The 60,948-nt window shown below is 45.1% G+C and overlaps 1 protein-coding gene across 1 annotated transcript; it reads right to left on the reverse strand.

Moving 5' to 3' along the window:
- Nucleotides 1–45,252: 45,252 nt before the first annotated feature.
- Nucleotides 45,253–46,536, reverse strand: S1PR1 (sphingosine-1-phosphate receptor 1). The gene has a single exon (XM_056844113.1). The coding sequence runs from the start codon at nt 46,505–46,507 to the stop codon at nt 45,368–45,370; it is 1,140 nt and encodes a 379-aa protein (XP_056700091.1). The 5' UTR covers nt 46,508–46,536; the 3' UTR covers nt 45,253–45,367.
- Between the last annotated feature and the right edge of the window lie 14,412 nt (nt 46,537–60,948).

Genomic DNA, 60,948 nt, shown 5'->3' on the forward strand with positions numbered 1-60,948 from the left:
CTGAATACAGTTTCCCAGGAGCTGAGTTCCCAGGCCTAGGTATGCGACCTTGAGGGCCAGACAGTACAGCGCAGAGACAGAGGCAATAACGAAACCGAGATAGCAGCCTGACATTCTGCTCCCCTCAAGGCCCCCTCCCAGTTCGCAAGGGGGCTGGCTTATCCGGGTAAGCAATGTGAAAGGCGTTGACGAGGTCGGGGGCGGAGACATCCCGTGCGCGCACCCATTCGTCATAGGCAGGGGGGAAATGTTTCCAACGGACTAAATACTGCAGGTTGCCATGGTGAACACGGGAGTCAAGGATCTTGGAGACTTCGAAGTGTTCCTCCCCCCCCACCATGATGGGTTGTGCAGGAGGTGGATCCGGATGCCACTGTGGAGAAGCAACATGGGGTTTGAGGAGGCTAATGTGGAAAACAGGATGCACACGCCTCAAGGATTTGGGGAGAGCCAGTTCCACCGTGACAGGGTTTATGACCCGGGTGATGGGGAAAGGGCCAATGAATTTAGCACTGAGCTTATGGCACGGACGGGTGGAACGGAGATTTTTGGTGGAAAGGTAAACCAAAGCACCCACTTGCAGATCACCCCCGGGGGAGCGATGTTTGTCAGCTTGCGCTTTGTATTTACGCTTGGCCCGGTCGAGGTTGCTAACGAGCCAGGGCCAAGTGGTACGGAGGGCGTGTGCCCAGGAGGCAATGTCGGGGTTCCCCTCCCCCTCTACATCATCTGCAGGAGCAATAGGACTGAAATCTTGTCCATACACAGCAAAAAATGGGCTAAAACCTGTGGATTGATGCATGGCATTATTGTAGGCATATTCTGCTAAAGGTAACAGTTCCACCCAGTCATCCTGGTGGTAGTTAACATAACAGCGTAAATAACATTCAAGTACAGCATTGACACGTTCAGTTTGACCATCAGTTTGAGGATGGTATGCACTAGACAACCCTTGTTCCACTCCCACCAACTTGAGGAAAGCTTTCCAAAACTTAGAAACGAAACCACTTACGCGGTCACAAATTATCTTACGCGGAAACGAATGTAAACGAAAGATATGCGTCACGAAGAGGCGGGCCAGTTTCTGAGCAGAGGGGATCCCTGCGCATGGAATCAAATGTATTTGTTTAGAAAACAAATCAGTAACAACCCACAACACAGTTTTACCCCCACTGAGAGGGAGATCAGTCATAAAGTCCATAGCAATCACTTCCCAAGGTTTGCTGGGCGTTTCAAGAGGTTGTAGCAGTCCCGGGGGTTTGCCCTGCGATCGTTTCGCAGCGGCACAAACGGGACAGCTGCGGATGAAGGAGTCAATGTCGGAACGCATTCCCCCCCACCAGAACTGTCTGCGCAATAAGTGAAGGGTTTTCAGAAACCCAAAGTGCCCAGCTGTTTTGGCTCCATGAGCTAAATGTAAAACGTCCTTCCGGAGAGCTTTGGGTACATACAATTTCGAGTCCTTGTACCAGGACCCTCCCTGTTCCAAAACACCAGGAGGTAGGGTGTGAGCGGAGCGTTCTAAAAGGCACTGGTCCCGAAGGACATTTAAAAAGGACTCGGAGATGGGGATTTTGGAGGGGGCCCCCCCGTCGGCCATGGTGATCTTAGAAACAGTTATGGGGCTAGTGCTTACGTGCGGCGGCGCGCAGACTGCAGGCGGCTGGGCGGCCGGAGGGGTAGGAAGGGCGGGAACGCCGGTCTGTTGCGGTGGCGGCTGGGCAGCCGGTTGGGCTGGCGGAGCTTGTAAGTTGGGTAAGGCGTGCTGATGCTGGGATCGAGTTTGCACAGCCAGCACAGGTAGGGCCCCACGTTGCATAGGGGTGAACAGAGAGTTGGTGGGTCTCTCGAGTTTTACCGGATATTGTGGTAAACGGGAGAGGGCATCCGCGAGAACGTTCTGCTTCCCAGGGACGTGCTTCAGGGTGAAACGGAACTGAGCAAAGAACTCCGCCCACCGTTGTTGTTTCGCCGATAGCTTATGGGACCCCGTGAGGGCAGCTAGATTTTTGTGATCGGTCCAAACCTCAAAGGGGACTTTAGACCCTTCCAAGAATTGCCGCCATAGAGTCAGTGCATGATGAACTGCTGAGGCCTCTTTCTCCCAGATGGGCCAGTTTAATTGAGCGTGCGCAAATTTTTTTGAAAAGTAAGCGCAAGGGTGAAGAAGACCATCCGGTCCTTGCTGGAGGAGAGCCCCTCCCATGGCTACATCGGAAGCATCGACTTGCACAATGAACATTTGATTTGGGTCTGGGTGCCGTAGCACCGGCTCCGAAGTGAAGAGGCGTTTGAGGGCCAGAAAAGCGGCTTGGCATTGCTCAGTCCATAGGATTTTTGCGGAGGGCAAGGCAGCCGAGCTTACTTTTCCCTTAGTTTTCAGTAGGTCCGTAATGGGTAGAGCCACCTGGGCGAAGTTAGGGATGAATCCCCGATAGAAGTTTGCAAATCCCAGAAATTGTTGTACTTGCTTACGGTTGGTGGGGGGAGTCCAATCGAGGACGGCTTGGACTTTGGCGGGGTCCATGCGAAGACCTTGGTGGGAGATGATGTATCCCAAAAACGTGAATTTGCTTTGATGAAATTCGCACTTAGCTAGTTTTGCGAAAAGTTGATGGTCACGCAGGCGTTGCAGAACTTCCCGGACCAGAGCCACATGCTCGTTCATAGTTTTCGAATAAATGAGAATGTCATCTAAATAGACCACCACCCCACGATATAGAAGGTCATGTAGGATTTCATTGATGAGTTGCATGAAGACCCCCGGGGCCCCTTTTAATCCGAACGGCATCACAAGGAATTCATACATTCCGAAACAGCTAGAGAAGGCAGTGAGGTGCTCATCCCCTTCGCGGATACGGACTCGGTAGTAAGCTTCCACCAAGTCTAATTTAGAGAACACACGGCCTTCCTGTAATTGTCCCAAAATATCCGATATTAATGGGATAGGATAGGCGTTGGTCTGGGTAACCGCATTGAGCTTTCTGAAGTCAATGCACAGGCGAAGGTCGCCCTCTTTTTTCCGGACGAAAAACGCGGGGGCCGAGTTTGGGGCATTCGAAGGGCGAATGAACCCTCTGGCGAGGTTTTTGTCCAAAAAGTCCCGGAGGACAGTGCGCTCGGAAGCGCTCATAGGGTAAATCTTACTCTTGGTTAATGTGCAGTCCTTTACCACTTCAATCGCACAGTCTGAGGCCCGGTGGGGGGGTAAGGCATCACATTCCCTAAGGTCGAAGACATCTTCAAAGTCCCGGTATACAGCAGGTAGAACCGGTGGTGCTGGGGCAGTAGAGGTTAATGCTGGAACGGGCGGATATAGCAGAGCAAAGTTCTGCCGATGCTGGTCGCAGGTGGGACTAGCGAAGGAGATAGTGTTTGTTTCCCAATCAATACTGGGACTATGTCCTTTAATCCAGTTAATTCCCAAGACCACTTCAAATCGGATAGGGGCTATAGTGAAGTCTATTTGTTCCCAGTGGGAACCAATTCCCATTGCCACCCCTATGGTGCGGTGATCAACTGGACCCCCCTGGAAATGGCTTCCGTCCATTTGGGCAAATTGGACGGGGGCGGGTAAAGCCTCAGAGTCGGCTCTGAGTGCAGCAAAAGTGGCTTCGCTTATGAGAGTGCGACAGCAACCGGAGTCAATTAGTGCTTTGACGGGTAGTTGTGGGCCACCGTTAAGGTGTTGTAAAACTGCATCCACGTAGACGGTGGAGTCCACTTCTTTGATTTTGGTAGGAGCATTCGGTTTGATAGGAAGATCCTGAGAGGTCTGTGGAGACGCTCCATTCACCACAGACCGGAGCCGTTTTTTGACAAGTCGAGGGGAGATTCCAGGTTTAAGGCTGGAGAATTCCAAGGATTTTCCTCATCCGAAGAGGGAAAGTTGTCCCCCAATGGGGCACTTGTAATCCGAGACCCTGCGGGGTCGTTGGTAGTAGGCAGGGAGGCTGGGTCCCCGGCATGGAGTGCAGAGGGTGTGGGTCTTCCCGGAGCTGCGCTGCGGGTGGCCGCGGTGCCTCTGCATGGTGGACGACCTCGGGCGCGGGTTGTCGTGCTGGGACGAAATAATTCCTGGCGGCGCGGGCAAACGGCTGCAAAGTGGCCCATTTCTCCGCAAGTAAGACAGGCACCCCTCTGAAATCGGGCTTCACGTTCCTGGGGCGGACGTGGGGGATTTCGTGGGACGAGCAGTGGTGCCTTGGGTTGAGGCTTTTGGGTGCCTTTTTCCTTGTGCTTTTGACGGACGAGAGAAATAAAGCGTCGGCGGCTTTCCACTTCCTCGGCTAATAGGATCCAGTCTTCGAGGGTATCGGGATCGCCCCGCATGTAAGACCAGTTCAGAATGTCAGGATGCAAGGCTTCCCTGAAATGATGGATCAGGGTGGTCTCGGGCCAACCTACAATTTTACTTGCCAGTCGTTGAAATTCATCGGCAAATTCTCGAACTGTAGCAGAGCCTTGTTTTAATTGTAAGAGTTCCGTTTTGGCTCTTTCCCCCAGGAAGGGGTCCTCAAACCTCCTTCTCAGGGCAGTCATGAAGTTGTTGAGGGAACGAATAGCACGAGAGCGGGTGTCAAACTGGAGGACCATCCAGTCAGCCGCTTTACCTGTCAGAAGGGAAGCTACGTAACGCACCCGGCTATCTTCCGTGGGGAAAAGTTGTCCTTGTTCTCGCATATAACTGTCCACTTGATGCAAGAAACAAGGCAAAGTCTCGAGAGATCCGTCGTACGTAGTCCTCAATTTGAGTTGCTTCCAAGGGCCGGGCGCAGGTTGGCCCGGTTGCACGGGTGGTCCGGGCGGAGGAACAACAGGAGCTCCAGGAGGCAAGGGTGGAGCAGGCACATTAGCGGGTGGTTGGGGTGGCTGTACGGGTACCCCCTGACCCGGTATCGGAACGGGCTGTCTCTGAGCTATCAGGGTTTGTTGTAATTGCCTGTTTTCCTGAAGCATACGTTCCATTAGTTCCTGGAGTTGATCAACACGGTCGGAGAGCTCCCGATTCTGGGCTCGTAAGAGATGAACCTCCTCACTTGGGCCACCAGTAAGATGAGGTTTACTGGTCCGGAAGCTTGTGGCCCATTGAGAGCTATCCCCATATAGATCCTCGTCTTCAGACTCTCCTGAGTCTCGACGTCGGTCAGCCAAACGGCGTGCGCGTTGGGTCGCGCGCGATGGGACAAACGCCGGGGAAAAAGACAGACCTGATAGCCCTTGTACATTGTCCTTGGGGCGCGTGTCCACGTTCGCCCGATCCCTAATCCTTGCTGCAGCCGCCCTGGCTGCTTCCGCAGCTTCTCTCTCTCTTGCGACCTTAGCCGCTTCGGCGGCTTGCTGATCCGCAAGAACTTTGGCGTTCTCAAGTCTTAGGGCAGCCTCTGCCGTAATGCGCGGCAAAAGTTCTGTCTCCAGGAGTGAGAGTATGGGGTCGGGTTCCCCGCCCAGCAGAGGTTGTACTCGAACCGCCAGTGCGGGTGCCTCGGCTCCAAAAGTCGAGGTCAAAACTTGAGCCAAGGTGGCTACCGGGGTGTCCTTTGTACATTCCACAAGGAGAAGAGCGGTGCTAATAGCGACTCGCTTGGCCTCAGCCTGACAGCTGGCTGCATCCGGGATCAGGGAAAAACCCTCCGGCGGGGCTCCCGCCATGGTAGAAAGAGTTTCTCGAGAAATAAGATTATCCAAAAGTCCAGTTAATATTTGTAAATCCTCAGTTGCCAACCGGGCATCGTCCAGTAATTGATCCAAGTCTTGAAGATCTAAACGAGTATCAGTATCCTCCGACGTCAACATCCAGAGAGTTCCTTTAAGAGATTGCCACTGTTCCTGTACCAGTCCCCTCAAGCGGCAAACCTCTCGGGTAGTCCGGAAAAGTTCAGCGATTAAGTCTTGTAACAGAGTAGGATCCTCAGAGAAGGGCTCCAGGGTAGTAGATCACCTGGAGAGCTGCACAGCTCCCATCCAAGTGGCAGGCGAACCCTCCTGGGCTCCAGCCTGGCTAGTAGAATGGTGAAGAGATAGCTGTCATAATGTCAGCCCTTGGCCCACAGAACCAGAAATCACCACAAAGTCATATAGAGTCCAAGCAGATGGCTTTTACTGGTCAAATAGGCATACAGTGCAAACGAATAAAATGACAGCTATGAGAGACTCACTAGCTGGGAGATAATATAAAGCAGAAAAGGCGGGAGATTACAAGCATAGGCTGAATACAGTTTCCCAGGAGCTGAGTTCCCAGGCCTAGGTATGCGACCTTGAGGGCCAGACAGTACAGCGCAGAGACAGAGGCAATAACGAAACCGAGATAGCAGCCTGACAGGTGATGGCCAGACTGACCAGCTTGATGAAAGAGAAGACAACTGAAGAATCCCAAAAGAAATGGGAATGTTATTTTGATTATGTTAAATGGAAAGGATAGATTGTTAGATATAAGGATCAGCTTATAAAATTTACTGTATAGTATAGAAGGAATTTATTATCTAAAACGTAGAATATAAGAACAATGTATAAGATGTTTGAAATGTAAGATGAAATAGACTCCCTGAAGGAGTGCAAACTGTGTGAATGTATGTGTATATAATTTGTTTCTTTTTCTTGAAAATGTTAATAAAAGATCTTTAAAAAATAAATAAATAAATAGAGCTGAGGTACAGTGCATAGACAGACGCTGGATTTTAGGGCTTCATCCACACATACATTTTTAAAGAGCCATTAAGCCAAGACTATGTGTTCATAGCACCATTTCCAATTGAGAAATGCTAAACCAGAACTTCCTTGTCATGCTGGTACATCGTCTTTCTTTGAGAACCTGCACAGCAGTTGGCAAACTCCCACTTAAGACATTATCTGCTAGAAAAGACAGCTTCATTATTGGACCATAAGGATGGTTTTCGCTGCCGAGATCAGACATTAAGAGAATCGATGTGGGTTTGTTCTTCAGCTGGTATCCTGCAGGGAATGGAGGAAGGGCCAGGATTCCAAGCAGGAGTGAACAGAATAACTAAGAGAAAAGTTCTGAAGCAAATGTGAATGCCGAGAAGAGTATTCTTCCATGTCCCTGCTTATTTATTTTTCATCTTTTCTACTTTAGGGACCTCAAACTGGGAAATGGGCTATATTTTAATTCTTGCAGGGAATCCCTGAGGATTCTGGGTCCTTCCTTTTTGGCTGTTGTCCCTGTAGTCCATTCTATATCAAAAGACAGACAAAGGTCACCATGGGTCCCCAGAAGAATCTCTGGGCTCCCCTCAAACCACCCAGACCCACCCCTCACACCGCCCAGACCTCACACAAACATCACTTTAAAATAAATCACATGTTGCCCAGTTTCATAGGGTCTGCAGGCTCTTTCACAGATTAAATTCTTATCTGTACTTCTAGGATATTTTAAGCAGATGATGGAAAATATAAGGTGTAAATGTAGCAAACAAATATTTGCAATTAATGTGTGCATCACACAAGTATCAGGGAGCCAGGACTGGAAACAGCTCTTTCTATATTGCATAACAAACTTGTGTTAGTCACTTCATTTAAAGCCTTACATGGTCTGGGACCCTCGTATCTTCAGGACCGCCTCTTCTGGTACAGAAAGAACATTACACTCGCTGAATAACAACCATCTGGTGATCCCCGGCCCTAAGAGCGTGCGGCTGCCTTCTACAAGAGCCAGGGCCTTTTTGGCCTTTGCTAGGGTTGCCAACCTCCAGGTACTAGCTGAAGATCTCCTGCTATTACAACTGATCTCCTGCCAAGAGATCAGTTCACCTGCAGAAAATGGCTGCTTTGGCAATTGGACTCTATGGCATTGAAGTCCCTCCCCTCCCAAACCCTGCCCTCCTCAGGCTCTGCCCCAAAAACCTCCTGCCAGTGGCGAAGAGGGACCTGGCAACCCTAGCCCTATCTCCAGCCTGGTGGAACATCCTCCTAAGCAACATCAGAGCCCTGCAGGACCTCAAAGAGTTCCGCAGGGCTTGTAAAACGGAGCTGTTCCACCAGGCCTACAACTGACGACAGCCACGATATCATCTGTGCTGGCCTCCCTAACCTTTCCCCCCATGTTACTTAATTTGGTTCATGATATATGGGGGGGACTGCCTGGTTGCAATTAGTTTTAGTGGTAACCGTTGCTTAGCGTCATCTTCTGTTTTAAATCGATTATTTGTGAATGTTTTAATGATGGGTTTAGTGTTTTAATGGATCTTTATTGGGCCTGTTGGCTGGTTTTAATGTTGTTACCAGCCCCAAGCCTGACTTCAGCCGGGGAGGGCAGGATAGAAATTGAAAATAATAAATAAATAAATAAATAAATAAATAAAGTGCAAAATGGCCCTGAGATAAATAATAAATTGAATAACAGTCATATCTGCAAAGAACAAGTATGACATCTGTAGAATGATCTCTCTCTTTACTGATCATTTTCCTGAGGAAACTGTTAATACCCTGAGTAGTGTCTTGTGAAAGACTAGCATTTAGTACTTGCATAATAAAAGAGTTCAAAGGTACCCAGAGAACCATGTAAGCACGCTTGCAAGATCCTCCCAACAGGAACCATGATTAATTACATGGCCTCAGCAAAGGCAGACACTCTGTACATTATGTGGCTTTTAAAGGCTTACCATAAAAATTAATAATAACGATAAAAATGTTAACAGCTCATGTTAACAGTAATATTAAAATGGAAAAGTGGTCATAGATGGCCAAACTAAAAAAGGGAAGTTTTGCACTGAACATCACAGTAGCCTACAGGCTCACCAGCCATGTGGTCCCCCTCCGTTCGCTCCAGAAACTCAGGGGCTGTTTGACAGTCCAATTCCATATGGCTGCTGCAGAAGCTTCACTTCTCTTAGGGGCGTCTAGAAAACAATAATAGCAAAAATAACAAGAAGTGAAAAGCAAACTCTTCAACCCAAAGAAGCAGCAGACATTAGTACAAACCACAGCATAGGCTAAAGTCCAACAGGCTCAGCTAGAAAATGCTCACTGGAATAGAGCACCCTTAAAAAGCTTATCATAAGAACATAAGAAAAGTCATGCTGGATCAGACCAAGGCTCATCAAGTCCAGTAGTCTGTTCGTACAGTGGCCAACCAGGTGCCTCCAGGAAGCCCACAAACAAGACAACCGCAGCAGCATCCTGCCTATGTTCCACAGCACCTAATATAATAGTCATGCTTCTCTGATACTAGAGAGAATAAGTATGCATCATGACTCGTACTCATTTTGACCAGTAGCCATGGATAGCCCTATCCTCCATTAACATGTCCACTCCTCTCTTAAAGCCTCCCAAGTTGGCAGCCATCACCACATCTTGGGGCAGGGAGGGGATCACTTTGTCATCATGGCTGGTAGCCATTAATGGACCCATCCTCAATTAATCTGTCCAGTTCCCTTTTAAAATAATCTATGCTAGTGACCATCACTACATCAGCTAGCACTGAATCCCATAATTTAATTACCTGCCAAGTAGAGAAAAAACTTCCCTTTTTTCCATCACGAATCCATTGCCCTTCGATCTCATTGGATACCTCAGCATTCTAGTATTACAGGAGATGGAGAAAAAGTTCTCTCCCCCACTTTGCCGCCTTATGCATAATTTTATAAACCTCTATCACGTCTCCACTTAGTCCTCTTTTGTCTAAACTGAACAGTCCCAGACTGTTGAAGCCTTTCTTCACAGAAAAGCAGAGGCAGCAGACAGAGACCGCTGTGCATTGCCTGAAGCACTTTGAAGAAGCGATCTCTCTCTCTGCGGATCTGATGTAGGGCTGCAGTTATGTCTCTCTAGGGTCTAACCTTTTTTCTTTGGGGCAGGTCAGCAGATGTCTTCTGGGAATCTATGCCTCCCAGACACGTGCAGACCCCAATTCGGATGGGGACTACATCACATGGGGAGAGGGTCTTAAAACTCCCCCCATGGCATTGCCCCAGTGGAACCAGAGGTTGTAATTTGCCTCACTGGCAAACTCTACCGATACACCATCAGTCCACTTAGAGGTCACAACAGAGGTAGTCTAACCAACTTTCTCTTTTACCTGCTTTCTGCTCTGTGGTGTTCGCTCCACTGCCTGCAGACAGTGCTCGGGGTCACTTTCCCCACACAACCAACCTGTGTGGTCAAGGAGCTAAACTCTGACCTCCCCCCATGTCTCACATCACTGCCTGAAGCATTTCTCCAGCCTTATCTGATACCAGAAGTCAGCTGGGCTGAAAGAAAAGTTGCTAAAAATCAGCAAGAGGTAAAGGCATGGGGTGGGCCAGGCTTTATCTCCCCTTGCCCGTGTGCTCTGGTTTTACTGAAAAATAAACCTCACCCCCTGCTTGAGGATCCAGGGAAAGAAGGGAAACTTGTTCACTCCTGCCATTATTTGTCCCTGTGCCTGCTCTGCAACTCAGAAATGTAATTGCCTCTGAAATGCAGATGTTTTCTCATATCTGTCTGAGAGAGACAATCGCTCGGGTCACGGTGTAATTCTGAAAACATTTATCCAAATCAAACAGAAAACATAGCTAGAAATGTGTTACCTGTTGAACTAAAGGAAAAGAAAACCAAATGCTTTGACTCCTAATAATGAGGAATCAATATCAAGGTTTGTTTTTTTTACTAAAAAGAGCACAAAATGGGGGGGGGGGCATGATGAGCATGAGGCCCTCTTCTGTATATTAATTAATGATGTTATACTTTAGACATTCCAAGTTCTCTTATTCTTAAAATAATCCAGGATCTACAGTCTATGCTTTTAGGTGACTTTAAAATGGGGTTCAGATTCAGATTCATGGAGGAGATGTCCATCAATGGCTACTAGTCTTGGTGAAGAAGGTAACTTCCACATCCAGAGGCAGCAAACATCTAAATACCAGTGCTAGGAGGCAGCATCAGGGCAAAGCCTTAGCCTATGCCTTCTTTATTTGGCCCTCCAGGACAATTGGTTGGCTACTGTGTGAAACAGGATGCTGGACTAAATAGACCCCACTGGTCTGAGGATAACACACTATCATTTAGCGCCAGCTGAATATCTGTCTGTTATAGAGCTAAATAAGCAAAGGAGAGCCCTAACCCTGGCAAGAGGGTCGGCCTTGCCTTCAGCAATCCTGGATGGAAAGTATAGGAAGTTATCAAGATCTGAGTAGGCATGCCCTTGCAGGTCAGGTGAAATGGGAAGTACAAGTCATGTTCTATTTAGGTGTATCTATTATGAGGGAATCTGTCAGAAGCTAATTCTTCCTCTCATTAACACAATGGAATCCAGTCCAGAGGAAGAGAAAATGAAATTCCTCTTATGGGAGGGAGATCTGAGTGTTATTTGCCGGTAGCCAAGTATTGCTCTGCAGCAATTAAAATCCTCTTGGAAAAGGTTATTAGTGTTAATAAGGGGAATTTTAATTGATATAATTTTATCTTTATTTTGCACGAAGAGATTATTTTATCATGTAATTGGTTTTATTGACAAGGTTTGTATCTTTTCTGGCTAATGCCGTAATAATCAATCAATCAATCAATCAATCACTAGTCTGAGGCATCAGGCTCTACTTATGTTCTTACATTTCTTAAGATGGAACCATGGATTCCAGGCCACAATGACCCCAGCCAGTTTGCCTTTAATTTTTCTCTGCAAGCAGCTTCCCTCTGATTTTTGCCACAGTCAGTGCAATTTTAACTGCTCTCTTCGTAATTTCAGAGTGAGTAAGCAAGCAAGAAGGGCAGACGTTCAAGTTGCTTTGTTACCCCCAAGCGTTTAATGTCCTTTGCCTCGACTTGCACCACCAGTGACCTCGAGCAAGCCAAACCCCCATGGCACAGGCAGTGCTGCAGTGGCTAGGGTTAGATCCAGCCAGCAGTGACAGAGGTCAGGAATTGACAATGGGAGCCCACTACAAGTGGGCAGCATCACTGAGGCTCAGCTCAAACCTTACCTGACTGACAACACCAGCTGGAATCAAGACAAGTCCTTACCATGTTTTGGCAACCCTCCCCATTGTGTCTTTGGAAGCAGCTTCTCCACTGACTGGCGAGAGAACCAACTCGGCAAGCTAGTAAACAAGTAGGCAGAAATCACAAGAAAAGATCAGAAGTAAAGTTAGAACAAATTTCAAACTACTAACTTATAAGTCATTTTCTCATAAATTGGGCAAAGCTGCAGTTAGTCTGACAAGTTAGAAAAGGACTGTTCTGGTCTCTCTACTTATTATTTTTAGTTTATTTTCCTCTAGGTCCTCAAGCAAAACGCGGCAAATTACCCAAATGAGAAGTTTCATCCTTTCTTTGTCCACAATGTCACACACAAGCCACTAGATGGCTGCCTTGTCCCACTGCCAAGAGAAATGTGCTCACAAATTAGAGTCTCAATCAGATTGTAACCTGCTATTTTGCTATCAACCATAAACACTAATTATCTGTTAATTGTGCTGGAAGGTGGTTAGGAACAATACTTGAAGCTTTTTCTTTGGTCACATAATGGCATACCATCAATCTGTTGGGGACATTTTGTCTAATCTATCAATTCATTTACAGGCAAGCTTTCTGGATAAGAAAGAACCAGTTTTATGTTGCCCACGTTTGTGCTTCATGGTTGCAACTTTCACACAGTAGTTTGGCGTTACGAAGTAGCTCTCAAAGGCAAAAACTTTATCACACTTAGGCAGTGGGCATAGCTCACCTGCAGAACACACAGGTTGAATACACCTTGATCCTTGGACTCGTTCTTTCTTTTACTTGAAAACGTTCAGCCTGATTTTCAGTTTATAGGACAGCAGAAGATAACATTAAAAATCTACAAATGCAGCCTGACTGTGGCTGCAATCCTAAGAACATTTACTCAAGAGCAAGCACCACAGAAGCAGCCTGAATAGCCCTGAACAGCCTGATCTCAGCTCAGCTTGGAAGGTAAGCAGGGTCACCCACAGTTAGTACTTGGATGGGAGACCACCAAGGAAGACTGGGGTTGCTATGCATAGGAAGGCAATGGCTAAACCACGTCTGCTCATCTCTTGCCATGAAAACCCCATGGTCACCTTGAGCCAGCTGCAACTCGACAGCATAAAATTATTATTAAGTCCCACTGAATTCCTGGGATTTACTACTGAGTGTACATGCTTAAGATTGCACTGAAAATAACAAAACATGAGAGGAGCAGAATTAGCAGTTTATTTAAGAAAACAGAGAGTCAAAACGCAACCCAGCCAGAGTCAACCAATAATCATAGAAGATAAATGATTCCCTAAAGAGAAAAATCTTAATCCACTGGATAGAACACTTCTATCTGTAAACCTCAATGGGACGACAATTGGAAAAAATGCTGTATTAATTACTGAATGCTATTTGAACTCCAAAGACAGCAGCACCCACAGAAAAACTTTTTACTGGACCTCAGCGAGCAGGGGGAACATATTTATCTGGCTACCATATAGCCCCAGCAACAACAGGGTCTCACAGCAGTGTTTCTAGAGTCACAGTCCAATGTTAAAGTCCAGAGTCAGGTAATGTAATCCACAAGCACAGTCAAAAGGCAGTCCAAGGTCTCAGGCCAGGGTCAAGCAATATGTGTGTGTTAGGTGCTATCAAGTCCCTTCCAACTCATGGTGACCCTAAGAATCAGTCCTCCAAAACGTCCTATTGTTAACAGCCTTGCTTAAGTCTTGCAAACTAAGGTCTGTGGCTTCCTTTGTAGAATCGATCCAGCAAGCAATATAGTACAGAAGTAAAGTCCAAAAGCAGTTCAGGTAACAAGGTTCCAAGAACAAGCAGATCAGCAAAAACTGCAGACAAACTGACCCTACGCTTGCTCTAGCCTCACTGCAGCTTTACAGAGGGAGTTTCCCTATAGGTGATGCTGTTCTCATGTTAGGCTGAGACTGTGTTCTCCACAAGCTGTGTCAGCTCCTCTACTCATGAGGAGCAGCAGGGCCCAGATCCCACAATAACTTATCATGTTCTCTTGGCACTCCCTCAGCAGCAAGGCTGTTGAAAGGGGGAAAACTAGGGGGGAAATTCCGGGGGGGGGGCAAGCCAGCAGGAGGGCCCCTGAAGCCAGATTCATGCTGCATCCAGCCAAATGTCCTCTTCATTTATTTTAATGCAGGTCTGGCTGTAGCCACTAGGGGCGCAGGGAAGTCTGAGTACAGTAAAAGGCACTCTGACTATCGCTAGTCTCCCCTTTCTGCATGCTAAGTCCATCAACCAAAATAACACTAGAGCAAGACAAGACAACACGTGGATGGCTGCTACAGTAGTTGCCAGCCTACAGCTTGCTAACAAGGTCGTTTTCTCCAATAGTCTAGCCTTCTTTCTTCCTTTCCTTGCACCTAGCTCAGCCAGATCTTGCAAAGAGATTGTTAGTGTGTTGCAGCCAGATAAAACAACCTTTTCCTCTTTCCCCCTTAATTTCTTACCCTCTTTTCCACATTCACATTCACTGTCATTCATCTCTCTCTCTCCACATAATTTTTTCCATGCCCCCCATTAGTTTTCAACTCCTTCTCAATCCTATCCTACTTGGCAACAAAATGTACTTAATAGTAGTACAATAGCAAACCTTTGTTAATATTATCAATGGAAGGGGGGAGTTAATATTTCCCATTATCTAACAAAGGAGTAAAAGGATGCTTCCCCCGTCCTCCAGCTCTTTACATGCATGGTAATAGAACATTAATGTGTTTTAGTGATTATACATGTGGAACAGAAGTTAGAACTCCCAATTCCGGTACTGGGTTGTTATCATTACTGTTGTGTTGGTCTAATAGCCCTTATAAAGGCTACTTTGCTATATGACAAATGTTTTTAATGTCATTAAAATTAGATTTATCCTTAGATAAAGGGGAGCTAGCAAATTACCGCCCAGTATCTAATTTGCCTTTCCTGGGCAAGGTAATTGAAAGAGTAGTAGCCGAGCAGCTCCAGGAATTCTTGAATGATACGTCAGCACTTGATCCATTCCAGTCTGGCTTCAGGCTGGGCTATGGGACTGAGATTGCCTTAATAGCCTTTGTTGATGACATCTGGCTTTAGTTGGATAAGGGTGAGTGTGTGCTGTTGGTTTTACTAGATCTGTCAGCAGCATTTGCCACAGTTGACCATTTGGTCCTGGTCAACCGCCTAGCCTCACTGGGGGTAAGTGGTTTGCCAATTTTCTCTATGGACACTCAATAAGGGTGGTCATTGGGGGAAAGGGTTCACCCTGGCAGAAAATAAATTGTAGATTTCTGCAGAGATCAATCCTCTCCCTGATGCTTTTGAGTATATACAAGTGGGGCCCCGCAAAACTCATGGGGGGATGCCATCTCCCCCTTGTGGGCTGGAGGAATCCCTCGGCCAGGCCCAGGTCTCTGTGGCGGGGACAGCCACCACCACAGAGAGTCGGGCCCGGCCATTCCCGGTGCAGGCCAAGAGCTGCTCCCAGTTTTGAAAGTGTTGTCTGCACATGCACACAATCCCCCCCCCATTGTTGTTGTTTTTTAATTTCAGATTTTTCTGCAATCCCAGGGAGTCCCCTGAGACTGCAAAAAAGCCTTTTGGGGGTCAATCTGCCCCCATCTGCAGATTTAAGTATCCGCAGGGAATAGGCAGATATGTGCCCTCTAGAGGATATTGTCAAGTTTGGGGTAGGATGCCACCAGTACACTGATGACACCCAATTCTACCTCCTGCTTGGTAAGCAACCAAAAAAATAAATCTCCTTCCTGGCCCAATGCCTGGATGCCATGGTAGAATGGCTAAGGCAGGGCCAGATTTAGGTTTGATGAGGCCCTAAGCTATTGAAGGTAATGGGGCCCTTTATATGTCCAGCTGTCCTTTGTCAACAACAAATCGTTGCTGTTTTTTGTGGGGAATATATGCTATATGGTAATTTATATATAGAAATGAGCAAACCAGTGCTATTTTAGGGAGCAGGCTAGCAGGCGGGGCCCATTACTTACATCATAGGAGCCTACACAACACAAAACACTGTTGCTGTATGTAGGTTTTATTTTATTTGTTTTTTATCTTATATTTGGGAAATGTACATCCAGTGTTTTTTTTCCTTTAAATTTTTTTGGGGCTCCCAAGAGAGTGGGCCCCTAAGCTATAGCTTGTTTAGCTTATACATAAATCCGGCACTGGGCTAAGGGGTAGCTGGCTGAAGTTAAACAGAGTTCATGAGGCTGGGAATTGTATTAGTTTATATGATTCTATATTATTGGATATTACTTTTGTATTTATTTTAATTGATATAATTGATGTACCTGTATTAATTGATGTAAATTGTTCACTGTTGAAAACCTCTTTGCCGAAGAGAAGTGGTATAAAAATGAAATAAATAAATAACAAATCATGTCATATGTGATCTTTCTTTCCAATGGGGACTCAAAGCTGCATTGTTCTCCTGTCCTCCATTTTTTCCTCCCAACGACCCTGTAAGGCAGGTCTGGCTAAGAGTGTGTCACCCAGCAACCTTCCATGGCGCATTGGGGATCTGACAGGTTGCTTAAAAGCTCTCTTATTACATGTTGCCTATTGTGAAGATAACCTGATTCAGGGTGATCCGATTCCCTTCATGTTTGGCACTGCAGCTTCTATTATCATTCTGGAGTTGGTGGCCAGTTTTTTAACATTATTTTCTGATATGTTATGCTTGGCACAAACAGAGACCCTTAGCTTCCATTACAAACAGCACGGCAGGGTTGGGGGGTTCACCTGGGCCAGGATATTCCTATGCCTTTCCATTAGGTCCTTGGGATTCCCACAATCATCCTGAAGCTGGTGGCCAATTTTGAGTCTCTTAGCTTCAGAGAGATGAGCTGTTCCTGCCATAAATGGACAGATGGACAGACAGGCCGATTACTATAAATTCATGGTAACAGCAAGCAAAGTGATTTGTTCTGTTATGATATTTGGTTTGGATCAAGGTCATATGGGGGTGCCAGGTGAAATCTTTTCTGAGGGCCCATGGTAGCCCTGCTCAGCAGAGGAGAGGTCTCAGGCTGCCAAGTGGACACTCCTGTGCCTGGTCCAAGCCCAAGCCCTTTGCCTTCTCTGCTCCTGGGATCCTTCAGGAGCCTGTGGCAGGTCTGGCTGGGACGGGTCCATGCTGGGACTTCCTGGCTTGAGGTCACTGCTGACTCAGGAAGCAGCACCAGTGCTGACTCAGGATTCTTTTGGCGAGGCCCTGAGAAAGCACTCTCACAGAAAGAGTCTGCCAAGGGAGGGCTTGGGGGTGGGTTGTCCTCTTCCAACGAGGACTCATCTTCCCACACTAAACCCAGGAGGTCCATGACACTACCATAGAGTTTTCAGCAATTTGCAGAAGTACCTGACATCACTTTTGGGCTTTCCATGGAAGTGACATCACAGTACATGTGATGCCGACATGTTTTTTTCTCCTGCCACCTCTTAAAGAAATGGCAGGCAACATGGCCTCCTGCCATAGCAACCCTGGCAGCCCTAGTACAGCCTCATCCATAACTAGCAATTCCAATTTCTCCAGCTTTAGGACCAGACACCTTGAACAATTCTATTTTGTCTAGATTGTTCTAATTTATTTAGCCTTATCTCAGGCAGTCATCAGATAGAAAGAACAAAGGTTAATAATTAAAAGGATCATGGAGTAGACAGGACTGAGCTAGATGAGGCAATGGACAAGGTAACTAAGCCTATGTGATCTGTTCAATGCACACAGTACATTTTGCCCTGAGGATGTGCATGAGTTCACTCCCCCATCATACAGCTTTCCAAATTCAGGACCATGTGAACTGGTAAGTTTACTTAGTTCACAAATAGATCTTGTAACATAACGGAAAGGTAGGGTTGTCAGGTCCCTCTTCGCCACCAGCAGGAGGTTTTGGGGCTGGAGCTTGAGGAGGGTGGGGTTTGGGGAGGGACTTCAATGCCATAGAGTCCAATGGCCAAAGCGGCCATTTTCTCCAGGTGAACTGATCTCTATCAGCTGGAGATCAGTTGTAACAGCAGAAGATCTCCAGCTAGTACCTGGAGGTTGGCCTGGAGAAAGAAAGGCTCAGTGCTGTATGGATAATGGAAAGAATCCAGACAGCACTCACACAATATATATTAAAGTACTAATTTATAAAGGTGAAGAAAGGTGCAAAAGTGAACAATATATATATACAACAAGGTAACAACAAGATACACATATAGATATGCACTTGTCCTCTTTGAGACCTACATGAATTTCTTCTGGTCCTATTTGAGACTGTGATTCTTCCTTGCACTTTATTGATACAGATAGCTGATGAAGCCATGAGCGAAACGTGATTTGGATCTAGACAACACGTCCTGACAGCTTCCCTCCGTGGCCTCTTGCCTGGGACTCCGCTTTCCAGGAATCTACAACACACAAAGAAGTCTATATTTGAGTATAAAAATTGACTTACCTGTTACTCAGGATACTCAGGAATTGAAATTGACTTACCTGACTCTCAGGATATTCATATATTGAACTTGTTTTTTCTGCTGGACTGCTATTGATATCTATATGTGTATCTTGTTGTTACCTTGTTGTATATATATATATATATTGTTCACTTTTGCACCTTTCTTCACCTTTATAAATTAGTACTTTAATATATATTGTGTGAGTGCTGTCTGGATTCTTTCCAGTACCTGGAGGTTGGCAACCCTACCGAAAAGGCTTTCTGTGACCAAGTATAATAGAACTATTTACAATACAAAACCAGCGTGGTGTAGTGGTAAGGAGCGGTGGACTCTAATCTGGAGAACCGGGTTTGATTTCCCCACTCCTCCACATGAAGCCAGCTGGGTGACCTTGGGCTTCACAGTTCTCTCTGAACTCTCTCAGCCCCACCTACCTCACAAGGTGTCTGTTGTGGGGAGAGGAAGGGAAGGAGATTTTAAGCTAGTTTGATTCTCCTTAAAAGGTAGAGAAAATCAGCATATAAAAACCAACTCCTCCTCCTCTTTCTTCTATTTTTGAACTCATTCAGTTGTGAAGATTATACACAACATGAGGGAGCCCAGGGGAACTTGAGAGGAAAAGGAAATCCAGTTTCTTCCCTCCCAAACCATCTCCAGTTGCTCCAGTTCACCAATGCCCTGCTGGATTGCCTCCTCAGGTTTTTTTTCTTCCCTCTCCCCACTAGCTTTGGTTTGGATTGTCTCCCCACCCATTTGGTTCTGCCCGCCCCCTGCTCACTTCCTCCTGCCAACCACTTTAAAAGGACCAGGCAATAGGTGATGTGAAAGACTTTTACCGGAGACCCTGGAGAGCCACTGCAGTCAAAGCAGATAATATTGACCTTGACTGACCAATGGTCTGACTCACTATTAGGCACCTTCCTGGGTGTGTTCATGTGCTAGTCTGTATGTACCACTTTGGGTTGCTACTGCATTCCAAAACGCTACCCAAAGTCCAGGATTTTTTTTCTTAGAGGGTTTACACCCAAATCAGGAGGGTTTTTTACAAGGCTTTTCTGCTGCTTTGGGAGTTCCCCTGATTTGCAGAGCCCTAGATGACAGCCATGGCTGGCCTTAGAACACCAACTTGCCTATCTGCATAGCGACCAGTCCTTGGCTGTTTGAAACAGGGATTTTTGTTCTTCTTTGATTCTAGGCCAATTTACATATACATTTTTGAGGTGGAAACCTGCAGGCAGTACGTTTACCACCTCCTATTCACAGCAGTTACCAAGTCAAGCGGAAAGGCAGATTTCATAATTTTTCCTGTTGTGCAGAAACATTGCTGTCTTGCACAGGTGTAAAATAATTTTCCACATGTGAAGGTGAAGTCATAAAGTCTAAGCGTCTGAACTTCTTTGCTTCAGGGGGCAGAAGAATTAAGAACAGAAAGGGAGAGAACTTTTCAACATGAATGGACGGAATCATGTCAAATCAGACTGCTCTCCCATTGAGGAATATTTATGAGATGCCCATCAAACTGTAGGAAGACATAACAGTAAGGCTGCATTGGCACATGGTCTGTGAGGGGAAAAGTCAATGCGGCTCTAGGGGCCAAGCACTTCAGCCTCTGTTATGTATAATCTTTTGTTACACCATTACTTTTGTCTGCAATTAGAGTTGCCTGGTCTCCCCTGGCCACCAGCTGTGGGGTGGGGAGTAGGTTTGCCAGCTCCAGGTAGGGAAACTCCTGGAGATTTGGGGATAGAGCCTGGGGAGGACAGGGACCTTAGTGGGATACAATGCCATAGAGTCCACCCTCCAAAGTATCAATTTTCTCCAGGGGAACTAATCTCTAGTGAGCTATGATTCTGGGAGATCCCTGGGTTCCACCTGAAGGCTGGCATCCATAATGCAAATAAAGGTTATATGCATCCACAGCTTTGTGTATTCCTGCATATGCAGATTCCGCTCATCAGCCTGGAAATTAGATACAATGAAGATTTCTGGCCAGTTTCTTTTTATCTCTGGATGCAGACTGAAAATGTACAAAGCGCCTTGTGAAAAGAAGAAGAGTTAGTTTTTATACCCCAGTTTTCTCTACCTTTAAGGAGTCTCAAACTGGCTTACAATTGCCTTCCCTTCCTCTCCCCACAAAAGTCACCCTGTGAGGTCAGTGAAGCTGAGAGAGTTCGGAGAGAACTGTGACTAGCCCAAGGTCACCTATCAGGCTTCATGTGGAGGAGTGAGGAAACAAGCCCCGTTCACCAAGCAGTGTGAGAGGCTGGATTCTTAACTTGGGTAGAGGCACAATGAAAAGGAACACACTTTAACCATACACAAACGCGCAACATGCGTATAAGCACACATCCCTGTACTGTCAGACGGCTGGTACCTTTTTGATTTTTAAAGTGGATAATCACAACCACATGTCGAGTGGCTGTCAACTAACAACTCTGCTGAACCTACGGTGCCATGGCACCCGAACCCACGATCCCACGATCCCACCCAGGGGCAGGTTTATGACAGCAGCATCCAGTCAAGAGCATGGCAACAGGGCTACAGATAAGTGGATGGGATTAACTGGGGCAGTGTGTATGAATTAGCCCAGGAAGCTGGAGGGAGACTGCACTACAAAAAAGTTGGCTGCTAACTGAAAACAACTCCAAGGTTGTGGACCACATTCTACACAACTATCAGATTTTCAATGGGTGTTCTTCTGTTCTGTCTGCAAAAGCTAGGGTTGCCAACCTCCAGGTGGTGGCTGGAGATCTCCTGCTATTACAACTGATCTCCAGGCAATATAAACCAGTTCCCCTGGAGATAGGGTTGCCAGGTTCCTCTTCACCACTGGTGGGAGGTTTTGGGGGCGGAGCCTGAGGAGGGTGGGGTTTGGGGAGGGTATGGACTTCAATGCCATAGAGTCCAATTGCCAAAGCAGCCATTTTCTCCAGGTAAACTGATCTCTATTGGCTGGAGAACAGTTGCAAGAGCAGATCTCCAGCTAGTATCTGGAGGTTGGCAACCCTACCTGGAGAAAATGGCCCCTTTGGTCATTGGACTCTATGGCATTGAAGTCCCTCCTCTCTCCAAACCCCACCCTTCTCAGACTCCACCCCCAAAACCTCCAGGTATTTCCCAACCCAGAGCTGGCAACCCTAACAAAACCCTACCGTTTCTCTTTGAACTCCCAAGTTTGGCCATTTGGAAGCAAGAGTCATTTAAAAGGGGGAAAACTTTGTACACAGCATGGCAGCTTCCTGTTATATTCTATTTTTTAACCTGGGGAAGTTTAAATAATGGTTGGCGGGTATAAGCTTAAGTTCCAAACAGAAAGCTGTTAAATTGTCAGTTTATGAGCACGAGGCTTCCATCTTGACTCTGCAGAGTTCACAAGCACTTTGCTATTTATTCCTTCGAGAACAGGTCAGGCCTATCAATATGAGGGAGATTTAAATGGCCCCATTTCTTTCTGTTACAATGAGAACTGTCAGCAATTTGTAACGGTAAGTTTCAGAATGAGAGAGAGAGTGAACTGTTTTACCTCAGCTCCACCCTGTGCTCTGGTGGAAATGGGGTTTGCACTGAAATTAACCACAAAATTAAAATGTCATCAAGGCGCACTGGGTCATCTTGACTGAGTTGCTCTAGCTTTTTCTAACCTACTTCTCAGGGTTCTTTTGAGATATTTGTCCATTTGTACCCTGTCTTGTACCCTGAGTCCCAACCAGGACTCAAAGTGAGATCGGGTCCCTCCTTTTATAGTCTCTCGCCCAAGGCCTGCAAATACCTGGAACCGCCCCTGCTCCCATTTATAAGCGTCTTGTTTGCCTTTTTCTTCTTCCTGTTTCTCCCCGGTCCCTCCTCATCCTCTCAGGAAAAAGCCACTGTTTCTTAGGTCAGACCAGGATCAGAGGCTAGTAGGAGATGTAGTCCCTTTGAAAATCCGTTCCACTAGGAAAAAGCTCAATGAGACCGCACTAAGGTAAGATAAGGCAATGCTATGCTATGGAGCCCCCCCACTGCACCATCTGAAAGGTACGGAGGCTGTACTGTTCTTTTGTCTCTTTACAAGACCTTGCAACTATCTCATACCATCATATACTTTATAAACCTCTATTGCCATGCAAAACAGTTTCTGCCTATGAGTATTGGGTTTTGTGGTTAATCTCGGCGCAAACCCCATTTCCACCCGAGCACAGGGTGGAGCTGAGGTTAAAAAAGTTCGCACTCTCTCATTCCGAAACTTACGGTTACAAAGTGTTGACGGTTCTCATTGTAACAGAAAGACATGGGGCCATTTAACTCTCCCCCATGTTGATGGGCCTGACCTGTTCGCAACTGAATGAGTAGCAAAGTGCTTGTGAACTCTGCAGAGTCAAGATGGAAGCCTCGTGCTCATAAACTGACAATTTAACAGCTTTCTGTTTGGAACTTAAGCTTATACCCTCCAACCATTATTTAAACTTCCCCAGGTTAAAAAATAGAATATAACAGGAAGCTGTCACTCTGTGTACAAAGTTTCCCCCCCCCCTTTAAAATGACTCTTGCTTCCAAATGGCCAAACTTGGGAGTTCAAAGAGAAACGGTAGGGTTTTGTTAGGGTTGCCAGCTCTGGGTTGGGAAATACCTGGAGGCAGTAGAGGTGGTCCCATGGCTAGTAGTGCTGTCCCTGCTGAATGTGTGAAAGTATCCACTGAATGGGGGGCACCATAAGACAGCCAATGGAGGCAAGGAGGAACAATTTGGTGGGTAATTCTGGCCAAGGATAGAGATGTGAAGGCATGGGAAAACATGAACAAATTGGAGTGAGTGCGATTTCCCCCCGAGGCCTTTCCCCCCATTATCCAATAGAAAAATTGAAAATTGGGGGCACATTGTGGGGAGAAACCTCCTGTGAAATATTTTCTGGATCTGTCCTAGCTTATGCAAATAGTTTTTATAACCACAGAAGTGTTTCCAATTGCATATGCTGCTCCCACAGAACGAAAGTTCAACACAATATCTCAAAGATATGCAAACTGCCTAATTCATGACAAAAATATAAATAATTAAAGCAAATTCAAAGAATGCAAGAGCCCTATACAGAACTATACTTCAAACAAAGTAATTTCCCTTTTTGACTTAATCTGGAATCCGTTTATTAATATGTAACTGCAGTTGTCTGCCCTTAGGACAAGACAGACAGCAGAAATTAAATGTACATTCTGGGCAATACTGAAGGCCACTCCTTGGAAAGCAGATGGCATCAACTAATCCTTCCCTTCTGATGCAACTGATCATGCACTACTTTTTCTGCCTGTCTAACATCAATGTGGGAAAGCAGTAACTTGCAATTTTGTGTAGAGTTCTTTAAATCTTACAAATATCCTTCAGTCCACCCCCCCAAGACTTCGTGCTTTTGTTTGAGAGGAAGAAGTGTGCAATGGTAAACGTTTCTGCCAGCATGAAAAGCCTTACTACCAAAGAGACATCTCAGCAGACTCCACACTCCCACCAGTACAAGGGCACAATTGTAACCAGTGAATTCCAAAGGGTTGCCGCGAACACAGCAAAGCCAAGAGTTCAAAGGAACCTGCTCTCCCTGATTCAGAGATCCGGATTCCAAGACGTTTCGCTTCCACCAGCAAAAGGGAATAGACTGAGCAGGGAGGGGGGTGACAGAACTGCACATGAGGTAACAGAAAATGGAATGAAAAAAATCACAGGCGGAAAGGAGGTGGTATAATAATACAAGATAAGGGAAAGAGTAACAGAAGAATGAACGCATTAAGCGGGGGGAAGGATGAGATGGGAGCAAAAGGACAATATAAAAGCATAAGAAAGGAGTCCATGCTGTAGCTGCTCTCGAGAGGACCATACCTTTCTGCCTATATTTGCTCTCCATTAACACCTGGCAGAAGCCCAGCTTAGCATATGTCTGCATGAACTCATTTCCGCACAACCTGAAAATACTGTTAGGAGCTGGCACCATCCATCCATCCTGGGGGGGAAATCCTTCAAGGGGCTTTGTTTTATAGTTGGCTGTGACATTGGTATTGTGTTTACATCACTGACATCTTGTCTGTTTTGGGAATTTTACAGAAAATACTATTTTCACATTTTGGAGAGCACCTAAGAAGACTATTACAGTTGAAATGCATTTGGTCTGTAGGTCTGTATGTTTATTTATCTTGATCTTTTTATTTGCATTTTTTAAAATTACCTGTCCGTATCTTGCGTATTGATTGAACGATCATGGTTTTAGTTGAATTATTTGTTCCTCAACCTTTTTTTGCAGTACAATCCACACATCCTCCTGGGAACTATCAAGAATCATGGAAAGGCACCTTATATAGAGAGGCAACAAGATGGTATTTGCTAGCCCCGCTCCCTTATGCTCCCTTATACATATTCAAACTAATTCTGGCACTGCATCTGTGCAGGCTGTCACCCTGTGATTGAGAACCATTGAAAATTAGCATTCCCAGATACATGGACAATTCTCTGTGACACATAGACAATTCTCTGTGCCAGTGCATGTAGGTAAGGGTTAGAAAAGCCAGGGCTGGCATCAGCTTACCCTGAGGTGGGGCAGCTGCCAGGGCCCAAGACTTCTGGCAGGGCCCACAGCTGCCACCACCCATATGCACCCTTCCATCCTCCACTCACAAGTGTACCTCTAGTGCCACCTGTGATTCCAGCTGAATACGCTGCTCAGCACCACGAGGGAAGAAAGTACAGGTGGGGCACGGTGGTGGCAGTATTTCTGGTGGCCACAGAGGTGGCACTCCCACCTGCATACACAAACAGTGGGAGCTCTTGACAGGTGAGGGAGTACAGGCCAGGGGTCATGGAGGTATGTGTGCAAGAAGGGAAGCACAAGCAGAGAGCCAGGTGGTGGGCAGAAAAGCTTGGGGGGGGGGAGCTGGGCACCCTGTGCCCAAGGTCCCCCAAAACCTGGAACCAGCCCTACGTAGAGCAACCTGCTACTCTCTTTACATTTGTTGCCCATATATAGTTGTGAGTACAATCTTTGCTCGGCAAGCCATTTCCTGGTTTCTTCTCATGAAAACCAATACGCCATTAAAGAGGAACTAACCATTGTGGGGTAGCTCTTCCTTCTCTTTGGATAACTGCCTCATTATGTTTTGTAACCTGGCCATTGTACTAAACATCCTTCCTCCTTAATAAAATATTTGTGCATACCTACCCATTCCACTGCCTCTTATACCATAGTATCCCTATCCCTTTAAAAAAAGAAAAAAAATGATCCTGACTTTACTTAGGTTTGCTTCCAATGTAAGCCAGTTTGAGTTCCTTGATTCTGAAAAAAGTGGGCTATAAATCAGTGGTTCCCAAACTGTTCGGGCCACCGCCCACTTGGTTCCACAAACTCAACCCCAGCGCCCCCTACCCTATCCAACAACACAGTTGAAGGAGCCCACCACTAGTGCCCCCCTGCTGCCCCCTTGCCTCTTAGTGCCTCCTAGGTAATCCCACCCCCCCAGGGGGTGGTACTGCCCACTTTGGGAACCACTGTTATAAATGAAATAAACAACAGTGGGATATTCCAAAATGGATCAACCAGTCACATGTGGGTTCTGCTCTATACATCCTGACCTTCAAAAACGAAGCTTTCTTTTGTTTACTGCTACTTTGGTATTTTACTGTTTTACATTATAGGGAAACTGCATTTTTCAAAGAGAATTTATTGTAAGCTTCACTGAGGATCTGATGATTTGTGCCAGAAAGATAAAAATTAAATTTGGAGAAAATTAAAACAAAGAAATGGGTTTCAGGATTACAGACAAGCTGGAACACGTTTTCATTGCTTGGACTTCAAAAGTTCTACCTTTTCCTCCCCTTTTTATTTAGTGCCCTTTCCTCCAGTGTTGTTCTTTGAACTTATCTTTTTAGGTGCTGCAACTCTACTCATTCTGGATTTTTGCTATCTGCACTTCAAATCAATAAAATACAATTTACGTATTTTTTTCAAAATAGTAACACAGTTCTAAAATTGGAGGGTCTTCACAGAGCCTAAGATGCCAGCCTGTATTCCTGTGTGGACCTTTTCTGTATTCCTTCCCCATCTCTCCTTCTGGAACTCACCCCACCCCCTAGCCGCCTCTTTAAACATTCTCCCTAGCAATGCAAGCACAGATTCTTTGAAATCTCTTGAACTTGGTGGGAAAAGGCTTCGCTCACTGAGTCTTTTATATTAGTTCATCCTATTAAAGCTCTTATGCTTTGTTGTCCTTCTCTGAACCCTCTTCAGGGGCCTCTGCATTTCCCCCCCAACAAGTTTAGTAAAAAGCTAAACTTGACATTGTATTGTTCAAGTAAGCTATCCAGTGCTTCATTTGCTGAAGGTTTATTTCAGTTTCCATAAACAGGGAGAGCCTGTACTATCATGTTTCTAAGAGGGGGGTATTTATATCCTTTTTGTTACACCCCCTCCAACTCTGTTACATAATAATTGCCTAATTTGGGAAAGCCACGGCAGAGCAAATGATACCGCTAAATGTATCTGTATTAATACTCAACTCCAGAATACAAAAATTTGTGGCGTCAGCAACATAATTTCCCCCCAAAAAAGGAATGTGTGATGTACTAGAATTTTGTATTTGTGAGATTAATTAATCAAACTAGGGCAGCATAGTTAAAGCACAAGGTTAATTTGAGTAAAATTTTAGTATGCCGTTCAAGAGTTTTGAACAAAAGATTTGCAATACACTAAATAAAACACATAAGTTTTAAATATGGAAATTAATCAGTACTGGAAAATATCTATTAGAAGCAGAGAATGCTGAAGAAAAATGGTCCAAAGCTTCTAAAAAGTTAGTTCTTTAAGATTAAAAAACCCTGAATTAAAAATTGGAAACCAAATCTTCCATAAAGCCCCTTATTGCTTTGTGAGAGTAGCACAAGAAATGCTTCTGTTAGCTACAAAATATTTAACAACAAAACTATCTATAAGATTTAGACAAACTTAGAAAGAAATCAAACACTAATCTTTGTCTTCATTGGGGGGGGAGAGCTAGCTCTTCCTGACTCCTAGTCCATCAGAGGAATTGCACAGTCCAAAGTAGAAATCAGCCTCCATCTGCCTAAAAAAATGGTGTCCGTAGGTACCATGGCATCCACCGACAACTTTTCTGGTGCCTGCCAAGTGTTTTAAGTAAGTGGGGCCAGGTAGGGCTTTTACCCTGAAAGACTTCTGATTGGCTGTGCAGATGTTTTAAAATGTTGCTTTGTCAGCAACTGCCACCGCAGCACAAGGATCTGCACTGTGTTACTGAAGTTAAGCTGTGACAAACGTTTTATGGTTGGCTCCGCTTCATGTAGCCATCTCTTGGAGAAACTCATCAGGTGTGGAATTGGAAGATCTGCCTACCCTCCATTTATTAACTTTCTCTAGCCGCTCAATATCACATAACACCAATGATTGAAAACAAAATGGCTGGGTTTTTTAGGAACAAAAGTAGACCTTGGTCAAAATTCCCTCTTCTCACCCACCTGTCCTTGAAAAAGTTCTCTCAGTTTTATATTTCTAAAAAATTTATATAGGTCTACCCTGGTTTGAAAACCGGAATAACCCGGGGTGGGTACGAATCCTATTCCTAAGTTCAATATACATTTTTTCTGTTCAGTAAAAATTCTGGAGGATAGATTGATTAGGAGGTTTTCTTGCTGCGGGGACCTCTCAACGCGTAGTGAGTGGTCAGTGCGTTTCAGTGCCTATGCTCTTAGAATCGACCCCTTCCTGAGAAGAAGTACGTTATCTTATTCAGTTAGACACCTTATCAGCAGGACTCAACTGCTTTCTTACCGGAGTAAGCTTTTTATTGAATTGCTTCAAAAATATGTAGAATATGTATATGTATGTACAGTCTTAATATGTATGCATGTACAGGGCTGTTGATTCGGTTCGGGTCGAACCAAAAAACAGCCGAATTTTCCTTGATTCGGCTGTTTTTCAGTTTGAACAAACCGAACTCAAAAAAGGCAGGAAACGGGGGAGCCGAATTTGCCAACTTTGAGGGTTCGGTGAATAAATTTGGCAGATTCGGGGGGGGCCGCGCCTTCACAGGGCTTCCATGAAGGCACGGGGAGGGGGCCCTTTAAACAGATCTGCACCTCCCAGCTGGGAGGCGCAGATCTGTTTAAAGGGCCCCTCGCGCAGAGGGTGCAGAGGGGCTTGACAGCCCCCCCCAGCCTTCCCGGGATTCCCGCAAAGGCTGGGGGGGTCTTTAGACCCCTCTGCACTCTCAGCACAGAGGGAGCAGAGGCGCTTGACAGCCCCCCACCAGCCTTCCCAGGAATCCCGGCAAGGCTGGGGGGGGTCTTTAGACCCCTCTGCGCTCTCAGTGCAGAGGGCACAGAGGGGTTTGACAGGCCCCCGCCAGCCTTGCTGGGAGTCCCGGCAAGGCTGGGGGGGTCTTTAAACCCCTCTGCGCTTTCTGCGCAGAGAGCGCAGAGGCGCTTGACAGCCCCCCGCCAGCCTTCCCAGGAATCCCGGCAAGGCTGGGGGGGGTCTTTAGACCCCTCTGCGCTCTCAGTGCAGAGGGCACAGAGGGGTTTGACAGGCCCCCGCCAGCCTTGCTGGGAGTCCCGGCAAGGCTGGGGGGGTCTTTAAACCCCTCTGCGCTCTCTGCGCAGTGGGCGCAGAGACGCCTGACAACCCCCCGCCAGCCTTCCCGGGAGTCCCGGCAAGGCTGGGGGGGTCTTTAGACCCCTCTGCTCTCTCAGCACAGAGGGCGCAGAGGGGCTTGACAGCCCCCGCCAGCCTTGCCGGGAGTCCCAGCAAGGCTGGGGGGGTCTTTAAACCCCTCTGCGCTCTCTGCGCAGTGGGCGCAGAGACGCTTGACAACCCCCCGCCAGCCTTCCCGGGAGTCCCGGCAAGGCTGGGGGGGTCTTTAGACCGCTCTGCGCTCTGCGCAGAGAGCGCAGAGGGGCTTGTTGGGCGGCTCTTTAAACAGATTCTGTTTAAAGGGGCCCCCGCGCGCCTTCAGGGAATCCCCCTGAAGGCGCACGGGGGGGGGGAGAATTTTCCCCCGAACTCCGGATCCCCCCCCCCCGAATTTCGGGGATCCAAAGTGGGGGAGTTTGGACTTCAGCATGGCCCGAATAAAAACAGGTCGAATTTTGCTGAATCCGAATTCTACCGAATTTTTTTTTACAACAGCCCTATACAAAGTCTTTAAAATGTTACAAAGTTTAGACATTATTAAACATGTTCACGTATGCAAGCAATCTTAATTTCTATACCTCTATATGAGAGTTTCAAACCTTAATTCAGTAATATTTCATTCAGAAAATATAATAGTTACAGAAATCTTGTAAAAATGGTTAGTTCAATGAACAAGATCTGATTTAGTTAAAAGCTTCTTAATTCAAAGTATCTAGAATATCATAAGAATAAGTAGGCATACTTTACCCAATCATATAATCTGTGAATCTCCCCAGTCTATCAGGACTAGAGAAATCTAAAAGTCCCCTGTCCACGCTTAGGATAGGTAAACCTTTAAGGTCCTCTATGTGTTGTTGGAGTCTCTGAGAATCTCTAGTATATGCAATGGCTAGAGAAATCTCTGAGCATTCTCAGTGCATGTTAGGATTGAATTCATGAGCCTATAGAGAATACTCTCAGCCCATGCGAGGACTGAGTCTAAGAGTTCCTCCATTTATTTGAGAGGCCTCTGATCTATGCAAAGATCAGAGAGATCTGTGTGTGAACCCCTAGTTCAGGCAAGAACTAGAAAGCTCCATGAACCTTTAATCCATGCAAAGATTAAAGAGTTCTGTGTGAGACCTTAGTCTAAGGAAAGTCTAAGAATTTCCATGTCTATAAGGACTGAAGTGTTCATGTAAGGGCTAGATAGATCTTAGTGAAAACTTCTTAATACACTCAAGTATTAAGGAGATCTCAGTGTCTCCATACAAAGGATGGAGAGATCTATAAAAAGTGAGCTAGGGAGCTCTTAGAACTTCCATGTCTACGCAAAGACTTGGAAAGATCTAAGCTCCTCCAGTCCATGAGGACTGGAAAGCTCCACGCAAGGATCAAAGTCTGAGAACTTACATCCCACACAAGGGATGGAGAGATCCACTTAGGCCTGTTAGAAACTCTCTCTCTACTGCTGTTGTGCCCACTCTTTTATATCATTTCAAGATCTCTCTGCCCTTGGCAGGATTTAATTTTACGGCTTTATCCTATCTGATCTTGAGAAATACACTCTGAGTCTGCGCACAACTGCTGTATGTGTTCTGTGCAGCAGTTTTTCTGGACGTTACCATATAAGGAGTTCCTTTTTCCAGTAGGTCACCTGCTGATCATGACCATATATACTAAACAGTCAGTTTGTGTCTTTGTTATGTTTCTATAATGGTTGATTTTACCAGCATTCTCATCTTCTAAAGAATACAATAAAAATGAATATTTTCTTAACTTTCTAAGACCATTCTTTCATGTTAAAATCTTAAAACCCATATATAATATCACATTACATCATTAGGTAACAGCAAAAATACCACTGTGTCAAAATGCTACCAGATAAAAAATCCCCAGAGTACCACGAGAAAGGCCAAAGGAAAATATATTCCTGAAAGTGTAGTCATTCAAGGACAAAGATAAATGAGAGTGCAACAATAATTCTGGCACATAAGTCTTTGGCAAAATAATGTCTAGGCTTGTCCACTTTTAAATGAAAGACAAGTCTCTAAATAGCTGCACTATGAACTTTAAATAGAAAAATTCTACAAACTCTTTCGCTCCATATGTTCCCATAAGCTTCTATATTATCCTTAGATATAGGACTGTAACAGTAGGAAAAATCCCTCTTGTTGGTACGTAAGTAATAGGAGGATCCATAGGATCCCCCACTAGAAATGCTAGTTTCTTCGTTACACTGAGGATCTATCTGAAGCAGAGTTCCTATTATCCCTCATCCTGCCCCTGAGGGGTTGTTGTTTCATACCCTTCCCCAGCCAAAAATACACCCTATCCTGCACATAATCATCTTGGTCTCTCATGAACTTACGGTTCTTATATGTCCCTATGTCCGAGACATAATTGGCCAAATCTTGCTCTAACTGTGCCAGTTGAGAGTTAAAGGATTCTTCCCGTATTGAAGACTAATTCAGCCTTTGCATCCTCTGCCTCTTCCTGTGCTGATTCGGTCTCTTTAAGAGACTGCTCAATGATAAGCATCATCAAGTCTATAGAACACTTGTTCAATATAGCTGTCCATTCTTCATTAAATTCCTTATCCTAGCGATATAATGCAGGTGATTTTTGCACACGTAACCCTCTTGGTATGATATTAGTTTCAATATACTCTGATAGTGTGGTAGCGTGGGATTCACATCTTACACTTTTTTTCAATGCATTCCATACCTTTGAGAAATCCTTAGTCTGTATTTTACTGCTGGGACGATTAGTAGAAAGCATTTTAAAAATCCTTTCTCTGTCAGAATTAGTATAACTGAAAGTAGGTAATTAGCCAGGTATTAGCTGGGGACCGCCCACTATTACAACTGATCTCCAGCCGACAGAGATCAGTTCACCTGGAGAAAATGTCTGCTTTGGCCATTGGACTCTATGACATCAAAGTCCCTCCCCTCCCCAAACCCCACCCTCCTCAGGCTCTGCCCCAAAAACCTCCTGCCGGTTGTGAAGAGGGACCTGGCAACCCTATATATCACATCTAGCCTATGGCTCCCTTTTTTCCCCAGACAGGACTCTGAGGCTTTTATGGCCTTTTATGCATGGCAGTTTCCCTCACCATCACCCCTCCGATGACTTTGGGTCTTTGTTTTGATTATGCATGCCGTTTCCGACTGTCAGAGGTTGCCTCGCTTTCCCTCTGCATTTCCCCGCATTTTGCCCGTTTTCAAATTCTAGCTAGAACAGGTCTCTGAAAATGCAAGAAAAATGCAGGGAAATGCAGGGGGAGAGCCAAGCAATCTCTGATGGTTGGAAATGGCATGCATAATCAAAACAAACACCCAAAGTCATTGGAGGGGTGATGGCAAGGGAAACAGCCATGCATAAAAGGCCTATGTTTCAGTCAGAATTTAAGCCCTCACCATCCCTATGTTCGTAACTTAGGAAAAATAAGTACCTATTGAATTTTTGCCTGTCCTGCAACTATTAAAAGCACAGGAATCCTGCAAAAAATGGTAACCCCAATACAGATGCCGCAATGACAAGAACCTGTTTATTCATGGCAGTAATGGTAGAAAAAAGAATCATAACCTCTTGTTGATGGTTCTTTTGCTCGGTGGATGTTCCTGTATGATTGCCAGAAGTAGCATTTTCAGATTTGTTTCAAATTTCCCACGCATGGTTACTGTGGTATAGATAGAAGTAGGGTTGCCAACCAACCTAGAGAAAAATGTCCTGACCCATTAATAGAAACTCAGTATATAGAACTGGACAGGTGAAGCTTTTCATGACATGGAGATATATAACATCATCTGTTAAATAACGTCCCAATTAAGTCTCTATTAAAGAGACAAGACCTCTATGCAGTTGGTAATACTAGTGGCTAGTTGCTAGGGTTGCTAGTTTCCTTCTGGGGATGGGGGATCTCCCACCCCCAGCTCCCATTGCCTGCTGGTTGGCAACCTTAATACATATGGAGTGGAACTAAATCCTTTTTGACTTTTGCTTTATTGACTTCCTGTGCTGAAAGCATTTTCACTCAGCGCAGCTCTGATGTGAGCCGCCCACACACCGGGGTGTGCGTGTTGAAAAACAGAATGCAGGGAAGTAAGGTTGGGGGAGAGCAATTTAGTTCATCAAGAGACCCTGCCACACTGATTTATATATAAATGTGAATAAATGCAGGTGCCTGTCCTGTCATATCTAATTTGACAAATTTCAGCCTCCTGTCATGACAGATGAGAGTATGTTTGTAATGGTGCTGAGCTTGTGCAAAACATCCATCAAATTTGCTAGAGCATTCAGGTTGCTCAAGCCAGGAATCTTCCATTGTGTTGCAGGTGTTCCTTCTTCCTGTAGCTGAAGAAAGAGGAAGGTAAGCAAGTCAGGTCATTCCTCGACTGGTTGAGGGTAGACAAAGCGAACACTGACCAGAAAGGAATGCCAGGCCTTTTCACTGAGCAAAACAGCCTTGTCTGTGCTAAAAATAAAGAAATTCCTGCCAGTGCAATTTGCAGAGAACCTTTAAAAGGAATAGGATTCAGAATGGCAGAAAAAAAGCTACGAGTGCAGAGTGTCCAAATGGTGACTTCACAGCAAAAGCCTCCCCCCCCCAGTTGTTCAGTGGAGGCAGGAATAGTCTCTGCCTTTTGAGCCTTTCTTAGAGGGCAGAACTGGTCTTTTCTTCTGTCACACCCTATCGCCGATGATCCATCTAAAAACACATAGAAAGCCTGTGTAGAAAACACGTTTTGCTATCTGGATCCATTTTACTGGAACACGTCACTAGCATTCTCTTCCAGCGATCTATCAACATTTTTAGCTACTCCAGCAACCTCTCCACAAAAGACCATGATGTAAGGGAAGCGGCACAAGAAAGAGAAGACTCGGTTTACAGTAATGTACACAGCTGTTGTGCGATTCATGCAGTTTGGCAGGAGAATCAGTAATCATGTCACACACACATCCCATCCTGTATCCTGACTCCTGACTTAATGAATAGAAACCTCAGAGCTGCATGGTTGGCATCTGAGTCAGACAGGAGTAGTCTAGAAAGGATACATGAGTGCAAACTGCTTATATGTCCAGAATAGAAAATAGGCATTGGGTAAAGAACATAACAATTGCCTTGCTGGATTAGACCTAGGGAGCATCTAGTCTAGCATCCTGTCGCCAACACTGGTCAACCAGATGCCTTGGGAAGCTCATGAGTAGGGCATGCTGCAATAGCCATGACCCATTATTTGCTTTTCCCCTCAGCAGGCAACAGGCAGAGATGAACAGTTCTTAAAATGGGATGAGAGAAAATCTTGACGATAACCATATACATAATAGGGGAGAGGTGAAGATAAATCAGTTGCAGCTGGGGGGAAAATGGGAACAAATAACTAGGGCAATACTTGGTGAGACATTTTTCAAAACCAAGATGATGGAAGGGAAAGAAATAATTCGTGGGCAGGTTCATTGCTGTCTATAGGCATGGAAATATAGGCATAGGGCTTGGTATCTCTTTCCTCTTTTTCTGTAAGAATACCACAGAAACACTTCCAAGACAATTAAAAAAAACTTGTGCGGTGTTCCAGAAAACGTAAGAACAGAAAAGGTGAATTGGCTGAGAGACTACAAAAAAAGCAATCCTTTGTTACATGCTCACATTTTTGCAAATATTTCTTACTGTGGAAGCTATTGTATCTTTGCATTTTTAAAAAAGAATGGCAGAAATTGACTGAGTTATGTTCACAAATACAGTCGATTTGTCCAGATATTCCCTGGATAGTCTGTGGAGATATGAATGCTCGTATAGGCAACTCCACTGAATGTTTAATAAAATCTTCTTTTTGGCATTGGGATCCCTCAATTACCAGTGTAATACTTGGCCATCGTAAAACTAATATGGTCAAGTTAATTTTGGCGGCCAATGTTTGATAAATTTTGCTGTTCAGTTTGGTCTTACAGTTATTAACGGGAACCAAAATTCTGATAGCAAAGGAGATTTCACCTATATTTCAGTCACAGGATGCAGTATTATTGATTATATTCTGGTATCCTCTAATATTACAGACCTGATTTCTACATTTGCTCTTGGTTACCTTTATGATAGCAATCATGCGCCCTTGCTTTTAGAATTAAGACTAAATAATGTCAATTCAACCTCTGTGGATAAATCTACAAGGAATACTAGTCTGAGTTCTAATAACATCTCCCACAGAGCTAGGAAATGGTCTTCAGTTATGGCCCAGAAGATTGATGTCCCCAATTCTTGAAGACTTAAGAGAAATCATCATAAAGGGTCCTCCTGAAAAGGTGATTCAGTCCTACAAACAACTTATATACCTTCTGGTTCCCTTTTGCACAACCACGAAATCCAAGAAATCCAAACATGGCCCTCCCTGGTTTAATGTCGTTTGCTGCAAGCTAAAGCATCCTAAAATATCTTATTTATCCAAGTTTCAAAGATCAAATGCTCAGGAATACCTACTGCAATATTCAACTTACAAAAAACAATACTCCCAATATGGTTGTAAAAGGAAAAAAAAACTTTCTCCATTTTAAATTGGCAGAAACTGTTGCATGCTGCTTCACGATATCATATCCTAAGGCGAAATTGTTTACTGCTTTTATGGATCTTAAATAACATCTCCCACACAAGGCTTTGGAATAAACTGAATCAGTTGGGAATTCCCAAACAATTATTGCATCTGATTGTTTCTTTACACACCTCAACTTCCATGAGAGTCAGATGTCTCATAATGGTAACTTCTCAAATCTGGTCCTGATTACAAAGAGAGTTAGACAGGGATGTATCCTGGCCCCTGATCTATTTAATCTCTAACTACATGATTTACCTAATAAATTGCAAGCCAATTATTTCCACACTCCCAGTTTGGCTGCTCATTCAATACCAGTTTTGCTTTATGCAGACAATGCAGCCCATCTTTCCTGCTCAAGGGTGGGATTAAGACATCTTCTCCAAGCTTTTGCCTCATACTGTCACAATAACCTTCTGACAATTATGCTAAATCGAAAAGCATGTGTTTTCAGAAATACCCATTATGACGGAAAGTAAATCACTGGGTTCTGGATAGGCATAAGATTGAGCAAGTGTTGAACTTCAACTACTTAGGCTTCTACTTTGCCTCTTCCAGTAAGTGGAAAGCTTAGTATCTTCATCTTCTTGAGCCTACTAAAGTACATTTAGCTGCTATTATGAGATTCTTTTATCACTCAGGAGGGCAATCTGTTCCATTAACTCTGGAAGTCTATAAGGCAAAAATAAGATCTTTTCTGCTTTACAGAGCTCCAATTTGGTTTCCTGTTCTTTCCTCCAAAATTGAAACTTTGCAATCAAAATTCTTATGTGCCATCTTTCAAGCGCCTAATTGTATTTCAAACTCTAACTTATACTTAGAGGCTGGCCTTGGTTCCAGTTCCCTCTTAGCATGAAAAGCTGTGGTGAAATTTTGATTTTATTCTATTAGATCAGGATTTTCTTCCTGATCTCTTAAAATGGACTGAGCTTGACTCTTTTGAGTCCTCTTGGACAAAGATAGCAGACAAAAGACTTTCAAGTTTACAGATTTCCTATCCAAGTTTTCCCTCAGACCTCCTTTTAGTAATGAATAAGATACTCATGGACTTAGAACGAAGGGACCATCTTGAACTATGTGGTGATGCCAGAAGGAAATGTGCACCCTCCTTCTGGGGACAAAGCACCCTATCTTTTCCAGTGCTCCTAGATTATCTTGAATTTTTAACCATTCCAACTTTTCGCACACTTTTCTTCTTGGCCAGACATAATGCCTTATCCCTCAATGAATTAATCGGCAGATTTTTGAAAACTCCAATTGAACAAAGAGTCTGCCAGTGTGGAAAGGCAAAGACAGTAACACCTATTTTTTATTCAGTTGTGATTTATATTCTTCTTTAAGTTCTTTGATTACTCCATTGATTTCATACTTTCTTGTATATTCTCATGACTACCACTTAATCTATCTGCTGTCTGGTAAAGATAAAGCTGTTACTCTATCAGTAGTTTACTACTTAACAGCTGCTTTGAAGATACACTGAAAGTTATAATCAAGTTATGCCTAACTGCTCATTTGCATACAGGCACTCTTTTTGCACTGGCACTGGAAAAAGAATGATCTACTCTCCCTTTTTGGTTTTGCAAAGGTAAACCAGTTCCTGAACCCATGGCAAAATGGTTAATTTTCCCAAGTTAGGGAAGTCATGAGAAACAGGAACTTGGCTCAGCCTGAAACCCACCATTTGGCATACCAGCCAAAGAGAGGCTGTTGGATGAGCATCATAATACTCAGAGCTACATGCAGAGAGGGCCCAATGGCATGGTGCATGGGAGCCCCACGTGAGCAACTCTGGCTTGGGAGACAGACATTTTTACCTCAGCAGGCAGAATGGTAAAAAAAGTGAACCCTTTCTTTGTTCAGTTGTGGGGCAAAGTGAGAGGAGATTAGAAGAAGGAGGGCTCAATTCTGACTCATGGAAACTTGTCTCTGAGATGCAGGGATGTGTTTGCTCCATCTGAAAGTAACTCACATAGTGCAATCTAGTTAGATATGTTTCTTTTATTTCCTTAAATCCGTATCTTTTACTATGATAGCTATTTTCCATATATGTGCTCTTAGTTTAATCTGTAGTAATAAAACTTCTTTCATGTTTAAGAAACCAGACTGTGGCTGAAATCCCACCCACACACTGCTCTTACATGCTAAAGGACATGCACTCACAGGGGGAGATTAGGTAATTGGAAGCTCTGCCCTTTGTACTTGTGCAGACGTAGCCTTACCAGGGTTCCCCAAGACACTAGTTACATAGAGGCTGGGTTTTTATCATGGGGTGGTGGCATGAAGAGGAAACACGCTTTTACATGCAGTCAAACACACAACAAACATGTGAGAACACACACACCCAGGGTGAGAATGTGACAAATACCACTTGTTTCTTTTGTATGTGATTTTCCAATTCACATCCCCACCATGCAAAAGAGCAAAACCTGAGATGTATGCCTAACTGATCTTGGAGAGGACCTATTTATTTCCACAAGATTCCTGATACAGATATTCCCACAAACTAGGAGAGAAGGGCCACAAACCACTGAAAGCTCAGAAATCTCCAAGTAGCTGCAAATACAGAAGAGACTGCACTTGAACAAAAGGACCTATGTTATACAGGTCTGGTGTAGGCCAAATATATAGGAACTCTTGAAATGTAACCAGATACTGGTGAGGGGAATGCATCTGTCTGCCTTACCTTAATGGTACATTCATTGTGAGATATTTTTGAAGTGCATCAATGTTAGATGCTTCCTCCTTTTTTTTTTAACAGAAATGTGGCAAAGAAGATAGTAGTAGCTAGAGTTTTCCTCCTCACTGAAGTTTTCACTTTCTAGGGCTGTTTTCGGAGAAAGCACAATATTACATTACCAGTAATTTGACAGGAGGAAGAGAAACTAACAGTTTCTGCAGGTGGTACACATTTGAATCAATTATTAGGGGGGTGAAATATGTCTGCAAGGCTCACAAGCAAAATGTCAACAAAAATATTAGCTCATGGAAGATGTATAAATGAAGGTCAGATCTTTATTTGTATTAGAATTGATTCCAAAACTGTGTGTTGTAGCATACTAGTACTTCTCTCACACTAATAAATGCTGCTGTGAATCTGAAAAGCCATCCATAGCTTGGATCCACAGGAATATTCCTGTACTTAGAAAAATTTCTACCTGCAGGACACAATTTTATTGCCTGCCTCCTCCAACTGCAGTCCAAAATGCCTCAACATTTCTGGGGGCATTTTGAGCTGCAGCAGAAAGGCAGAGGTAAGAAAGTTGCACTCGGTGGGCAAAATGTCATCTGTCTGTGGAAATACTCCAGTGGATCCAAGCCCTTCTATCTATTCTGACCTTCCTTCCCCTCACCCTTGGTAGGGGTTAGTGTAGGTGATCCAGAAATGTGGCAGAATCGACTATGATTTGAAATGCAGCGACTCCTGAACAGAAACAGCAAAAATACTCACCTCAGAGGTTGCCCACTGTGCCTCTGCATGAGTCATGTTATGAAGAGGGCAGGACAAGGGAGAAAGTGGGTGGGAGGAACCACAGCTGTTTCTTTCATTAATATTAATGTGTGCCATCAAATTGCAACCAGCTCACAGTGACCCCAGGACCATGGGGTTTTCCTAGGCAAGAGATCAACAGATAGAGTTGCCACCTCCAGGGTTGGGAAATACCTGGTGATTTGGGGGGTGGAGTCTAAAAAAAAAGGGTTTGGGGAGGGACTTCAATAGGGTACAATACCATACTGTCCACCTCCCAGAGCAGCCATTTTCTCCAGGTAAACTGATCTCTGTCACCTGGAGATCAGTTATAATAGTGGGAGATCTCCAGCCGCTACATGGAGGTTGGCAACCCTATCAGCAGAGAGGGTTTGCTATTGCTGTCCTCTGCATAGCAACCCATCTTCCTTAGTGGTCTCTCATCCAAGTACTAACTAGGGACAACCCTGCTTAACTTCCAAGCTCTGGCAAGACTGGGGAAGTCAGAGCCATTCAGGCTGCTTTCTCTCTTCGGCAACATTAACATCCAGGTTACAAGGTGTTAATCCTAACTGTTGGTATCCAAACCTTTGGATCTTACTTGCTTATGTTTTGCCTACTAGACTACACATATATTGTGAAGGTTTTCTTTCACAAGTATGAAAATAACCTACACAGAGGAGGTATTCTTTCAAGCCCCTCCCCTCCGTACATACAAAATCTAACAGTTACCTTGAGGGCCTGTTAGCACTAACCGAATGAAAAGGCCGGCTAGAAACAGAAGATATCATAACAAATAATAAGTGATTGTTAGAATAAATGTCTACACCAAGAACACTTTACGCAAATACAGACCTGAAACATTTTGTGGAGGACACCAGTGAAAAAGAACAGGAAGTGACCATGCATGAAATCATTCCTTCTGAACAGGCAGGCAGATGGAGAGAAATCCCAGGCTGTTTCCACTTTTTGTCTTCAGGGCATTTTTGGAATTTCCTTCAGGAAGTAAAACACTGTGACCTAAAACCCTTTCTGCGGTCAGTTTCCCATTATAAACGTTACAGAGGCATTACACACAGCTTAAGAAGGTGAGGGTTATCTTTGCAACCCAATGGCATCCTGTATGTTTTTGTAAAATTCCAAGGCATTAGCTATAGAGACAGAAACAGAGGAAATGGGTCAGCCAACAAATGTAAGAGATACAAGGACAAGCTATCAGAGTACTGAATCATGGAATAAATCATTTGGAGCACATTAATTCCAATTGTCTGTCTGCTGCCAAATCTCAAAGTTCACAGATGCATTTTTTAAAAAAAGAATTGCATACAATAAAGTCACTATCAATAATTGTTCAAGTTAACTAGACAATGAGTATTGGCTGCTGTTCCATGACAGTGTTCACCGTGGGTAAGCAGAGCAGATTTAACAAGAAAAGAAAAAAGTCTTCATGCTGTACTGGAGTAAATAATGTGAAGGGGGAAATCCTCTAAAAATCAGGTCACATATACACACCTGTTTGTAATCAGCATAGTTTCTCAAGTAGCAGCTGTGAAGTAGATCCATGCTTCATTTTCTAGCTAAGGTGGGATACATTTTTTTGGTAATTGACAGTGAAGCACCAATACCTCCTGCCCCATTTACCAGTCAACCTACTACAGAGCAGAATTGTTCCCCCCACGAACGAGCTATTCATGTTGCAAGAATGGAGACTGCCTATTAGAACAGTCAGCCACAAAAATTAGAGCTCACTACAATACAGAAAACTAGCAGGAGAGAAGACAGGTTCTGGGTTAACCTCTTCCCTGAAGTACTGATTTTCCACAGAGGAGTGTAGTCTGTTGTCCAATAGTCCAGGAAAAAGCTCTGTCAAATTCTGCAACATGTATAGATTAGCTGTTAGGGATATGTTATGCATTTTGAAAATGATGGATCTCAGTAGAGATCCCCTGCACCAACTAATACAGTAGCCTTCAAAAATTACAATGTTCTCTAGTTAATGTTCCTTTTTATAACTGTGATATTAACATTTCATTTATTCCAGCTTGCATTATATAGCTTTCTGTGTTAGGCAAAATAAATAAAGTAAAACCACCAAACAATATTAATGAACACAATTCCCTTTATCTTCACACACCTACCCGGTCAGCCATTTAGATGCATAGATATCCTTCGTCTCTGTCTAACAAGGTGAAACAGCCATGTGGGAAGTGAACCCAAGTAGCAGAAAGGGATACATGGCAGAGATTCCACTCAGCATCTAGGTACACAACATTCATAGATCAAAGGCCAGCTGTCTTGATATGTTCAGTATTAAATTGCAAAAGGCAGTGTGTTTGTTTAAAGCATTTTGGTGATCGCTTTTTATACTATGTAATTTTCACATATAAGTTATTCTAGGGGATAATCATAGGTTCCACACACATCCCTGTTCCCTGCTAAATGGTTCCTCCAGTAGCCAGGTGATACATCGAAATATATTGCCACATTCAGCTACATCCTGGAGTCCTCCTTGTAATCAAATCAACTAATGAACAATATGGATGAGCACTGTAATAGTAAATAATGAAAATACATACTGAAATCCATCTTTCCTTTAATACGATTGCTAAACGTAAAAAGTGTAAGTTCCAGAATTGTAAGTCCCAAGGGAGAGGGTAGAGTATGACTTGGCAGATACTCTAAGTAACAAGACTTAATCAGAAGAATTAGTAAATTTCCACCAAAGATCATCCTGATAAGCCTTTCTGGACAGAGTGTTTTCACTTTCTGCTGATCATTGTACTATGACAGTGGCCCACCAAGAGCTTTCTTGATTCTCTACAAGCAGTGTGTCTTGTTCGCTTACTATTCCACTCATGCTTCTGATGCTGCACTTGGTCAGCCTGTACAAGCACAAATGTTTCCTTCTATTCTGAAGGTGGGTGAGGGGGAGAAAGGCACTGTAGGCAGTGGCTAAACAAACATTTCTCCCACAGAGCAAAATGTGTTGGTTGCACCTTCTGGAAGGCAGATAGAATACTGCAGAGCAGGCAGGAAGGATATAGGCAAATACTTTCCCTCCCTCCGTGATAGGTAGGGTCAGACCAGAAGAGATATCAAATTCTCTCTCATGACAGATCTCTAAGAATCAAACTTTGAGATCTCTTGCTACTCTTACTTTCAGGCAAAAATTATGCACCTTCACATCTTCCCTCTCCCCTCAACACCAGCTGCTATTAGCCCTGATAAGGGTTTAAAAAGACAAGCATACAGAAAACATTTATTTTCAAGAAAAAGCAGAGTATATGGGGGAGGGAACCTAAACCCCAACTCTCCCCACCTCAGCCCCAGCACTTAGTTTATTTCTAAATTTCTCTCTCAGGTGCAAGAGGATAAGTTGAAGAAGTCAAGCTTAGCTCCCCTCACCTACATGATCCTGTTTTGTTGAAAAAATCGACCCCCTTCCCACAAACCTCCTGTTGAAGGATCATAAGAAGGGAAAACTCATGTGTCAATCACACCTCCCTTCAATTGCTGGGAATGCAAGAATTTTAATTGCTTACAAATGGGGTTGGTTTCTGTTATCTACCGAATATTTGGCAGAGTAGATTCCCTGGGTGAAGGGCATGGTCCTCTAAGAAAGCCATCCAAATTGGTGCCCCATCCATCCTCCATTGTTTCCAGTTTCCACACTATTTAGCATACAAAATGTTGACAGAGTAAACACAAAAAAGGTGCACAACCTGATTAAAGTGTAGTTAAAGGTTTATTCAGGAACTAACACACTTGATAGTGAAGAGCGGAGAGAGAGATGGAGGAAAAAATGCGGGCCAATAAAATTGGACCCCCTGACCAAATCTTTACCAAACTTGTGGGTTCTTCTAAGGAGAGTCACCAGCAGCTATGCTGAAACTTTGGTTCCTGCAACTTAAAACACAGCCTCCGAGTCCCAGAAAAATTCTCCATAGGCTATAATGGAGCTGCATTTTTTTCAGATCCCCCCCAAACCCCATACTGGTATGGGAATTCAGGAATATTTGAGAATCTTGAAAAATTTTGGGTCGAATATACCCAAATCCAAATTTTCCCAATTTTTTTTTTTTTTGCACAACCCTATAAGAATGCTTCTAATTGTCTTCTCCAAGTGATTGGTCATATTATATGTGTATATATAAAAATGTGATAAGCAAAAAACAGTCACAGAACATGTACAAAAAACCAAACACTGTTTATTAATGCTTAGAAGTCAATAAAGCTATGTGCAAATTGTACAACGATACTGAAATATTTTAAATACTATTTGTTTTTAAAGAATTGCACTGAAAATACTAAAAAAAAAGGTATCAGTTATCTTACAAAACCACCAGTTTTAAATTAAACCAGGACATTAATAAGATGGTTTCAGCAATCCTGCACAGTCTTACCATAGTAATCCTCTAGGTCATTTATCTTCAACTGGGTATTGGGAAGCCATAAGTGGGTTTTGACCCACCACCACCATTTTTTTTAGCTCCCTCTCTCTCACACACAGAAGTGCATGAAAAAGAGATAATTACCGGACACAAAGGAAGCATATGGCTGCTATTCCTCTCTAAAATGTGTAGTAGAGGAGATTTTGGGGGAGCAAAGCTTTTTTTCACCCCTTCCTGGCAAGTAGAACCAGCTGAAATTCCCACTCCCACGTGACTGTTAAAGGTACATTAGCCCTGCTGTTCTGCTTTGCATATGGCTACCCTAATCTGAGGAGGAATGATGCAGACATAAGAAACAATAATTTACATTTGGACCCATTTTCAGTTTGGATCCTGGGTCTGAAGTTTGAAGACTGATGCTTTAAGCAAAGGACAGCCCTAGGCCTGTTGAGTTATATACGTTGTACACATTCAATCCAGTTAACAGAAGTTAGAAAAAAACATATATTTTGTACATCTATACACACAGAGACAACTGCAGAATTTATGCTGTAAAAATAACATTCAATTAACGCAAAGAATATTTCACGTGTGAAATAACAGAGCTCCTAACCATTATGAACATTCTGTGACAGAGGTCTCCAACCTTTTTAAGCCATCAGGTGCCTTCAGAATTTCTCACACAGGGTGGCAGGCGCAACCACCAAATGGCAGGGGGTATTCATAACTAATAACTAATGTCTTCAACATTTCAGGCAGAAGCCCTGTTTAACAGGATGCCTTTCAAAATCAACACATTGTTTTAAAATACTTTTTTTGCATACACACAGCTTTCCTTCAGTCATGCAGCAAAGAGCCTTATGCTGTGGGGACAGCTACTGCCAAAACAACATTTTAAGAAAAAATCTGCACAGCCTGTCAGGTCTCCAGTGGCCCATCAGAAGCCCTGCAGGGCAAAGCCCCATCTGGCCCCACCCACTTTCTAACAGTATTTGGTGGGCACCAGGAAAGGTGTTGGCAGGCACCATGGCGCCTTTGGGGATTCCTGTTCTAGGCTATAAAAAGGATGCAGGGTGTGATGTAGTAGAGCATACATTGTTGGCTATAACTGCAGAAAGACCCAGCTTCGTAGCCTTTTTTCAATCATAGAGGCCTCCAGAGCCTTAGACTCTCCATCTCCCATTTTAAACTGTATCACAAGAATACTGCATGGATAAGCGCTATATGTTGAGGTGCCATATTGACTGCAACACGTTTGCCAGTTCAGTTCCAAGGTGCAAATGACATAGCTCTGAAGACCGCCCCCCCACCATTAGATTTGGTAAGGTTCAGTTAAACCAAGTGGGATGAGGCTGGATTCCTCAAACAATCTCTGCGTCCAGTTCTCACTGGCACTCAACAAAAAGTTAAATACCAGAATGTCATTTGCACCCTGACCAATCTTGAGGCACATTTTCTTTATATTACCTAAAAATACGCTAACACATTTGCTTTCCTTGCTGTGTAGTAAACAAGATAGTCAGGAGGGCTGGGCTGTCATTTACTACAGTAAGAGTTCTATTTCAGGGACTGCCAACATTCACATTTGGCTTGGGGGCAATAAAGATTTCTCCACTCAGACCTTCAACCAACATGTATCAGTTTACTGATGTTTCAGTCATGCAGTTACTTATGCCTAAATCTTGACCCAACCCTAAGTTGCCTCAGTGCAAAGACAAGACACAAGCTCCCAGGGAGGAAATGTTATCAGATCACATTATTTCCCCCATTGTCATCAACTGTATCCAAGTAAGCACACCACTTTCCCGGTTCAGGCTTATCCCACTGTCTTTTTATCTCAAAGCCCTTCTCATTCTGGCTTGCAGACAAGTGAGCAGAACTGTTCCTATTTGTCTGATGTCAAGGTGCTCATGCCTCATCTTTACAAAAATGCCTAAGATGACGAAGTGACATTACCCGAAGACATCATAGTATCTGGAGCATCACCCTCATCCTTCTGTGGGTGGGAGGAATTATCAGATCTACTGCGGCTGAACTCAATCCCTCCAATGATTGGTCTCTTGAATTTGGTCCCAGAGTCCGTGGTGGGACACTTACAGCAGCACGCAATCTTGACAAAGGCTCTCCGCATCTCCTTGTTGGTCAGCGTATAGATGATAGGATTTGTAGCAGAGTTGAGAACTGCAAGAACTAAGAAATATTCAGCTTGAAGGAGGATTGGGCAGGACCGGACTTTGCACCTCACATCCAGCAAAAGTAGTATGAACAAGGGAGACCAACAGACAATAAACACACTTAAAACAATGATCACTGTCTTGAGCAGAGCCAGAGACTTCTCTGAACTCCTGGTAGCTTTAGCAGCGTTCTTCCGAAAGGTCAGCCTACGGCTCCTAGTCCTCACCAAGATGTAGATTCTGCAGTAGAGGCCCACAATGGCCAACAGGATGGCAGTGAACACTGAGGTGCAGAAGAGAATGTAATGCTTATGGTAGAGGGGCAACACAATGGAACAGCTTGGTAAGATGTTGATGCAGTTCCACCCCATAATAGGGAGACCCCCTATTATCACCGAGATGACCCAGCAGGCACTGATCAGTAGGAACAAACGAGAACTGTTGCTGCCATTGTGAAGTTTCATTTTCAGCATCGTAATATATCTCTCAATGGCAATGGCCAGGAGGCTGAACACAGAAGCCGACAGCGCCACAAACATGCTCCCTTCCCTAAGGAACCACTGGGCTGGGGTGAGGGTGTAGGTCTTGTTCCCGGACAGCAAAATGTTGGCTGTGTAAGCCACCCCAGCCAGCAAATCCGAAAGTGCCAAGTTACCAATGAAATAGTACATAGGTCTGTGGAACTTCTTGGTTTTCCAGATGGTCAGCAGGACAAATATGTTCTCTAGGATGATGAAACAGCAAATAATGATGAAGACCACTGAAGAGGCTTTGATCCCACTATCTGCTTTCTCATTCAGCTTCCCTGTGAAGTTGTAATGCTTGACAATGATGTCATAGTTGACGTAGTCATTGACACCACTGAGGACCTTCACATGGGGCTCCCTGGTAGAGTCCATGGTTCCAGCCTGGATTGTTATGCTCCAGCCAGCTGTCCCCAAGTGGCAATGTGGAGGAGGAGCTTCACCAGCTGCCCTGGTTGCAACAGCCAAATGTCTGCAGCTCCAACATCTAGCACCTTTTGGACAATACCTCAGAAGCCACAGTCCTTAAAAACAGAAGACGTGGGCAAAACAGAGTTAATTCCAGTGTAACATTTTAATTTATAACCCAATATTACAAAGTGCAAACATCAAATCCTGAACATTCACTAGATAATATGCATATTTCTGATCAATGACGGAAACACTTTTAAAAATTCTACATAATTTGTTGAACATCCAGCAGCAACTAGAACCATTTAATTGAGACAGTGCCACCTGTGCTAGGCTACATGCTATGTCTAGAGAACAAAAACTACATTACTAGGAGAGCTCTGTGCCTCGAAGGATATTCCAGACCTCACCAATTCCCTTCACATGTTAGAATGAGTTTCTCTCCAAATTTATACCCAAGATACACAGAATAACACACTGCAAGTCAAATACTGCAGCTTGCAGTCAAATTGTAGCATAGTAATTAGAACTGCTTTCCTCAATTAAAAGGTTCACTCAAGACAATGTGACTGAAAACTTCATAAAGAGCCTGTTGATTTCACTAATCTACAACTGCAGGAGTTTTAGGTCAGTGGCATGGGGTAGTGGCCAGAGCATGAGACTAGGACCTGGGAGACCCAGGTTTGAATCCCCACTCTGCCATTGAAGTTTGAGGGGTGACTTTGAGCAAGTAACACACTCTCAGCCGAACCTACCTCACAGGGTTGTTGTTCTGACGATGAAATGGAGAAAGGGAGAATTGTGTCAGTTGCTTTGAGACCCCATCGAGTAGAACAGAGGAGGGTTTTTTTTTTATGGTAACCCTGTAGGGTTTTCAAGGCAAGAGATGTTCAGAGGTGGTTTGCCATTGCCTGCCTCTGCACTATGACCCTGGTGTTCCTTGGAGGTCTCCCATCTAAATACTTGCCAGGGTCAGAGCTGAGAGTGTGTGACTTCAAGCTTCCATCGTGCGAGTAGGGATTTGAACCTGGGTTTCCCAGGTCCTAGTCTGACATTTAACCACTACACAATGCTACCTCTCAATCGAGGAGGTATAAAATTAATTATACACACTAAAAATCCTTGACTGTTTAAAGTGAGAGGAGTAAGAACTGCACAGAATTTCCTGATTTCATCCACTTTAAAATGTCACCACTTAATTCCACACAAAGCCAAAGCTCAGAATAATTTCAAATTCTTAGTGCAGAAAACAGCCGGCTGTTTAGATGGCTCCTGTTGAAGGAAAGTGGCTCTTGTTTTTTCTGCATATGCAGAAAAGTCACATTTGCATTAGAATTGCTTTGTAGGAAATACCTCATTATTCCCCCTTATAAATAAGAGTCTGAACAGGTTCCAAGGCTCCATAACCAGTGATTTAGCCTGAAATGCTTCAGTGAAATGAAGTGCCAGATCACATTGAACATGCAGGTACAAAACATACCAGAACTGAAACAGCAAATGCTCATACGTGACCTGGTTAACTGTAAATGGTACAGACATGGTTGCTCTCCATTAAATAAGAAGATCTAAGTGACTGTGAAAGGATCTCCTGCCCAGTGGCGTTTTGACTGAATCTGCCATACATTTTTTTTCCCATTTAAACTTGGGCACACATTATACCCAAGTTTCAGAAGTAAGTTACAAATGCTGTAGAAACTGGGCTTCAAGTCTAGGGTCCTCGCCTCCAGTGTCAGCACTACACTGGCAGATACCTAGTAATGGTAAATTAAGAAAAAGGGACTCTTGCCTAGGCAAGAATCATAGAAACAATATCACTGAAAGACCTAAAGACCTCTGATCTAGTTAGCTACACCCTTCCAACAGCCTGTGCACTAAAGTCCAGCTCAGAGAGGAGCACAACTGACTTTTGTCAGAAGTGCCAAGACCAAAAGGATTCAAGCAAGTTGTTCCTATATCAGGCAAGATGTGGGGGGCATGGGGGAGAACCAGCCACTAAGAACTGGGCAAAACTTATTTGCAATGTTTTAAATTCAAGAGTTTGAGAACAAAGCTTTATCCTCCGATAAGCTTAACATGGCTCATAAGTCCTTTCCTTCCTTCTCAAGCTGTGCTCACGTTGGTTGTCCCTCAGAAGAAGAGGAACATGTCTGTAAAAGAAAAGCCAACACAGCACCAAGGTACCAGGTCAGGGCTACCTGAATCATCCAGGCACTGCTTTCTTCTCAGCCATCACCCGCCTTGGAGGCGCCAAGTAAGTGCAGACAAGCTTTTTGGTTCCATAAGAACTCTGATAAGAATGATCCGCAAAGAAAACTTGCACGGGCTTTCACTACCAATCTTCCTCCCTGAATGCACCATCACTAGTTCTGTGCATTAAGAAGACAAAAAGAAACAAAACTAGAGAACATTCATCTCCTGCGCTCTTGAGACCAACAGGGCAATTATCTGCATCCCACTGCTCTCTCCGCATGAGATAGTGTCTTGCTTGGTGCTCCCGCCTTTGCTGTCAAGCAAAGTTGCTATTATCTATCCTGTTTCTTTCACCTCCTTAACTCTGTTTATCCTCTACTTTGCCTCCGCCGACCTGTAAATACAGGGCAGGCATCTCCACAAGAGCTAGTCCACCGGGAGAGCGCATATGTCATCTTCATCCTCAAAGTTATTCCATAGAGGTTGAGGCTGCGTGCATAAGAGACATTCTAGGACCCGTGTTCGGACCCGCTTTCAGAAATCGTGCCCCCCAAGAAAGTCCTGCATGTCAGCTAAGGCACAATACTCCACAGCAGAGGCAGCTCACACATGCAGTTGCTAGTTATCCTCAAACAAGCCAAGAGAAAGCAACGGCTTTCCAAAAAGCCCACGGAATGCGCACCATTTCAGGGAATCTGCTGCTGTAGATCAACTTTCTGTCATGCCCCACCAACTCCTAGTAGTAGAAAAGGGCAAGAGTCCAGTAGCACCTTAAAGACGAACAAAAATATTTTCTGATAGGGTACGAGTTTTCGTGAGCCACAGCTTACTTCTTCAGATACCAGCTCATACCCTGCCAGACAATATTTTTGTTAGTCTTTCAGGTGCTACTGGACTCTTGCCCTTTTCTACTACTGCAGACAGACTAACACGGCTACCCACCGTGAATCAACTCCTAGTAGGATACTGATTTTTTTCCTCCTGGCTAGTTGCTGTGCAGAGGAAGGCGCCGGCAAACCACCTCTGCTAGTCTCTTGCCATGAAAACCCCCAAAGGGGTCGCCATAAATCGGCTGCGACTTGGAGGCCCTTTACGCACACACGCAGGGGCCAACCACAGGCACGTCCTCCTTCAATCAGCTGCACAGCAAAGTACAGCTACTCTTCCAAAGTTGGAAAGCCAGAGCCAGTTCGAGAGGCAATGCCTTGACGCCTCAAAGAGAGCGCGCTCCACAAAGCGCGACGCCTCCTCGCCGAGCACGACGCGGGTTTGTCCCGTTCGCCCCTCACACCCGAAGAGCGCCCGTAAAGCGCTAACGTGTGAAACTCGCTTGAGAGAGTCGTAGAAAAGGGCAAGAGTCCAGTAGCACCTGAAAGACGAACAAGAACAGTTTCCGGCAGGGGATGAGCTTCCTGAAGAAGTATCTGAAGAAGTGAGCCGTGGCTCACGGAAGCTCACACCCTGCCAGAAAATATTTCTGACCGTCTTTCAGGAGCTGCTGGACTCTCGCCCTATTCTACTAGAAAATATTGTTGTCAGTCTTTAAGGTGCTACTGGACTCTTGCCCTTTTCTACCAGAAAATATTCCTGTTCGTCTTTCAGGTGCTGCTGGACTCTCGCCCTTTTCTCCTACTGCAGACAGACTAACACGGCTGCCCGCTGTGGGTTCGCGTGGTACAAATCCTCCGCCCCCGCCGCAGCCCGTTCCCCAGCTCTTACCTCGCCTAGGCGGGAAGCGTTCCTCCCGAGGGCGCCGCGCAGCCCGGGCTTCCCATCTTGCCGCCGCGCTTGCTTGCACCACGAAGCCTCTGCGGCTCGCGCGGAAGGGTTCCTCCCGGCCACGCGGGTCCCCACCCCGCGCGCTTCCTCTCCTCTCCTCTCCCTCGCGCCCGCGGGGTCTCTACTCCGGCGTCCCCCAGCTGACCCCTCGGGGCCTGTCCGGGGCGCGCGAGGCGTCCGCGGGCAGTGCGCGGGGGGACCCTGCGCGCGCCGTTCTCCGCCTCCCTCCCGGCGGCTCGCGCGAAAAGTTGCGTCTGGGTCGCGCGCTCCCCGCCCGGCGGGGTTTTGATGCGGGGCGGGGAGAGGGGCGCGCGCTTGCCGAGGGGCAGGAGGGGGGCGCGGCCCGGGGAGGTCCGCCGAGCCGCTTGGGCTTTCCTCCCCGCAGGGGTCGCCGCCAAGGGAAGAGAACTCGCAGATCACGTCTGAATCCACTCTCCTCTACTTCAAGACCGATGGGTTCCCGTTCTCGCTGTATCTGAAGAAGGGAGCTGTGGCTCACGGAAGCTCCCACCCTGCCAGAAAATATTCTTGTCCGTCTTTAAGGTGCTACTGGACTCTTGCTTCCGTTATTCGTGGAAGGTTTTGCATTGGATTTGTCACTTATAGATCACTGGTTCCCAACCAGGGGTCCGTGGACCCCCAGGGGTCCGCGAGGACTACATTAAGGTCCGCGAAACAAAGTTATAAACCCATAATAAATTAATATTTTCAATTAAAAGTTCTCTATTATAAAATATATATTCAAATATTATTCTAAGTTTAATGTTTAACTAACAGTTACGATTAAAGTTTATTTTCAAATTCTTGGGATTTTTATTTTTGAACCTTGGGGTCCCTGCACCGAACAAAAAAGTCCTAGTGGTCCCTGGTCAAAAAAAGGTTGGGAACCACTGCTATAGATGGACATTTTCCCCCATCCGAATTCTCAAAACTCTGCATCGCGGCTTATTGTTGAGTTTTGAGAACAAGGATGGGGGGAAAGGGCATCTAAAGAGTGGCAACTCCAAGGCAAAACCTTCCATGAATAAATGCTCTTGCTCTTTTCTACTACTGCAGCCAAGTGAAGTGACCACCTGGCCAGCGTGGCTCCACCAGGGGGGAAAAACAAGGCCGCCGGCCTTTCGCTGCTGCGCCTTGACCAGCAACCTGATGCGCAGACGTTAGAAAGGGTCATCTTCGTGTCCTCTGCGTGTGCGTAAAGTGCCATCAAGCCGCAGCCGACTTATGGCGACCCCTTTTTGGAGTTTTCATGGCAAGAGGCTGACAGAGGTGGTTTGCCGGCGCCTTCCTCTGCATAGTGACCCTGGTATTCCTTGGTGGTCTCCCATCCAAATACTAACCAGGGCCGACCCTGCTTAGCTTCTGAGATCGAAATTAGCCATAGATAGATAAAGTTTTTTGAAGTTTCGATTGAATAGAAAGATGACACTAACAAATCAGGGAACATATTTTTAATAAACTGTTAAATAACTTTTAGTGCAAGAACTTAACAAAAACTGTGGGTGATGGGCACATCATCTTTTAGAAGGGACCATTCCCTTTCTCACCCACAAGGAAATTCTTGGAGGATGTCAATTAACTACTAGCCTTAATGGTCAAATGGAAACTCCATGATTCATTTGGGGTTGCAAAGGCAGTTCTACTGAGTTCCACTTTTTTACCCCTTTCTCCTCATCCATTACATGTGTGTGTGTAAAGTGCCGTCAAGTCGCAGCCGACTTATGGCGACCCCTTTTTGGGGTTTTCATGGCAAGAGGCTGACAGAAGTGGTTTGCCAGTGCCTTCCTCTGCACAGCAACCCTGGTATTCCTTGGTGGTCTCCCATCCAAATACTAACCAGGGCCAACCCTGCTTAGCTTCTGAGATCTGACGAGATCAGGCTAGCCTAGTAATAGCAAGGGATATACCCCACATCAGTGTCAATTTGAGGTAGTCCAACAAAGATCTTAAGTGCCACAGGGGATCTTCAGTGCCTCTGCAACTAACACCCCACAGATAGAACATGAGTCCAAGTAAGAGCAGATGCCACCATCTTTGAACTTCCCAAGCTGCCCCTGGCCCTCCAAATTTACCCGAAGCTGCCTTGACATGCAAGTCTTCCTTGTGTGTGTGTGTGTGTGTAAAGTGCCGTCAAGTCGCAGCCGACTTATGGCGACCCCTTTTGGGGTTTTCATGGCAAGAGACTAACAGAAGTGGTTTGCCAATGCCTTCCTCAGCACAGCAACCCTGGTCTTCCTTGGTGGTCTCCCATCCAAATACTAGCCAGGGCTGACCCTGCTTAGCTCCTGAGATATGATGAGATCAGGCTAGCCTGGCCCATCCTAGCTGCAGTCAAAGAGCCAGCGAAAGGCCAACCCCCTTTCTTCGAGGTCAGTTAACCGCCCTGTTTGGTGTTATGCGGATATCTAGCCTGTTTCACAAAGTGTCACAAATTTCATCCAAATACTTGCAGAAAACAGGGCAAAAATATTGTATTCACAATATTAATTAGCACTTCTTTAAAGTGTTTGGTTTTTTATCAACATTAATGTAATGGCATACCTGTAAAGTATTATTATCCTCAAAGACAAGCAAGGGAAAACAGTGGGAGATGTATAAATGGATCTCTTGCCTTTCAAAAACGGTTAAAAGCAGCTGCCCAGGAGGAAGAAGGGAATCTACTTAACTCTTTTCCGCATGTGCCACTTTCTGAGCCAGGGAGCAAAGCACCGCTGCAGTGCCACAAACTACTGCTGCTTCAAATATTTGGAATCGGTCCCACATTGGCCATCCATGACTTAGGTAGCTTGTTTAGACTAGGAACTTCCTGGGTCCCAGCTGAAGTCTGGTTCACACGTGCAGGAAAGTGAGGTGGCAAGAATGATGAGATGACAGGTTGTGCTAAGAAACTTCATGCAGATGGGAAACCAGCACAGTTGCAAGGAAGTTTCAACCCTGTTTCTGTTTACTGTGCCGGTTTTCTATTTGTAAGGAGTTTTAACAAAAGGGAGTAGACCAAAGTGTTGTCATTTCAAGTGGTACAGTCCATTCCATTACTACTGGTCACTGCCACCTCATTCCACTGCACGTATGGACCAAGACTTACAGTGCAATCCTAAAAGGGGGGGCAAAGCTGCTTAGGAGCTGGCGTGACTCCACTGCCTGCGTCCATGCCACTCGCGCCATGCAAAGTTGCATGGAGGCCGGCACAGGACTACTTAGGCCGGCTCCAGGGAGTGACTGAGCAGTGTGAGCCTCACGCGCTGGTGCAAGTGCCAGCATCCAAAGGGGCATTCCCAGGGACAGAGCTGCCTTTAGGCAGCTTCCAAAGCGTTTTTGCCCTGGGAACACGCCATTTTGCAGGCGTAGAATTATGTCTGCAAAATAGGTGGCTTGGCCCGTGAAACTCAATAAGAGAGTTTCACAGGGATTTTTCAAAAGTGTATTTTAAAATTTTATTTATTACCGGGGAAGCCTCTCAGGAGGCGGGGCAGCTGTTTCATCCCCAGCCGTTGCCAAACTACCCCCCTTCAAGATTGGGCTGTATATCTCTTAGGCACTGTGCCGTGCAACTTCAACTACATTTGATATGTGGTTCTCAGAATATGAAATGAGTCTCTCTGAAAAAAACTTGTGTTTCTAGGTGTGCAGTATGGTCTTTTCGTAGCTTTTGTATTGGTTGCACAACACACAATCACACTGTCCATATTTACAAGGTAGAATAGATGCCACTGTTGATCCCATGCTGTTGTGCCCCACTCTTGTATGCTACTGATTGATGTGGAATCACAACCACATATTAGCCTCTGTACCTACAGTCACAAGAATGGATCGAATTTTTCATTCACAAGGTTACGCCAAGAAGATATAAAAGTATGTATCAGGGTGGTTCAGGGTAAATTGGTAGATTTTAAAATTTATAACCCTAATATGGAGTGAGGCTAGACTGATAAAGAGAAATTCCCAAGAAATTTGTTTATTAAATGATCTTCTGCAAGCACTAAAGGGAAAGAAGGGGATATATCATGCAGCTTGCTCAAGCTGCCATCAGATCTTTGAACAGGAATCATTCAGTAGTAACTGTCTTGCCACTGGACTATTTACACATATGGGATGCACACATGCCCAGTGGCTAAAGACTGTCCCTTTTTCTGTCCGTCCGTGCAGCCAGGCTATTGTGTGATTTCCTGAGACATAGCCACATTCACACCAGCTGAACCAAGCTCTGGCTGTTATTCTAAAGACCAGTATAGTCAGGATGGGGGAGGAGTGGGTGGAGTAAAGGAACCGGACCTGCTCTGTCTCTCCAATTCCAGAAATCCCCATATTTGGAATGTGGAATTATTGTGGCCTTCAATATTAGTTAAGTAGGGGGTGCGCCTTTTCCTCCAAACTGATCACTTTGCATGAGGAAGTCGGTCTCCCACACCACCCATGAAAGTTGTGTTTTGTTTTCTAACCGTCCTTCAACCATGCTCAGTTTATGAGCATGCTGACAGCTGTATTAGCCAAGCAAAGCATGAATGAGTGACATTCACAGCCAGTCCCCCTAGGGCAGTGGTCTTCAGCCCATGGGTTGGAACCCTAAGGGAGATTGCAGAGTGTCACCTAATGGGTGTCATCTGATGAGTGTCACCTGATGGGTGACACCACATAATCATAGAATCATACAGTTGGAAGGGACCACCATGGCCATCTAGTCCAACCCCCTGCACAATGCAGGAAACTCATAACTACCTCCCCCACACATACCCAAGTGCCCAAAAGATGGCCAAGATGGCCCCCCTCCCATGAACTCCCCAAGTTCATAGAATCAGCATTGCTGACAGATAGCCATCTAGCCTAACCACCCTGTTTTTTGCTTTTTGGAAGAACATAAGAAAAGACATGCTTGATCAGACCAAGGCCTATCAAGTCCAGCAGTCTGTTCACACAGTGGCCAACCTGATGCTTCTAGGAAGCCCACAAACAAGACGACTGCAGCAGCATTATCCTGCCTGTGTTCCACAGCACCTAATAGGCATGCTCCTCTGATCCTGGAGAGAATAGGTATCCATTATGACTAGTATTCATTTTTACTAGTAGCCACGGATAGCCCTCTCCTCCATGAACATGTCCACTCCCTGAACGCTGCTAGCATTTGTGTGTATAAAGCAAGGACATTGGGCCTCCTACCTCTCTTTGCAAGTATGCAGAGGAGCAAGATGGTCAGGCCTGGTTACTCAATGGTGAAGTGGATCCCTCCATGACTGACCCTAGGATTGTCCCTTGCTATAATACACCTCCTGGTGCTCAGTGTGTGTTTTCCTATTCCCAGTTTTGTCTAAGACATTATTAAGGTAGTAATTCTAATTCCTCCTCTTCCTGTCATGTGATCATGAAGTGTTTGCTTAGTGGATCCCATGTTGGAGCAAGGGGTGGGTTTATGCATGGGAGTTTTACCTGAGGTTCGTTGCTTGTTGGACCCACACTTTCCTGTTGGGGGTCTATGCACCAACAGTCTCCAAGCTCAAATCAGGATTTGAAACATCACCCCTTAAAATGCTGCTTCATAATTGGCTGTAGTGAGAGAAAAGTTCCCTCCCCCCGAAAACCCAATTGCCACATAAAAAAGCATTTTAAGAGCATAAAACAAAAAAAAATGGAGCAATCTGAAAAGAAGGGGGGGGGGGAAATCCAAGCCTCTGTTTTAAAAAGCCTTTCTTCTGCTCAGAAAGAGCTCCCAGGAAGCAGGAAGTATTTGAATCCCCGGCTCTGGACATGCTGCTTTGTTATTTGAGTGTGAGCGAAACCAAGCTTGTGTGTCCTGCACTTTGCCTTATGCACGGAGATTTCACCCAGGCTGAGCTCAGGGGAGAGGGAAGAATTGGGTTAACAGAGGAAGGGGAAGGTCTGGGATTTGTGAGGGCTGGCACTGAGGTCATCTCTAAGTGAGGGAAAACTCATGCATAACTCCAAGGAACAGCCAAGACAGACGGGGGTGGTGGTGAACGTGAGTGAAAGTACCAAAGTGAACCCATGGCTTCTATTCTACTCTAAGGGAAAGCTTGTATGGGTTTATTTGTCTCCATTATATGGCAATTGCACAGCCAGGATGATGCTGTCACAAATCCACCTCCCTCCCAAACTGAGCACAGGGAAGGGAAACTGTAAGGCAGGCAGCTACTGTGGAAGTATCAGGACTCAAGTGCTGGAAGATGAGATGCTTTTTTCCTTCCCAATCTTTGACTGGAATCCTTCATATTACTTCTTGTAAGCCTGCAACAACAACAGGAATCACTCCCTGCAGTGGTCTTTGACAAGAATAAGACTGGAGGAACGTGAATGTTATCCCAGTCTTCAAAGAAAAAAAAAGGAGGTTGTCCCAGGAAACTACAGGCAGTCTGACATCTGTCCCAGGGAAGATATTGGAACAGATTTTAAAGGGGTCAATCTGCAAGCATCTGAAGGACTACTTGGTAATCTGGGGAAGTTAGCACGGATTTGGTCCTAAGATGTCCCGCCAGACCGTTCTCATTTCCTTCTTTGATTGAGTGACAAGTTTACGGGATCATGGGAACTCCATGGATGTGTACCTTGATTTCAGTAAAGCTTTTGACAGGGTCCCATATGATATTCTGATAGGTAAGCTGGAGCACTGCAGGCTAGGCTGTAGGATAGTTAGGTGGATGAGAAACTACTAGGAGAACTGCACCCAAAGAGTCATTTCAGCTGATTGGAGGGAGGTGTCCAGTGGGATGCCAGATGGCTTGGATCTGGGCCTGGTACTTTTCAATATTTTAATAAGTGATCTGGATGAGGTGGTGGAGGGAGTACTCATTAAATTTGTAGATGACACCAAATTGGGAGGAGTACCCTGGAAGATAAAGATAGAACCCAACAAGATCTGAACACCCTGGGAAAGTAGGCAGATATGAACACAATGTAATTCTACAAGGACAAGTGCAGAGTTCTACTCGGTAACAAAAATGAGATGTGTATTCGATGGGGGATACACTTCTGGGTAACACTGTATGTGAACAAGATCTAGGAGTACGGGTAGACTGTAAGCTGAATATAAGCAGTCAGTGTGATGCAGTGGCAAAAAAAAGGCTAATGTGGTCTTGGGGTGTATCAACAGGGGCATAACCTCCAAATTGCACAGCCATAGTCCTGCTGTACACTACATTGGTAGGGTTGCCAGGTCCCCCCTCTCCGGCGGGAGGTTTTTGTGGCATAGCTAAGGCAAGGATTGTGTGCACGTGGCCGCACCAATGCGATTGCATCACTTCCAGTTTACACTCGGAAGTGCTGCAATCCAACGGGCCTTTTAGCACTCAAACTGGGACTTTGAGTGATAATAGGCCCATTGCGATGCAGTGCTTCCGGGTGTAAACTGAAAGTGATGCAATTGCATTGGGGTGGCTGTGCACGCAAGCGATCCCTACTTCTGAGCCAGGCAATGGATTGGCAGGCAATTGCCCACCAAGCTAAGCAACCTGGCAACCCTATGCATTGGTCAAGCTGCACCTGGACTACTATGTGCAATTCTGGAGGTCTCATTTCCAAAAGGATGTGGACAGAATGGAGCGGGTACAGAGAAGAGTGATGAGGATGATCAGGGGCCTGGAGACCAAGCCCTATGAGGAAAGGCTGGGGGACTTGGGAATGTTTAGTCTAGAAAAGAGGTTGAGGGGTAACATGATTGCTTTCTAGATATTTGAAAGGCTGCCACTTTGAGGAAGGCAGGGAGCTGTTCCTGTTGGCAGCAGTGTAGAACTCGCAATAATGGGTATAAATTAAGAATGGAAAGGTACCAACTGGACATTAGGAAAAAACTTTTTTTAAATAAGAGTAGCTAAGCAGTGGAATCGGCTGCCTAGTGAGGTGGTGAGCTCCCCCTCTCTGGCAGTCTTCAAGCAGTGGCTGGACGAACACTTGTCAAGGATGCTCTAGACCCGTGTTGGTGAACCTATGGCATGTGTGCCACAGTTGGCATGCCGAGCCCTCTCTGTGGGCAAGCGCAGACCAGTCGCGTCTGCCTAGGGCTGTGCCGTGTTGCCATGGTGAGGGCGCTGAGGGCGGTGCTCCTTCTCCCCAAGCCCATGCTCCCCAAGCCTGCGCTGGCGCCCTCCCTCTCCTTGCACCAGGGCAAGCCCCTCCCTCTCAGCTGAGCTGCGGCTGCAGCTCAGCTGTTTGTCAGGCGCCCCGCCCCTCTTCAGTTTGGACCGGGAGGCTGTGGCCCAGCATGCCCCCCCTCTCAGCTGAGCTGCGGGAGCCCCGCCCGTCTTCAGTTTGTCTGGGGCCCCGCCCATCTAAAAAAGCATTTAGAAAATTCTACATTTGCAGACAATCCTACAAGCCATCAGGAAATTTACAAGGAATTTTCTAGCATTGTAGCAGCGGCAAAGGTGAATTTTAGTAACAGATTTTTACAGTTCCGTAAGATGGAGACAACCCTGTGTTTACTTCTCCAGATAAAGCCAGATTTGAAGGACTTGATCTTTCCTGCCTACACTGGTTAGATTTAGAAAATATGGAAATGGAGCTAATAGAATTTCAAGAAAGCTCTATCTGGAAAAATAAATTCTATGACCTGCGTGAAACACTTGAGAAGATAGAAGGGATACCAAAGGACAGCACAGTTAGTTCTGAAAATGAAATCCTTAAAGTGTGGAATTCTCTGCCAAATAATTTTAAGTCAATGAAAGCACTTGGGATTGCTTTCCTTACTTTGTTTGGATCATCTCATGCTTGTGAGCAGCTGTTTTCAGCTTTCAATTATATCAAATCTGACACCAGAAACAGGCTAACAGATGACCTGAGTGCTGCATGTGTTGCTCTCAAACTTACAAAGTATGACCCAAGGGTAGACAAATTATCAACATGCACACAACAGCAAAAATCACATTAATTGTTCAAAAAAATTGACGATGTCAAAGATGTCACCAAAATGGTGAATTACATCATGGCTCGTGCACTGAATTGTCGACAGTTTCAAGCACTTCTTGAGGAGGTTCAGGCACAGTATAATTGTTTACTTATGTACAATAATGTCCGGTGGCTGAGCAGAAGACGAGTCCTGGAGAGATGCATGCCAAATGCAAACTTTTACCTTTCAATAAAAAGTTGTTTGTATCATTGAAAGCTCTGTTATTGTGTTTTTCTTTTAACGCAAAATATGTGAATGTATGAGTTGTTTTTTCTAAACTAAAACCTCAGTATTCAGGTTAAATTGCCGTATTGGCACTTGGCGATAAATGAGTGGGTTTTGGGTTGCAGTTTGGGCACTCGGTCTCTAAAAGGTTCGCCATCACTGCTCTAGATTGATCCTGTATTGAGCAGGGGGTTGGACTAGATGGCCTGTATGGCCCAGTCTAACTCTATGATTCTATTATTACCTCCTTCTTCTTGCAGCCATTCTGGACTTTCTAGAATGCACCCAGAAAAAATGTAGCATTACTAAATGATTGAAGTAAAATAATCAGCTATATACTTCTATACTAGGGTTGCCAACTGCCAGGTAGTAGATCTCCTGCTATTACAACTGATCTACAGGAGACAGAGATAAGTTCATCTGTAGAAAATGGCCGCTTTGGCAATTGGACTCTATGGCATTGAAGTCCCTCCCCTCCCCAAACCCCACCCTCTTCAGGCCCCGCCCCCCAAATCTCCCGCCAGTTGAGAAGAGGGACCTGGCAACCCTATTCTATACCCAAACTTGTCCAAGTGGTAGAGAGTTCTAGGATAGTTTTATAGGGTGCAGCATGCTGGAAATGTGTGGTGTTTTGTAATATTTTCAGTGTTAGTCAGTTGCAGCAAAAATAACTCTTACCCTGTACTTCCTGCATTTCATGACCCTTTGACCCTTCTGTTTACAACTATTTTTCTTCATAACTCTTGGGGGGCGCGTTGCTGGTAGCTTTAAAAAACAAATGCCCACAGTAGCTGTTGCTAGCCAACCACAACAGTATCATCAGCCTTCAAACCTTGACATGTTGGTAAAAGGCAGGGGGAGGGCCCTTCCCAAGGCTTTTTTGGCCTTTGAGGGGGGGGGACTTATCAGGGTCAGTCCCGGCAGCAACTACTGGGTGACCTGCTCCCACACAACTTGCAGAACTCACCCAGGCCCAGTGCTTGCTATTGTTCAACAGCAGCCACTCCATTGTATCCAGCATGGGGTAGTGGTTAAAGTTTCAGACTAGGATCTGGGAGAGCCAGCTGGAAGCTCACTGGGTGACCTTGGGCCAGTCACACTCAGCCGAACCTCTCTCGCAGGATTGTTCTGAGGATAAAATAGAGGCGAGGAGAATGCTGTCAGCTTCTTTGAGCACCCATTGTGGAGAAAGGCAGAGTATTGACCCAACAGGGTTAATAACAGCTCCCCAGAGCCATTTCAGGTTGAATTTCTGTTGGAAATGTGCCTGTTCTATTAAATGGACAGGCTCTCCTGTGTATGGTTCTTGACAGTTAGCATT

Source organism: Euleptes europaea, chromosome 2, assembly GCF_029931775.1.
Source record: "Euleptes europaea isolate rEulEur1 chromosome 2, rEulEur1.hap1, whole genome shotgun sequence".
Lineage (NCBI taxonomy): Eukaryota > Metazoa > Chordata > Lepidosauria > Squamata > Sphaerodactylidae > Euleptes > Euleptes europaea.

What these genes read in the sequence shown, in the direction of transcription:
- S1PR1 (XM_056844113.1), bottom strand. Translation starts at nt 46,507, where the DNA reads ATGGACTCTACCAGGGAGCCCCATGTGAAGGTCCTCAGTGGTGTCAAT.